The sequence below is a fragment of the Pelecanus crispus genome, chromosome Z, assembly GCF_030463565.1.
Source record: "Pelecanus crispus isolate bPelCri1 chromosome Z, bPelCri1.pri, whole genome shotgun sequence".
NCBI lineage: Eukaryota > Metazoa > Chordata > Aves > Pelecaniformes > Pelecanidae > Pelecanus > Pelecanus crispus.
This window is the reverse complement of record NC_134676.1, coordinates 86,313,661-86,378,522: the sequence shown is the minus strand read 5'-3', so window position 1 is coordinate 86,378,522 and position 64,862 is coordinate 86,313,661. Positions and strand designations below refer to the sequence as shown.

Below are 64,862 nucleotides of genomic sequence, written 5' to 3'. Positions count from 1 at the left end.
TGCCGGTGCTTCCCTGCCTCGGCCCCTCCGGCCGCCCGGGCCCCCGCTGCCAAATTCCTGCTTGTTTACTGGCAGCGGGAGCTGGAGGCTGCGGGCCCAGCCCCGCCGGCGTGGGAGGGCAGGCGGCAGCCCCGGCACCCCTGCCAGAGCCCCGCCGCCGGCGGCTGGGAGAGCCGGCGTGGCCGGGCGGTGCCGGGGGTGCAGCGGGCAGGGCCGGGGTGCTGCCGGCATTGCCGGGGTGCTGCCAGGTATTGCCGGGGTGCAGCGGGCAGGGCCGGGGTGCAGGCAGGCATTGCCAGGGTGCTGCTGGCATTGCCACGGTGCTGCCAGGTATTGCCGGGGTGCTGCCAGGTATTGCCGGGGGCAGGCAGGCATTGCCGGGGTGCTGCCAGGTATTGCCGGGGTGCAGCGGGCAGGGCCGGGGTGCAGGCAGGCATTGCCAGGGTGCTGCCGGCATTGCCATGGTGCTGCCGGCATTGCCAGGGTGCTGCCGGCATTGCCAGGGTGCAGGCACTGCCAGGGTGCTGCGGCATTGCCAGGGTGCTGCCGGCATTGCCAGGGTGCTGCCGGCATTGCCAGGGTGCTGCCAGGCATTGCCGGGGGTGCTGCCGGCATTGCCGGGGTGCAGGCAGGCATTGCCAGGGTGCTGCTGGCATTGCCCAGGGTGCTGCCAGGTATTGCCGGGGTGCTGCCAGGTATTGCCGGGGTGCAGGCAGGCATTGCCGGGGTGCTGCCGGCATTGCCAGGGTGCTGCCGGCATTGCCAGGGTGCTGTCGGCACTGCCACGGTGCTGCCGGCATTGCCAGGGTGCTGCCAGGTATTGCCAGGGTGCAGGCAGGCATTGCCAGGGTGCTGCCGGCATTGCCACGGTGCTGCCAGGGTATTGCCATGGCACTGCCAGGGTATTGCCACGGTGCAGGCAAGCACTGCACGGTGGTGCTGGCACTGCCACAGTGCAGCCAGGCATTGCCATGGTGCTGCAGGGTGCTGCCAGGGTGCAGGCATTGCCACGGTGCTGCCGGCATTGCCACAGCGCAGGCAAGCACTGCCACGGTGCAGCTGGGCACTGCCATGGTGGAGGTGGGCATTGCCAGGGTGCTGCCGGCACTGCCACGGTGCAGCCAGGGTATTGCCATGGTGCAGGCAAGCAGTGCCACGGTGGTGCCGGCATTGCCACAGTGCAGCCAGGCATTGCCGTGGTGCTGCAGGGTATTGCCACGGTGGTGCCAGCACTGCCATGGTGCAGCCAGGCCCCGCCAAGGTGCAGCCGGCACTGCCACGGTGCAGCCAGACATTGCCACGGTGCTGCCGGCATTGCCACGGTGCTGCAGGTATTACCACGCTGCAGGCACTGCCATGGTGCAGCCAGACATTGCCACGGTGCTGCTGGGCACTGCCACGGTGCTGCCGGCATTGCCATGGTGCTGCAGGTATTGCCACGGTGCAGGCACTGCCACGGTGCAGCCAGACATTGCCACGGTGCTGCTGGGCACTGCCACAGTGCTGCCAGCGTTGCCACGGTGCAGGCATTTGCACGGTGGTGCCGGCACTGCTACGGTGCTGCCAGCATTGCCAGGGTGCAGGGCAGGCACTGCCAGGGTGCTGCTGGCGCTGCTAGGGTGCAGCCAGGCATTGCTATGGTGCTGCCAGGGTATTGCCATGGTGCAGGCAAGCAATGCCACGGTGGCGCCAGCATTGCCACGGTGCTGCCGGCATTGCCATGGTGCTGCAGGGTATTGCCACGGTGCAGGCACTGCCACGGTGCTGCCGGCATTGCCATGGTGCTGCAGGGTATTGCCACGGTGCAGGCACTGCCACGGTGCTGCCGGCATTGCCATGGTGCTGCAGGGTATTGCCACGGTGCAGGCACTGCCACGGTGCAGGCATTGCCACGGTGCTGCCGGCATTGCCAGGGTGCTGCAGGGTATTGCACGGTGCAGGCAGGCATTGCCACGGTGGTGCCGGCATTGCCAGGGTGCTGCCAGGTATTGCCAGGGTGCAGGCAAGCCATGCCACGGTGCTGCTGGCGCTGCCGGGGTGCTGCGGCACTGCCCCGGTGCAGCCGGCACTGCCGCCCCGGTAGGGTCCCGTCCCGGTGGGGTGGGCGCAGGGCCTGGCCGCGGGCCCGGCTGCCCGGTGGGGGCGGCTGCACGTGGCTCCGGAGGAATCCCGCGCCGGCGGTGGGCAGGAATTCGGGGGCCTCCGGCGGGAGATCCCGGCCGCCCGCCCGTGCCGCCGGCGTCGCGGCACAACTTCCCCGCGGGAAAGCGGGGGGGGGGCCGTGCCGACACCCCGGCAGCCGCCCCCCTCCCCAAAATCCTGACGCCGGCCTCGGAAAGCGGGGACCCCCCGGCCGTCCCCGTGCCGCCCCTCGCCTTGGCACACGGCGCGGCGACGCCTGCCGGCCTGGAATCCCAAAAATCCCCCGGCGCGCGCCGGCCTACGCCGGGGGGGGGCCCTTCCCATCCCCCCGCTGGGCGCTGGGGGGTCCCTTCTGCGCCCCCGCCGCCCCCCCCCCCAAATTTTCACAGCGGCAAATTTCACCGGCACCGCGGCCTTTCCGGCTGCGCCGGCGAAGCCACATCTGGAGGAAGCGCGGTTGTTGGCCGTGGCCGCGTCCCGCCGCGCCTCAGCCCCTTGGGAGCCCCCCACCCCAAAATAACGCCCGGGGGGGGGGGGGGGGCGCCCCCGAAGCGCGGGGATGGGGGGGTCCCGTGGGCGGCGGCGGCGGCACCGGCGCGGTGCCAGCGGGAACGGGGGGCAGGGAGGCGGCCGGCGGCGATGAGCCATGGCTCCGGTATGCGCCGGCCTGGCTCGGGCCGCCGAGGCCGAATCCGGCACGGGGGCCGCGGGGGGCTCGGGGGGGTGGGGGTGGGGGGGCTGGGATTTGGGGGGGGGGGGGCTGCACCCCGGCTCCCACCCCCAAACCCCCGCCCCGTGCCCCCCTGCCCCCGCCGGCGGGGCGGGCGTCGCCAAGTTGGGCACGGCCGCCTCGGCCTCCTCTTCCTCGGCCGCCTCGGCCTCCTCTTCCTCGCCGGGACTCGCCGCGCGGGCCCTGCCGCGCCGTGGGGCGGGGAGACCCACGGCTGCCGTGGGGCTGGGTGCGGGGGCGTCCCAGGGGATCCCGGGGGATCTCGGGGGGCTCGAGGGCGGGGAGAGCCCCGGACTGGGGGAGAAGAGCCCCGTGGACTGGTGTGTACTGGGCCAAACTGGGCAGCAGCTCTGCGGAAGAGCTGGGGGGCGTCAAGTTGAACGGGATCCAGCGAGGGAGATCAAGATGGTGGAGGGATGATCCCGGGGGATCCCGGGGGATCCCGGGGCGTTCAAGGACAGGGGAAGCCCTGCACTGGGGGAGAAGAGCCCCAATGCACCAGTTTGTACTGGGCCAAACTGGGCAGCAGCTCTGCGGAGGAGCTGGGGGTCCTGGTGGGCACCGAGTGGAACGGGATCCAGCGAGGAACCTCAACCAGGTGGAGGAATGATCCCGGGGGATCCCGGGGGGTCGAGGGTGTGGAAAGCCCTGCACTGGGGGACAAGAGCCCCATGGACTGGAGTATACTGGGCCAAACTGGGCAGCAGCTCTGCGGAGGAGCTGGGGGGGCACCGAGGTGAACGGGATCCAGCGAGGGAGGTCAAGAGGCTGCAGGAATGATCCCGGGGGATCCCGGGGGATCCCGGGGGGTTCAAGGGCAGGGAGAGCCCTGCACTGGGGGAGAAGAGCCCCACTGCACCAGTTCGTACTGGGCCAAACTGGGCAGCGGCTCTGCCGAGGAGCTGGGGGGTCCTGGTGGGCACCGAGTGGAACGGGATCCAGTGAGGGATGTCAGGAGGCTGCAGGAATGATCCCAGGGGATCTCGGGGGGCTCAAGGGCAGGGAGAGCCCTGCACTGGGGGGAGAAGAGCCCCATGGACTGGTGTATACTGGGCCAAACTGGGCAGCAGCTCTGCAGAGGGGCTGGGGGTCCTGCTGGGCACTGAGGTGAATGGGATCCAGTGAGGGACCTCAGCCGGGTGGAGGGATGATCCCGGGGGATCCCGGGGGATCCCGGGGGGTTCAAGGGCAGGAGAGCCCTGGACTGGGGGGATAAGACCCCATGGACCAGTTCATACTGGGCCAAACTGGGCAGCAGCTCTGCCGAGGAGCTGGGGGGCACTGGGTTGAAGGGGATCCAGCGAGGAACCTCAGCCGGGTGGGGCCCTGCTCCGGGGGGGTCCCGGGGGGGTCCCAGGGGGGTCCCGGGGGGGTCCCGGGGATCCCGGGGGTCCCGGGGGGGGGAGCCGCTGCCGGCGGGTGCAGGGAGCCGGGGGCCGCAGGGGGCGGGGGGGCTGGGGGGTGGTTTGGGGGGGTGGCTTGGGGGGGGTCACCCTGGGGGGGGGTGGCTTGGGGGGGCACCTTGGGGGGGTGGGGGTTTGGGGGGCACCTTGGGGGGGTGGTTTGGGGGGCGGTGGTTTGGGGGGGCTATCTTGGGGGGGTGGGGGTTTGGGGGTCACCTTGGGGGGGTGGTTTGGGGGGGTCACCTTGGGGGGGTGGCTTGGGGGGGGTGGGGGTTTGGGGGTCACCTTGGGGGGGTGGTTGGGGGGGTCACTTTGGGGGGGTGGTTTGGGGGGGGTCACCTTGGGGGGGCACCTTGGGGGGGTGGGGGTTTGGGGGGCACCTTGGGGGGGTGGTTTGGGGGGCTCACCCTGGGGGGGGGTGGCTTGGGGGGCGGTTTTGGGGGGGCTATCTTGGGGGGGTGGGGGTTTGGGGGTCACCTTGGGGGGGTGGGGGTTTGGGGGGTGGTTTGGGGGGCGGTGGTTTGGGGGGGTCACCTTGGGGGGTGGCTTGGGGGGGTGGGGGTTTGGGGGTCACTTGGGGGGGTGGTTGGGGGGGTCACTTTGGGGGGGTGGTTTGGGGGGGGGGTCACCCTGGGGGGGGTGGGCATCTGGGGGGGTTATCTCAAGGGGGGGGGCGGTTTGGGGGGGGGCTATCTTGGGGGGGTGGGGGTTTGGGGGGCACCTTGGGGGGGTGGTTGGGGGGGGGTCACTTAGGGGGGGTAGTTGGGGGGGCGGTTTGGGGGGGTACCTTGGGGGGGTGGTCTGGGGGGGGTTGTTACCTGGGGGGGATGGTTGGGGGGGGCTATCTTGAGGGGGGGTGGTTTGGGGGGGGTCACTTTGGGGGGATAGTTTGGGGGTGCTGGGGGGGGCAGTTTGGGGGGTACCTTGGGGTGGTCTGGGAGGGGAGGGGTATGGGGGGGGTGGTTTGGGGGGGTTCTCGGGGGGGTCACCTGGGGGGGGGGGCGGTGGGTTGGGGAGTGGTCACCTGGGGGGGCGGGGTCACCTGGGGGGGGGTACCTCGAAGGGGGGGGAGGGGGCTGGGGGGGTACCTCGAAAGGTGGGGGGGGGGTACCTCGGGGGTGGGGTGGGCTGGGGGTTTATTTCGGGGAAGGGGGGGGGTTACCCCGAAGGGGGGGGGTGGGGCTGACCGGAGAGGGGGGGGGTCACCCCGGGAGGGGGGGTGGGGCTGACCGGGGGGGGGGTACCCCGGGGGGGGCTCCCCAAAGGCTTCGGGGGGGGTCCCCGGGGCGAAGTTATTGGGGGGGGGGGGGGCATCCCGGGGTGTGGCAGCGGGACGGGACCGGGACCGGGAATGGGATCGGGAACGGGAACGGGGAGCGGGGGCTGGGACGGGACCGGGACCGGGACCGGGACCGGGAATGGGGCTGGGAGCGGGGATCGGGGACCGGGAGCGGGGAGCGGGGCTGGAACCGGGACCGGGACCGGGATCGGGACCGGGACCGGGATCGGGGCTGGGATCGGGGAGCGGGGCTGGAACCGGGACCGGGACCGGGATCGGGGCTGGAACCGGGGCTGGGATCGGGGATCGGGGACCGGGAGCGGGGAGCGGGGCTGGAACCGGGACCGGGACCGGGACCGGGACCGGGGAACGGGGGCTGGGAGCGGGGACCGGGACGGGACCGGGGCCGGGATCGGGGCTGGGATCGGGGAGCGGGGCTGGAACCGGGACCGGGACCGGGATCGGGGATCAGGGCCGGGACCGGGACCGGGATCGGGGCTGGAACCGGGGCTGGGAGCGGGGATCGGGGCTCGGGGCTGGGCCGGGCCGGGCCGGGCCGGTTCCGGGGCTCGGGGCGGCGGCCGCTGGTCCCTCCCCGGCCGGGGAAGGGGGAGGCTCCGCCGCTCCGCGTTTACAAGAGCCCGGCCCCCGCTCGGGGCGCGGCCACTCGCAGCGCTCCCGCCGCCCCGCACGGATCGACCGGCACCGGGGGACCCCCCCCCCCCGCCCCCCGACCCCCCCGCCACCAGGAACCCGGGAGGCACCGGGCCCGGCATGGCCCGCGCGGGACCTGAGCGCCGCAGGTACCGGCCCCGGGCCCGGGAACGGCGGCGGAACCGGGGCGGGGGGGGGGGGGCTCTGCCGGGACGGGCGGCGGCTCCGGGCGGGGCTGGGGGGGGGGGGGGGCGTCCCGGGGGGCTCCGGTATTCCCGGGACAGTGCCGGGGACTTTCTGAGAGTTAAGGGGGGTGTCCCCCGGGGGGGCGGGGAGGGGGCTCCGGTAGTCCCGGGGCTATCCCGGCGGTGCAGGGGGGGTTGTCGCGGGGGTGCGCCGGAGGGGGGTCCCGGGGGGCTCCGGTAGTCCCGGGACTATCCCGGGAGTTAAGGGGGGGTGTCCCGGGGGTGCAGGGGGGTGTCCCGGGGGGGCTCCGGGTGTCCCGGGGGGCTCCGGGTAGTCCCGGGACTATCCCGGGAGTTAAGGGGGGCGTCCCGGGAGTTAAGGGGGGGTGTCCCGGGGGGCTCCGGGTGTCCCGGGGGTGCACGGAGGGGGTCCCCGGGGGTCTCCGGGGGCGCGCGGAGGGGGTCCCGGTGGGGCTCCGGTAGTCCCGGGACTGCCCCGGGAGTTAAGGAGGGGGGTCCCGGGGGGCTCCGGGGGGTGCGCGGAGGGGGTCCCGGGAAGCTCCGATAGTCCCGGGGGCTCCGGGGGGCTCCGGGGGTGCAGGGGGGGGGGATCCCGGGGGGTCCCGGCGGTTGCGGGGGGGATCCCGGCTGGCTCCGGGGGTGCAGGGGGGGATCCCGGGGGGTCCCGGGGTGCAGGGGGGGATCCCGGGGGGTCCCGGGGGTGCAGGGGGGGCTCCGGGCGCGCCCCGAGGCCCCGCTCCCGGCCGCGCTCAGGGCGTGGCCCCCCCCCCCCCCGCTGCCCCCCCCGCTCCGCCGCGCCCTGCCCGGGCCCGGGGAGTCCCCCGCTCGGGGCGGGGCAGCGGAGATTCCCCCCCTCCCCCCCCCCGCCGCCTTCCCGCCCCCCCGGGGGTTGTCCCGGTACCGGGGGGGAGTGCGGGGGGGGGTGGGGGGGGGGATCCCCCGGGATCCCGGCGAGGGCGCGGCTCCGGCCGGGCGTGGGCGGCTGCTTCGTGAACCTTCAGCGGGGGTGGGGGGGGGGCCCCGGTACCGGGGTAGGGGGGGTGGGGGGCGGCAATTTTGGGGTGTACTTGCCCCCCCCCACCAAGGGCCGGTGGGGTCGGTTGCGGGGGAAGGGGCGATTTGGGTGCTGCCCCCCCCCCCCTTGCGCCCGCTGCGGTTTGGGGTGCGGCCGGCGCCCGTGCGTCGCCTCCCCCCCCACCATGGGGACCCCCCCAAAATCCCTTCATGGGGACCCCCGCCCATTATTTCGGAGCGGGAGGGGAAGGGCGCACCGGGAGCGGGTGCACCCCGAAAGGGACTGCAGCCCATGGGTGGGGGGGGGGGGGGGCGCAAAATGGGCGCGTACCGGGGCGGGGCAGCAGGTGCCTCCGCGCACCCCCCACCCAAAGCTTTTTGGGGTGCAGGGGGTGGGGGGGCGCACGTGGGGGCCAAGCCGCGCCGGCCGCCGCCTCCGCGAGAGAATGGGAATTGGGAATTGGGGAGGGGGGCCCCAGCGCCGGCTGCGGGCAGCGTCCCCGGCGAGGCCCGGCAGCCGGTGAAACCGGTCGGGGAGCGGCGGCGGCGGCGGCGGCGGGAGAGCTTCGCGCGACGCCCGCGGGACCCTCGCTCGGCGAGCCGGTTGAACCGGTGCAGGCCGCGGGGGCCAAGGCCGCCGGCGAGGCTGCGCCCCGCTCCCTATCCCAGTTTCCCCCAGTTTCCCCCAGTTTCTCCCGCCCGCCGCCCTTGCTCGCCCCTATATATATTTTTTTTTAATTTTTTTTTTTTTTTTTTCCAATAATTCCGTGGGCCTTGGCCGCGCCGGAGCTCGGCACCGAGGGTTTTCCTGGGAGGATCCCTGGCCCGTGCGTCAGCAGCCCTCCCAGCCTGGCCGGCGGCCCTGGCTTGTTCCTCCTTCGGGGACGAGCGGGCAGCGTGGTCTGCCCCACACCGCCGCCGCCCCACACCGCCGCCCCACGCCACCGCCCCACGCCGCCGCCCCACGCCACCGCCCCACGCCGCCGCCCCACGCCGCCGCCCGTACCCGGGGAGCGCAGGCAGGGGCGCAGGCAGCAGCCCCCCCCCAACCCAACCCAACCCAACCCAACCCAACCCAACCCACCAAGTCGTGCTGGAGGCAAAAAATATTTTTGAATTATTTTTTTTTTTTTAGGGTGACAAAGCTCCCCACCACGAGCTCGTTAGCGGACGTGGGGGGCGCGCCCGGTGGTGGCTGCCCCCCCCCAAACCAACAACCCCCACCCCAAATCCTCGTCCCCTCTGCTCGTTAATTAGCGGCGAGGGGCAAAGCTCCTGGCAGGGAGAGATTTTGGGGGGGTGCTGGAGGCAAAAAATATTTTTTAATTATTTTTGGTTTAGGGTGACAAAGCTCCCCGCCACGAGCTCGTTAGCGGACGTGGGGGGTGCGCCCGGTGGTGGCTGCCCCCCCCAAAACCAACAACCCCCACCCCAAATCCTCGTCCCCTCTGCTCGTTAATTAGCGGCGAGGGGCAAAGCTCCTGGCAGGGAGAGATTGGGGGGGGGCTGGGAAGGCGGCACCCCCCCTCCCCACCCCCCCCCAAAAAAAAATTTGGGGGTTCGTGGCAGCTTGGGGCTTGCTGTTTGCTGGGGGGGGGGGGTGTGAAGGAATTTTGGGAGACCCCTCCCCCGCTTTGGGGGGTGACGCTGAGCCCTGCAGCCACCGGGGGGGGGGGGGGGGGGGGGGGGCGACACCATGGGGGTCCTTGCTGACTTTGGAGGAGGATGATGAGGGGCTGGGGGGGGGGGTCGCATGGGTTTTTTGGCTGCCCCCGCCAGCCGGCGGCCGCGTTTTTTCGGGGTTTTTTTTTTTCGCTCGCTTTTGCGCCCGGTTGCACAAACACGGCGGCCGTGCGCGACGTGGTTCTGCGCCCCAGGGCGGGGGGTCCCGGGGGGGGGGGGCTTCGGATTATTTTTTTTTTTTTTTTGGGGGGGGCGTTGCTGGTAGAGCGTGAGCGGCCGGCGGGGCCGTCCGCGGCCGGGGGGGCACCTGCGTTCGCTGCTGGGTGCCATCTCATCGCGGCGGCGGGGGGGGGGTTGGGGTGGGGGGGGGGGGGGGGCCGGGAACTAAAAATATAGGGAAGGGGCAGCACGTGGCTCACCCCGAAAATAGCAGCGGGCGGCCGCGGGGCTGGCGTTGCTGCGGAGGGCGCCGGCGAAGGCGTCCCCTGCTCCGGGATGGGGGGGGCCGGGAAGGGTTTCTCCACCCGCCGCGGTCGGAGGGCGGGAGCCCCCCGCTCCCCACGCCGGGGGGGGGGCCAAGGCGCAGGGTTTGGCCCCGCAGCCGCTCCCTGCGCTCTGAGTCACCTCCCCGCCCAGCCCGCGGGACCTCTCCCCGGCGCCCTGACTCACAAACCAGTTTGGCCTCCGCCGCCGCCGCCGCCAACGAGCCTTCCAGATGGTTCGGTGGCCGAGCGGGCCGGCTGGGGACGCCCCTTGCGTGCCCGCGGCCTGGGGGACGGGGGACGGGACCGCCAAGCTCAGCCCGCCGCAGCCCCTCCTCCGGCCGGGCCACCCGGAGCCCCTCGGGACCACGTCCCAACATCTCTTGAAGAGCCCCAAGGATGGAGATGCCACCACCCCCCCGCCTCTTGGGCAACCTCGGGGGACCCGCGCGGGCCAACCCTCCTGGCCTCTGGTTCGTGCCCGTGGCCACCAGCCCCACCGGCCCGGCGTCGTTCTTCCCCAAGGGAACTTGGGGACTTTGCTGGTCCCCTCGCAGCCCAGGCCACCTTCTCTGCAGCAAGGGCACGTTGGTGGCTCATGGTTGACCACCAGAACCCCCCCGGGCCGTTGTTCCGAGCCGCTTTCCGGCCGGGTGCCCTCCCCGGGGCAGGATGCGGCACTTGCCCTCGCTGAGCTCCGCCAGGTTCCTCTCAGCCCCTTCCTCCAGCCCGGCGAGGTCCCTCCGGACGGCGGCACCACGCACGAGCCGCTGTGCCCGGGCTGCCGTCACCAAAGCCTAAAACCCGAGCGTAAAAGTGTAAAACCCGAGTGTAAAAGTGTAAAACCCGAGCGTAAAAGTGTAAAACCCGAGCGTAAAAGTGTAAAACCCGAGGCCCGCTCAGCTGGAGCGTGGAAAACCCCAGCCTTGGCAATGGCGGCGGGTTGCCCGGAGAGGTGGTGGGGTCTCCATCCCTTGGCGACGTTCCCAAGCCGCCTGGATGTGGAATCATGGAATGCTTTTGGTGGGAAGGGCCCTTCAGAGCCCACCCAGCCCAGCCCCTGCCGTGCCAGGGACAGCTTTAACCAGCCCAGGGTGCTCAGAGCCCCGTCCAGCCTGGCCTGGGATGTTTCCGGGGATGGGGCATCTCCCACCTCGCTGGGCAACCCCTTCCAGCGCTTCACCACCCTCGTTGCAAACAAATTTCTTCCTTATACCCAGTCTAAATCTGTTCTTCTTGAGTTTAAACCCATCACTCCTCGTCCTGTCCCAACAGGCCTTGCTAAAAGCTTGCCCCCCCCTTCCTGCAGCCCCTCTCAGCGCTGCCAGGCCGCACTCAGGCCTCCCCGCAGCCCCCTCCTCTCCAGGCCGGACACCCCCAGCCCGTCCCCGCAGCAGAGGGGCTCCAGCCCTCGGATCATTTTTGTGGCCCCCTCTGGCCCCACTCCAGCAGCTCCGTGTCCTTGTGCCGAGGGTCCCGGAGCCGGGGCGAGGCGTCACCAACGCGCTCCACGGCCCGGCTTCGAGGTGGCCCTGCCCGAGGGCCGGCCCAGAGGGCTCGTCCCACCCCAAACCCCCTCCGCCGGCCTGTGAAATGCCGCCCAGGCGGTCGCGAGGTTCCTTCGGGGCTTGGCAAGATGACGCCGGGTGACGCTGGAGGGTCTGCGCAAGCCCGCGACGGGGCAGCCCCTCTGTTGACCTCTCCGTGCCGAGGGGGCCGGCGTCCTTGCGGGATTTGGGCTTGCTGAACCTTCACCCGCGGATGGGCTCCACGCAGTCGCACCGCTTCCACGCTTGACCGACGTCGTGAGGCCGGATGAGCTGCTCTGAGGTTTAGATCCTTGGCTGGTACCTCTGGAGAAGGACGAAACTGCCCCCCAAATTCCCTCCAAACCCCCTCCTGTGGCCCTGTCCCCTTTCACCGGCAGAGCTTGGGCGAGCTGCACGGGGCAGCAGCCGCGGGTGAAGGCGGCGTGACGGGAGGCCAGGTTTTTTTTGGAGACCCCTTCCCGTCGCCAAGCCAGGTGAGCCCCGGGCAGGCGTGTTTCACACCAGACCAGCTGGAAAATACCGAGCTTCTCTCTAAATTCGCCTTGGGATTAAGGAAATGAGACGTTAACGATGTGGGTTTGCCCTCGTGAGCCCCTTTGGTAGCGGCTTTGCCGTGGCGATCCATGGGGCAGCGTCGGCTGCGGCGTTGGGGCTTTGCAAGGACCTGGCTTGCCCCGTCTTTGCCCGTCGTAACCTTGGCAGCTGCGCTGGAAGCAGGCTTTCGCTTCTATTTATTTCTTTGCCGCAGCTCGCGTGGGACTGAAGCTCGCTAGAAATGGAGAAATCCCCTCAACTCGTTTTCAGGTGGCAAAAAAAGTTGACTTTGGGGTGGTGGTCCAGGGCAGAAGGAGACACGGGTGAGGCAGGGGAGCCGACGTTGCCAAGTGAGCGTTGCTTTTGTGCTTCCCGGCCATCCCACGTTTGAATTTCTCTAGTTTCCATATTTCGGCAGAAATATCTGTTATTGAGCGTGAGAGGGCCGTGTTGGTGCAAGGCCTATCAGTGACAAGCTCCGGTTGCGTCAACGGGGCGCGGCGGCCATTTGCCACCCTCGGCCGTGGTGACATTTAGGCAGCTTATCGTCCCATTGTCCGAAAACGCCCGGCTCGCCGTACGGCCTCGGGCAGAGCGGCGCCGTGGGCGGCTGGGCTGCGCTTTGGCTCCCGTCCCGTCCGGGCGTCGAAGGTGCAAGAAGGAAAGAGGGAGTGTGTGTGTGTGGGGGGAAGCCGGAGTTTCACGGGGACCTCTCTGATGTCTCCACCAGGCTGGGAAGGTGACACGAAAGCTGCTGCAAGGTCCACAAGCGAGGGCAGAGGGATTCCTGGGGCGGATCCAGCCGGGACCAGCGTCCCAGCAAGGTCAGTGGGATGGAGCCGGTTTAGCTCTTCTTCCTCAACGTCCCATGCGCAAAACCCACGCCCGCCTCCTCAGTCACGCTTCCCTTCTCACCCCCTGCCCTCCTTCCTTCCCCAGATGGAGAAGGAGGAGGAGACCCGCGAGATCCTGCTCCCCAACTGGCAAGGCAGCGGCTCCCACGGCATCACCATTGACCAGACAGATGACGGGGTCTTCGTCAAGCGAGTGCAGCAAAACTCCCCGGCTGCCAAGATGGGCGTCGTGAAGGAAGGTGGGGCCCTGGCGGAGGTTGTTGGGGGGGAGGTCTTTTGGGGGGAGGTGGGAAATGGGTTCTTTGTGTCTGCTGTTTCCATCTTGGTTGTGCCTCAGTTGTTTCCTCCTCCTCCTCCTCCTCCTCCTCCTTCTTCTTCTTCTTCTTCTTCTCCTCCTCCTCTTCCTCCTCCTTCTTCTTCTTCTTCTTCTCCTCCTCCTTCTTCTTCTTCTCCTCCTCCTCCTTCTTCTTTTCTTCTCTTCTTCTTCTTCTTCTTCTCCTCCTCCTTCTTCTTCTTCTCCTCCTCCTCCTCCTTCTTCTTCTTCTTCTTCTCCTCCTCCTCCTCCTCCTTCTTCTTCTTTTCTTCTCTTCTTCTTCTTCTTCTCCTCCTCCTTCTTCTTCTTCTTCTCCTCCTCCTCCTCCTCCTTCTTCTTCTTCTTCTCCTCCTCCTCCTTCTTCTTTTCTTCTCTTCTTCTTCTTCTCCTCCTCCTTCTTCTTCTTCTTCTTCTCCTCCTCCTCCTCCTTCTTCTTCTCCTCCTCCTCCTCCTCCTTCTTCTTCTTCTTCTTCTCCTCCTCCTCCTCCTCCTTCTTCTTCTTCTTCTTCTTCTTCATCTCCTCCTCCTCCTCCTCCTCCTCCTCCTTCTTCTTCTCCTCCTCCTCCTCCTTCTTCTTCTTCTTCTTCTTGGGCAATAATCCTACGGTTCAAGCGTTGTTGCTCCCCATCTTGCTTGCGGTGGGGATGGTGGGGGTGGTCTCCTCGCTGCCTCTCCTTTCCAAAATATCTCACCTCTCGCCCCTCCGCTCGCCCCCCCCCCCCCCCCCCCCAGGGGATCAGATCGTGAGCGCCACGGTCTATTTTGACAACCTGCAATCCGGGGAAGTCGCGCAGCTGCTCAACAGCATGGGCCACCACACGGTGGGCTTGCGCTTGCAACGGAAAGGGGACAAGTCTCCGCTGCCGGGACAGTCATGGTCACACGACGTGTTTGCGGCCAGCAGCCCAGAAGTCGTTCTGGTGAGTGATGGGGAAGAAGGGATGAGGAGGGGGGAAGGAAGCATCCCGGTGCTAAGGAAGGTCTCTTCGTTTCCAGAGTGGAGATGATGAGGAGTACAGGAGGATTTACACAACGAAAATCAAACCCCGGCTGAAGTCGGAGGAGGTGGTAGAAACGGAGTGCGGTGGAACGCAGAGCAGGACCATTACGGTCACCAGGAAAGTGACGGCGTACACGGTTGACGTCAGTAGGCATGACGGAGCGAAAGACGTCGACGTCATCGGCCCAGACTTCAAAATCCGGATCCCGACCAAGGAGGTCACCCACGTGACGAAGACCGACATTGAAGCAGGACCTGGGAAAACAGTGATCAAAATGGCAGCGGGGGATGTGCCTGGGAGAAGCACCCAAGCCACAGACTGGAGCATGGACATCAGAGGGGCACCTCTGGGACCAACGGCTGAGTCTTCTGCCCAGAAGCTGGACGTCCACCTCGGCGAGGCTCGGTTCGGAAAGCCCGGGATAACCGTGTTGGGAACGCAAACGATGGGCGTTCACCTGAGCACTCAGCTGGACCCTCAGCTGCCGGAGAGCCAAGTTCCTGGTGGGGAAACTGGAAAATCTGTTACGGTGGAGGTGCCGGGATGTAACGTTCCTGGCACGGCGTTCCTGGGCCCCCAGGGCAGCTCGCCCAGAATTGAAGCAAATGGACAGATGGGGAACCTGGACGCAGGTTTGCACGTCAAGGGTCCCAGGCTGGATGGCAAAGGACACGTTTCTGGCATGGGTGTCCACGGGGAGCTCTTGCGGGGGACGCTGTCACACGCTGATGCTTCTGCCCCGTGTCTTCAGGGAGATGTCAAAGCCCCCGGCGCTGACGTTTCTTTACCGGCGATGGAAAGCCCAGCTGTCGACGTGGGAAAAATCAAGATTCCCGTTTTGAAAATGCCCAGATTTGGGTTCCCAATGGCAGGACCTGGCGTCGAAGCTCAAGCGCTGCAGGTGGGCACCGACGTTCCCGTGCCGAAGCTGCAGGCTCCGTGCGTGGACGTTGCCTCCGCATCTGTCCAGGTCACGGGACCTGAGGTTTCAGTTCCTTCAGTTAAAGTCCCAACGCCCCAGGTGGACACGGGGTTGAAGGGTGCTGTGAAGGTCCCCTCCCCAGAACTGGAGGTCCCCGGTGTGGGTATCAAAGGTCCCAGCATAGAGCTCCCAGCTTCTTATGCAGACGTTCACGGGGGCAAGGGAAAACTCAAAATGCCACAAATGACCTTTCCAAAATTTACTGCCTTGGACTCGCAAGGGGAAGGTCCCGTTGTGGAAATGGTGCTCCCAAAGGGCGAGGTGGGACCGGCAGTGTCCAAGGTAGACGTTGGCATTCCCGATGTGGCCATCAAAGGAGAATGGAAAGGGCCCAAGTTCAAGAAGGTTGAAACGCCCCAAATCTCTCTGTCAGATGTAAACCTGAACCTGAAAGGCCCTCAGGTGAAGGGAGATATGGGTGTCACGGTCCCCAGAGTGGAAGGGGATGTCAAAGGACTTGGCCCGAAGGGTCTCAAGATGGACGTAAAGGCTCCTGATGTTGAATTTGAAAGTCCAGAGGGTTATTTGAAAGGGCCCGGTATATCTGCACCAGATATGGACATTAATGTGAAGGGACCCAAGCTTAAGGGAGACGTGGATGTTTCCATCCCAAAGATGGGCGGCAACTTGAAAGGCCCTCAGCTTGACGTCAAAGGTCCCAAACTGGGAATGGACATGCCTGAGGTCGACGTCAAAGGCCCCAAAGTTACGATGCCAGAGGTACATGTCAAGGCCCCCAAAATATCCATGCCTGACATCGACTTGAATCTGAGAGGTCCCAGAGTGAAAGGAGACCTGGATGTTTCTGCCCCAAAACTGGAAGGGGAGCTGAAAGCACCCGGACTTGACATCAAAGCCCCCAAAGTTGACATTGAAGCACCAGACGTGGACATCCATGGGCCAGAAGGCAAACTGAAGATGCCTAAGCTGAAAATGCCCAAGTTTGGGGTGCCCGGCCTGAAGGGAGAGGGCCCCGACGTTGACGTGACGCTTCCAAAGGGTGAGGTGGACATTTCTGGTCCCAGGGTTGATATTGATGTGCCAAGTGTGGACATTGAAGGGCCGGAAGGAAAACTGAAGGGCCCCAAGGTCCGTGTGCCAGATGTTGATCTGAACCTGAAAGGCCCCAAAGTGAAGGGCGACGTGGGTGTTTCCATTCCCACCGTAGGCGCTGATTTGAAGGGTCCTGGACTTGACATCAAAGCCCCCAAAGTTGACATTGAAGCACCAGACGTGGACATCCATGGGCCAGAAGGCAAACTGAAGATGCCTAAGCTGAAAATGCCCAAGTTTGGGGTGCCCGGCCTGAAGGGAGAGGGCCCCGACGTTGACGTGACGCTTCCAAAGGGTGAGGTGGACATTTCTGGTCCCAAGGTTGATATTGATGTGCCAAGTGTGGACGTCAAAGGGCCGGAAGGAAAATTGCAAGGCCCCAGTGTGAAGATGCCCGAGGTGAGCTTCAAGACCCCCAAAATATCCATGCCTGACATCGACTTGAATCTGAGAGGTCCCAGAGTGAAAGGAGACCTGGATGTTTCTGCCCCAAAACTGGAAGGGGAGCTGAAAGCACCCGGACTTGACATCAAAGCCCCCAAAGTTGACATTGAAGCACCAGACGTGGACATCCATGGGCCAGAAGGCAAACTGAAGATGCCTAAGCTGAAAATGCCCAAGTTTGGGGTGCCCGGCCTGAAGGGAGAGGGCCCCGACGTTGACGTGACGCTTCCAAAGGGTGAGGTGGACATTTCTGGTCCCAGGGTTGATATTGATGTGCCAAGTGTGGACATTGAAGGGCCAGAAGGAAAAGGAAAAGGTCTCAAATTTAAAATGCCTGAACTAAACATTCAGACACCAAAACTGTCCATGCCAGATGTAGATGTCAGTTTGAAGGCCCCCAAACTGAAAGGAGATGTAGATATTTCTGGCCTGAAGACCTCTGGAGATCTGAAGGGCCCCCAAATAGATGTGGAAGGTCCCAAAGTGGATGTTGATATGCCTGAGGTAGACTTGGAATGTCCAGAAGGAAAAATGAAAGGCCCCAAATTTAAGATGCCTAAGCTTAATATCAAGGCACCTAAAATATCCATGCCAGACGTGGATTTGAACTTAAAGGGACATAAAATGAAAGGAGAGGTGGATGTTTCCCTTCCAAAGATAGAAGGTGACTTGAAAGAATCTGGTGTTGCCATCAAGGGACCGAAAGTAGATGTTGAGGTCCCAGATGTCAACCTGGAGTGTCCAGAAGCCAAACTGAAAACGCCAAAAATTAAATTGCCTCATTTTAATGTGTCTGGCCCAAAGTTTGAGGGAGCTGATATAGACGTCAACCTGCCAAAAGGAGAGATGGATATTTCTGGGCCAGAGGCAGATATTGAAGTGCCAGAGCTAGATGTTGGAGGACCAGAGGGAAAATGGAAAGGCCCCAAGTTCAGGATGCCAAAGCTGAATATCAAAACACCGAAACTATCCATGCCAGATGTAGATTTGAACCTAAAGGGACCTAAAGTGAAAGGAGAAATGGATATTGAGGCTCCTAAGATAGAAGGAGATTTGAAAGGGCCAGAAATAGACATTAAGGGGCCACATCTAGACATTGAGGCGCCCAGTATTGATTTGGAATGCCCTGAAGGAAAACTGAAAGGCCCCAAGTTCAAGATGCCAGAGATGCACATCAAGGCTCCCAAGATCTCCATGCCCGACGTTGACTTCAACCTGAAAGGGCCCAGCATGAAAGGAGATCTTGACGTGTCAGCTCCCAAGCTCGAGGGTGACCTGAAGGGCCCTGAACTTGACATCAAGGGCCCCAAAGTCGACATTGAAGCACCCGATGTGGACATCCACGGCCCAGAAGGAAAATTCAAAATGCCCAAGTTCAAAATGCCCAAGTTCGGGATGCCTGGCTTCAAAGCAGAAGGCCCAGAGGTGGATGTGAACCTGCCGAAAGGAGACCTGGACGTTTCTGGCCCGAAGATGGACATCGAAGGTCCAGAGGTGGACATTGAAGGTCCAGAGGGGAAGGTGAAGGGCCCCAAGTTCAAGATGCCCGAGATGCATTTCAAGACACCCAAGATCTCCATGCCTGACATTGACTTGAACCTCAAAGGCCCCAAAGTGAAGGGGGATGTGGACGTGTCTGTTCCCAAGTTGGAAGGTGACCTGAAAGGCCCTGAGTTGGACATCAAGGGGCCTAAAGTCGACATTGATGTGCCAGACGTGGACATCCATGGCCCAGAAGGAAAATTCAAAATGCCCAAGTTCAAAATGCCCAAGTTCGGGATGCCTGGTGTCAAAGTGGAAGGCCCAGAGGTGGACGTGAACCTGCCGAAAGGAGACCTGGATGTTTCTGGCCCAAAGGTGGACATTGAAGGTCCGGAGCTGGACATTGAAGGTCCAGAGGGGAAGCTGAAGGGCCCCAAGTTCAAGATGCCCGAGATGCACATCAAGGCTCCCAAGATCTCCATGCCCGACGTTGACTTCAATCTGAAGGGCCCCAAGCTGAAGGGTGATGTGGACGTGTCTGTTCCCAAGCTTGAGGGTGACCTGAAGGGTCCTGAGTTGGACATCAAGGGCCCCAAAGTCGACATTGATGTGCCAGACATGGATATTCACGGCCCAGAGGGTAAATTCAAAATGCCCAAGTTCAAAATGCCCAAGTTTGGGATGCCTGGTGTCAAAGTGGAAGGCCCAGAGGTGGACGTGAACCTGCCGAAAGGAGATATTGATGTTTCCGTCCCAAAGGTGGACATTGAAGGTCCGGAGGTGGACATTGAAGGCCCAGAGGGGAAGCTGAAGGGCCCCAAGTTCAAGATGCCTGAGATGCATTTCAAGACACCCAAGATCTCCATGCCTGACATTGACCTAAATCTGAAAGGCCCCAAAGTGAAGGGGGATGTGGACGTGTCTCTTCCCAAGTTGGAGGGTGACTTGAAAGGCCCAGACATTGATATCAAGGGCCCCAAAGTCGACGTTGACCTTCCGGACGTTGAGCTGGAAGGCCCAGAGGGGAAGCTGAAGGGCCCCAAGTTCAAGATGCCCGAGATGCACATCAAGGCTCCCAAGATCTCCATGCCCGACGTTGACTTCAATCTGAAGGGCCCCAAGCTCAAGGGCGATGTGGACGTGTCTGTTCCCAAGCTTGAGGGTGACCTGAAGGGTCCTGAGTTGGACATCAAGGGCCCCAAAGTCGACATTGAGGCACCCGATGTGGACATCCATGGCCCAGAAGGAAAATTCAAAATGCCCAAGTTCAAAATGCCCAAGTTCGGGATGCCTGGCTTCAAAGCGGAAGGCCCAGAGGTGGACGTGAACCTGCCGAAAGGAGACCTGGATGTTTCTGGCCCAAAGGTGGACATTGAAGGTCCGGAGCTGGACATTGAAGGTCCAGAGGGGAAGCTGAAGGGCCCCAAGTTCAAGATGCCCGAGATGCATTTCAAGACACCCAAGATCTCCATGCCTGACATTGACTTGAACCTGAAAGGCCCCAAAGTGAAGGGAGATGTGGACGTGTCTCTTCCCAAGTTGGAGGGTGACTTGAAGAGTCCTGAGTTGGACATCAAGGGCCCCAAAGTCGACGTTGACCTTCCGGACGTTGAGCTGGAAGGCCCAGAAGGGAAGCTGAAGGGCCCCAAGTTCAAGATGCCCGAGATGCACATCAAGGCTCCCAAGATCTCCATGCCCGACGTTGACTTCAATCTGAAGGGCCCCAAGCTCAAGGGCGATGTGGACGTGTCTGTTCCCAAGCTTGAGGGTGACCTGAAGGGTCCTGAGTTGGACATCAAGGGGCCTAAAGTCGACATTGATGTGCCAGACATGGACATCCATGGCCCAGAAGGAAAATTCAAAATGCCCAAGTTCAAAATGCCCAAGTTCGGGATGCCTGGTGTCAAAGTGGAAGGCCCAGAGGTGGACGTGAACCTGCCGAAAGGAGACCTGGAGGTTTCTGGCCCAAAGGTGGACATCGAAGGTCCGGAGGTGGACATTGAAGGTCCAGAGGGGAAGGTGAAGGGCCCCAAGTTCAAGATGCCCGAGATGCATTTCAAGACACCCAAGATCTCCATGCCTGACATTGACTTGAACCTCAAAGGCCCCAAAGTGAAGGGGGATGTTGATGTTTCCCTTCCTAAGCTTGAGGGTGACCTGAAGGGTCCCGAGGTGGATATCAAGGGCCCCAAAGTCGACATTGAGGCACCCGATGTGGACATTCATGGCCCAGAGGGCAAATTCAAAATGCCCAAGTTCAAAATGCCCAAGTTCGGGATGCCTGGTGTCAAAGCGGAAGGCCCAGAGGTGGACGTGAACCTGCCGAAAGGAGATATTGATGTTTCCATCCCAAAGGTTGATATTGAGGCGCCACGTGTGGACATTGAGGGTCCTGAAGGAAAACTGAAAGGTCCCAAGTTCAAGATGCCAGAGATGCACATCAAAGCCCCCAAGATCTCCATGCCTGACATCGACTTGAACCTGAAAGGCCCCAAAGTGAAGGGGGACGTGGACATTTCTGTTCCAAAATTAGAGGGTGACTTGAAAGGACCTGATGTGAGTATTAAAGGGCCAAAGTTGGATGTTGATGTTCCTGATCTTGATGTTGAAGGTCCTGAGGGAAAATGGAAAGGACCCAAGATAAAAATGCCCGATATGCATTTTAAGGCACCTAAGTTTTCTATGCCTGATGTAGACCTCAACTTGAAAGGTCCCAAAATGAAGGGAGAAATGGATGTTTCTGTACCAAAAATAGAGGGTGATGTGAAAGGGCCGGATCTGGAACTCAAAGGGCCCAAAGTAGACATAGAAGCTCCTGACATAGACATTGAGGGCCCAGAAGGAAAGTTAAAGGGTCCCAAATTTAAGATGCCCGACATGCATTTCAAAGCCCCCAAGATCTCCATGCCGGACTTTGATCTGAACCTGAAAGGCCCCAAGGTGAAGGGGGACGTGGATGTTTCTGTTCCAAAACTTGAGGGTGATTTGAAAGGCCCAGACGTTGATATCAAAGGCCCTAAACTGGATGTAGACCTTCCTGATGTTGACCTAGAGTGTCCAGAAGCAAAAGTTAAAGGCCCCAAGTTCAAGATGCCTGAAATGCACTTCAAGACACCAAAAATCTCCATGCCCGACATCGACTTGAACCTGAAAGGTCCTAAGCTGAAGGGCGAGGTGGATGTTTCTGCCCCCAAACTAGAGGGTGACTTGAAAGGCCCCGAGATGGATATCAAAGGTCCTAAAATGGATATAGAAGCTCCTGATGTGGATATCGAGGTCCCAGAAGGGAAGCTAAGAGGCCCCAAATTTAAGATGCCTGAGATGCATTTTAAGGCTCCCAAGATCTCCATGCCGGACTTTGATCTGAACTTGAAAGGCCCGAAAGTGAAGGGGGATGTGGATGTTTCCAGTCCCAAGTTAGAAGGTGACCTGAAAGGGCCTGAGGTTACAGTAAAAGGTCCGAAAGTGGACATCGACGCTCCAGATGTTGAGTTACAATGTCCAGAAGGAAAGTTAAAGGGTCCCAAATTTAAGATGCCCGACATGCATTTCAAAGCCCCCAAGATCTCCATGCCGGACTTTGATCTGAACTTGAAAGGCCCCAAGGTGAAGGGGGACGTGGATGTCTCTGTTCCAAAACTTGAGGGTGATTTGAAAGGCCCAGACGTTGATATCAAAGGCCCTAAACTGGATGTAGACCTTCCTGATGTTGAGCTGGAAGGCCCAGAAGGGAAGCTGAAGGGCCCCAAGTTCAAGATGCCTGAGATGCACATCAAGGCTCCCAAGATCTCCATGCCAGACTTTGATCTGAACTTGAAAGGCCCCAAAGTGAAGGGGGACGTGGATGTTTCTGTTCCAAAACTTGAGGGTGACCTGAAAGGCCCGGACATTGACATCAAAGGCCCCAAAGTCGACGTTGACCTTCCGGACATTGAGCTGGAAGGCCCAGAGGGGAAGCTGAAGGGCCCCAAGTTCAAGATGCCCGAGATGCACTTCAAGGCTCCCAAGATCTCCATGCCCGACGTTGACTTCAATCTGAAGGGCCCCAAGCTCAAGGGCGATGTGGACGTGTCTGTTCCCAAGTTGGAAGGTGACCTGAAGTGTCCCGAAGTGGACATCAAGGGCCCCAAAGTCGACATTGAGGCACCCGATGTGGACATTCACGGACCAGAAGGAAAATTCAAAATGCCCAAGTTCAAAATGCCCAAGTTCGGGATGCCTGGCTTCAAAGCAGAAGGCCCAGAGGTGGACGTGAACCTGCCGAAAGGAGACCTGGATGTTTCTGGCCCAAAGGTGGACATTGAAGGTCCGGAGCTGGACATTGAAGGCCCAGAGGGGAAGCTGAAGGGCCCCAAGTTCAAGATGCCCGAGATGCATTTCAAGACACCCAAGATCTCCATGCCTGACATTGACCTAAATCTGAAAGGCCCCAAAGTGAAGGGGGATGTGGACGTGTCTCTTCCCAAGTTGGAGGGTGACTTGAAGAGTCCTGAGTTGGACATCAAGGGCCCCAAAGTCGATGTTGACCTTCCGGACGTTGAGCTGGAAGGCCCAGAGGGGAAGCTGAAGGGCCCCAAGTTCAAAATGCCCGAGATGCACATCAAGGCTCCCAAGATCTCCATGCCCGATGTTGACTTCAATCTGAAGGGCCCCAAGCTCAAGGGCGATGTGGACGTGTCTGTTCCCAAGCTTGAGGGTGACCTGAAGGGTCCTGAGTTGGACATCAAGGGCCCCAAAGTCGACATTGAGGCACCCGATGTGGACATTCACGGACCAGAAGGAAAATTCAAAATGCCCAAGTTCAAAATGCCGAAGTTCGGGATGCCTGGTGTCAAAGTGGAAGGCCCAGAGGTGGACGTGAACCTGCCGAAAGGAGATATTGATGTTTCCGTCCCAAAGGTGGACATTGAAGGTCCGGAGGTGGACATTGAAGGCCCAGAGGGGAAGCTGAAGGGCCCCAAGTTCAAGATGCCAGAGATGCATTTCAAAACACCCAAGATCTCCATGCCTGACATTGACCTAAATCTGAAAGGCCCCAAAGTGAAGGGGGATGTGGACGTGTCTCTTCCCAAGTTGGAGGGTGACCTGAAAGGCCCAGACATTGACATCAAGGGCCCCAAAGTCGACGTTGACCTTCCGGACGTTGAGCTGGAAGGCCCAGAGGGGAAGCTGAAGGGCCCCAAGTTCAAGATGCCCGAGATGCACATCAAGGCTCCCAAGATCTCCATGCCCGACGTTGACTTCAATCTGAAGGGCCCCAAGCTCAAGGGTGATGTGGATGTGTCTGTTCCCAAGCTTGAGGGTGACCTGAAGGGTCCTGAGTTGGACATCAAGGGCCCCAAAGTCGACATTGATGTGCCAGACATGGATATTCACGGCCCAGAGGGTAAATTCAAAATGCCCAAGTTCAAAATGCCCAAGTTCGGGATGCCTGGTGTCAAAGTGGAAGGCCCAGAGGTGGACGTGAACCTGCCGAAAGGAGACCTGGATGTTTCTGGCCCAAAGGTGGACATTGAAGGTCCGGAGCTGGACATTGAAGGCCCAGAGGGGAAGCTGAAGGGCCCCAAGTTCAAGATGCCTGAGATGCATTTCAAGACACCCAAGATCTCCATGCCTGACATTGACCTAAACCTGAAAGGCCCCAAAGTGAAGGGGGATGTGGACGTGTCTCTTCCCAAGTTGGAGGGTGACTTGAAAGGCCCGGACATTGACATCAAAGGCCCTAAATTGGATGTAGACCTTCCGGACGTTGAGCTGGAAGGCCCAGAGGGGAAGCTGAAGGGCCCCAAGTTCAAGATGCCCGAGATGCACATCAAGGCTCCCAAGATCTCCATGCCTGATGTTGACTTCAATCTGAAGGGCCCCAAGCTGAAGGGGGATGTGGATGTGTCTGTCCCTAAGCTTGAGGGTGACCTGAAGGGTCCTGAGTTGGACATCAAGGGGCCTAAAGTCGACATTGATGTGCCAGACATGGACATCCATGGCCCAGAAGGAAAATTCAAAATGCCCAAGTTCAAAATGCCCAAGTTCGGGATGCCTGGTGTCAAAGTGGAAGGCCCAGAGGTGGACGTGAACCTGCCGAAAGGAGACCTGGATGTTTCTGGCCCAAAGGTGGACATTGAAGGTCCGGAGCTGGACATTGAAGGTCCAGAGGGGAAGCTGAAGGGCCCCAAGTTCAAGATGCCCGAGATGCACATCAAGGCTCCCAAGATCTCCATGCCTGACGTTGACTTCAATCTGAAGGGCCCCAAGCTCAAGGGCGATGTGGATGTGTCTGTTCCCAAGCTTGAAGGTGACCTGAAGGGTCCTGAATTGGACATCAAGGGCCCCAAAGTCGACATTGACGCACCAGACGTGGACATTCATGGTCCAGAAGGTAAAATAAAAATGCCCAAGTTCAAAATGCCCAAGTTCGGGATGCCTGGTGTCAAAGTGGAAGGCCCAGAGGTGGACGTGAACCTGCCGAAAGGAGACCTGGATGTTTCTGGCCCAAAGGTGGACATTGAAGGTCCGGAGCTGGACATTGAAGGTCCAGAGGGGAAGCTGAAGGGCCCCAAGTTCAAGATGCCCGAGATGCACATCAAGGCTCCCAAGATCTCCATGCCTGACGTTGACTTCAATCTGAAGGGCCCCAAGCTCAAGGGCGATGTGGACGTGTCTGTTCCCAAGCTTGAGGGTGACCTGAAGGGTCCTGAGTTGGACATCAAGGGCCCCAAAGTCGACATTGAGGCACCCGATGTGGACATTCATGGTCCGGAAGGTAAAATAAAAATGCCCAAGTTCAAAATGCCCAAGTTTGGGTTGTCCGGGTTGAAAGGAGAGGGTCCAGAAGTTGATGTAAATCTACCTGAAGCCGATGTTGCTATTTCAGGTCCTAAGGTTGATGTTACTGTTCCTGACCTGGACATTGAAGGACCAGAAGGAAAACTTAAGGGCCCCAAATTTAAGAAGCCTGACATGCATTTCAATGTTCCAAAAATCTCCATGCCAGATATTGACTTGAATTTGAAAGGCCCCAAACTGAAAGCTGACATTGACCCTTCTGTTCCCAAAATAGAGGGTGAGCTGAAAAGTCCGAAGCTAGACATCAAAGGGCCAGAACTTGAGGTCGAGGGACCAAAGCTTGATCTAGAAGGAAAGACTAAGAAATCCAGGTTTAAGCTTCCAAAATTTGGCTTTTCTGGTCCTAAAGTGCAAAGCCCTGATGTGGATGTGAAACTTAAAAAACCTGACATTGAAATATCTGGTCCGAAAGTTGATGTTCATGCTCCAGACGTGGATGTACAGGCAAAATCCAAAGGGTCAAAATTTAAAATGCCTTTCCTGAGTATTTCATCACCTAAAGTCTCAATGCCAGATGTGGAGCTAAATCTGAAAGGGCATAAGCTAAAAGGAGAGTTAGATGTTTCCAGCCCGAAGCTGGAAGGGGAACTGAAAGGTCCCGAGGTGGACATCAAGGGCCCCAAAGTCAACATTGAGGCACCTGACGTGGACGTTCATGGGCCAGAGGGTAAACTCAAAATGCCCAAGTTCAAAATGCCTAAATTTGGCGTGTCAGGGTTTAAGGCTGAGGGGCCAGAGGTGGACGTTAGCATTCCAAAAGGAGAGCTGGATGTTTCGGGTCCCAAGCTGGATATCGAAGGTGCCGGTTTGGAAATTGAAGGGCCAGAGGGGAAGCTCAAGGGCCCCCAATTTAAGATGCCAGAAATGAACATCAAAGCACCCAAAATCTCTATGCCCGACATTGACCTGAACCTGAAAGGCCCCAAAGCAAAGGCAGATGTGGACGTCTCTCTTCCCCAGGTGGATCTGAAGGGCTCAGATTTGCACATGAAAGGACCAAAAGTGGATGTAGAGGTTCCTGACCTTGACATTGAAGGCCCCAAAGGAAAACTGAAAGGCCCCACATTTAAAATGCCTGAAATTAATATCAAGGCTCCCAATATTTCCATGCCAGACTTTGATTTGAATTTGAAAGGTCCCAAGTCAAAAGGAGGTGTGGATGTCGATCTTTCAGGGCCAAAATTGGAAGGGGACTTGAGTGTGCCAGACATTAATATCAAAGGACCAAAGGTTGACATTGATGCTCCTGAGCTGGATGTTGACGGGCAAGAAGGAAAACTGAAAGGTCCCAGGTTTAAAATGCCAGAGATGCACATCAAGGCTCCCAAAATTTCAATGCCTGATGCCAGCTTAAACCTCAAAGGTCCCAAGCTGAAAGGAGACATAGATGTTTCTGCTCCAAAGCTAGAAGGGGATTTGAAGGCTCCTGACATCAATATTGGAGGCCCCAAGGTCGACATTGATGTGCCAGACGTGGACATTCACGGCCCCGAAGGAAAATTCAAAATGCCCAAGTTCAAAATGCCCAAGTTCGGGATGCCTGGCTTCAAAGCAGAAGGCCCAGAGGTGGACGTGAACCTGCCGAAAGGAGACCTGGATGTTTCTGGCCCAAAGGTGGACATTGAAGGTCCGGAGCTGGACATTGAAGGCCCAGAGGGGAAGCTGAAGGGCCCCAAGTTCAAGATGCCCGAGATGCACATCAAGGCTCCCAAGATCTCCATGCCTGACATTGACTTGAACCTCAAAGGCCCCAAAGTGAAGGGCGATGTGGACGTGTCTCTTCCCAAGCTGGAAGGTGACCTGAAGGGTCCTGAATTGGATATAAAAGGACCCAAAGTCGACATTGATGTTCCTGATGTGGAGATTGAAGGACCAGAAGGAAAATTGAAAGGCCCCAAACTGAAGATGCCAGAGATGCATTTTAAGGCTCCTAAAATTTCTATGCCGGACTTTGATTTGAACCTGAAAGGCCCGAAAGTGAAGGGGGATGTGGATGTGTCCGTGCCGTGTGTGGAAGGTGAACTGAAAGGGCCAAAACTTGATGTTAAAGGTCCCGAGTTGGATGTTAGTGCCCCAGATGTTAACATCGAGGGGCCAGAAGGAAAGTTAAAGGGTCCCAAATTTAAGATGCCCGACATGCATTTCAAAGCCCCCAAGATCTCCATGCCGGACTTTGATCTGAACTTGAAAGGCCCCAAGGTGAAGGGGGACGTGGATGTTTCTGTTCCAAAACTTGAGGGTGATTTGAAAGGCCCAGATGTTGACATCAAAGGCCCTAAACTGGATGTAGACCTTCCTGATGTTGAGCTGGAAGGCCCAGAGGGGAAGCTGAAGGGCCCCAAGTTCAAGATGCCTGAGATGCACATCAAGGCTCCCAAGATCTCCATGCCAGACTTTGATCTGAACTTGAAAGGCCCCAAAGTGAAGGGGGATGTGGATGTTTCTGTTCCAAAACTTGAGGGTGACCTGAAAGGCCCAGACATTGACATCAAAGGCCCTAAATTGGATGTAGACCTTCCGGATGTTGAGCTGGAAGGTCCAGAGGGGAAGCTGAAGGGCCCCAAGTTCAAGATGCCCGAAATGCACATCAAGGCTCCCAAGATCTCCATGCCCGATGTTGACTTCAATCTGAAGGGCCCCAAGCTCAAGGGCGATGTGGACGTGTCTGTTCCCAAGTTGGAAGGTGACCTGAAGTGTCCCGAAGTGGACATCAAGGGCCCCAAAGTCGACATTGATGTGCCAGACATGGATATTCACGGCCCAGAGGGTAAATTCAAAATGCCCAAGTTCAAAATGCCCAAGTTCGGGATGCCTGGTGTCAAAGTGGAAGGCCCAGAGGTGGACGTGAACCTGCCGAAAGGAGACCTGGATGTTTCTGGCCCAAAGGTGGACATTGAAGGTCCAGAGCTGGACATTGAAGGCCCAGAGGGGAAGCTGAAGGGCCCCAAGTTCAAGATGCCCGAGATGCATTTCAAGACACCCAAGATCTCCATGCCTGACATTGACCTAAATCTGAAAGGCCCCAAAGTGAAGGGGGATGTGGATGTGTCTCTTCCCAAGTTGGAGGGTGACCTGAAAGGCCCAGACATTGACATCAAGGGCCCCAAAGTCGACGTTGACCTTCCGGACATTGAGCTGGAGGGCCCAGAGGGGAAGCTGAAGGGCCCCAAGTTCAAGATGCCCGAGATGCACATCAAGGCTCCCAAGATCTCCATGCCTGACGTTGACTTCAATCTGAAGGGCCCCAAGCTCAAGGGCGATGTGGACGTGTCTGTTCCCAAGTTGGAAGCTGACCTGAAGTGTCCCGAAGTGGACATCAAGGGCCCCAAAGTCGACATTGAGGCACCCGATGTGGACATCCATGGCCCAGAAGGAAAATTCAAAATGCCCAAGTTCAAAATGCCCAAGTTCGGGATGCCTGGCTTCAAAGCAGAAGGCCCAGAGGTGGACGTGAACCTGCCGAAAGGAGACCTGGATGTTTCTGGCCCAAAGGTGGACATTGAAGGTCCGGAGCTGGACATTGAAGGTCCAGAGGGGAAGCTGAAGGGCCCCAAGTTCAAGATGCCCGAGATGCACATCAAGGCTCCCAAGATCTCCATGCCTGACATCAACTTGAACTTGAAAGGCCCCAAAGTGAAGGGCGATGTGGAGGTTTCTGCACCTGAGCTGGAAGGGCCTAAGGTTGAGATTGAGGCCCCTGACGTGGACATCAAGGGCCCTGAAGGGAAGCTGAAGGGCCCCAAGTTCAAGATGCCCGAGATGCACATCAAGGCTCCCAAGATCTCCACACCAGATTTCGATCTGAACCTGAAAGGTCCCAAAGTCAAAGGTGACATTGACATGTCCGTGTCAGGAGCAGAATGTGAACTGAAAGGTCCAGAGGTCAATATCGGTGCTCCTAAATTAGATATAGGTGCCCCTGATGTTGATATTGACAGCCCGGAGGGTAAATTCAAGCTGCCTAAATTCAAAATGCCCAAATTTTCCATGCCTGGCTTTAAAGGGGAGGGAGTGGATGTGGATGTGAACCTCCCAAAGGGAGACATTGACGTGTCGGGCCCCAGCATAGATGTAGAGGCTCCTGATCTGGATGGAAAAGTCAAAGGTCCCAAATTTACGATGCCTGAAATGCACATTAAGGCACCCAAGATCTCCATGCCCGATGTGGACTTCAACATCAAGGGGCCTCAGCTCAAAGGAGATGTAGATGTTTCTGGACCCAGGCTTGAGGGTGATTTGAAAGCCCCCCAAATTGATGTGAAAGCCCCCAAAATAGACATTGAGGCTCCCGATGTGACCATCGAAGGGCCGGAAGGGAAAGTCAAAGGCCCAAAATTCAAGATGCCAGAGATGCACATCAAGGCGCCCAAGTTATCCATGCCCGACGTTGACTTCAATCTAAAGGGCCCCAAGCTGAAGGGAGACGTGGATGTCTCGGCACCAAAGCTGGAAGGGGATTTGCAGTGTCCAGATGTTGACATCAAAGGCCCCAAGCTGGACATTCAGGCGCCTGATGTGAACGTCGAGGGGCCGGATGGAAAACTGAAAGGGCCCAGGTTCAAGATGCCAGAAATGCACATCAAGACCCCCCAGATCTCCATGCCAGACATCGACTTGAACCTAAAGGGCCTGAGGCTGAAAGGCGATGCCGACCTTCAGGGCCCGAAGCTCGAGGGAGGTCTGAAGGGTCCGGAAGTTGATATCAAGGGCCCCAAAGTAGATCTTGAGGGCCCGGAGGTTGATGTTGATGGTCTGGAGGGAAAAATAAAGATGCCTAAAATGAAGCTGCCCAAGTTCGGTGTTAAAGGAGAAGGTCCCGACGTGGACGTGAACCTGCCAAAGACAGAGGTCGATCTTTCAAGCCCCAAGGTAGATATCAGCGTCCCGGATGTGAGCATTGAAGGTCCAGAGGGCAAACTGAAAGGTCCTAAACTGAAGATGCCAGAAATGCACATGAACGTTCCTAAAATCTCAATGCCTGAGATAGACTTGAGTTTGAAAGGCCACAAAACAAAGGGAGGCTTTGACATTTCAACCCCAAAGATAGAAGGTAACCTGAAAGGTCCTGAAGTTGATATCAAAGGCCCAGAACTTGGCATCAAAGGCCCAGAACTTGGCATCAAAGGCCCTGAAGTTGACGTCGAATGTCCTGACCTGAACATTGAAGGCCCGGAGGCCAGTGTCAAACTTCCCAAGTTTAAGAAGTCAAAGTTTGGGTTTGGGATGAAAAGCCCGAAGGCAGAAATCAAGGTCCCGGGGGCAGAAGTGGATTTACCTGAGGCGGAGCTGAACGTGGAGTCGCCTGACATCAACATTGCTGGAAAGGGTAAGAAGAGCAAGTTCAAGATGCCAAAACTTCATATGAGTGGACCTAAAGTTAAAGGAAAGAAAGGTGGGTTCGATGTGAATGTGGCTGGTGGAGAGCTCGATGCGAATTTGAAATCTCCGGAGCTGGATATGAACGTAGCTGGTCCGGACGTGACGATAAAAGGTGACGCTACGGTGAAGTCCCCCAAAGGGAAGAAACCCATGTTTGGGAAAATCTCCTTCCCAGATGTTGAATTTGATCTTAAATCACACAGATTCAGAGGGGATGCTTCTGCAGCAGTCCCAAAAATAGAGGGGGAACTTAAAGCGCCTGACGTAGAAGTCTCTGTGCCAACTGCCAAAGGTGATGTAAAAGGCCCGAGTCTCAACGTGGACGTTGAAGCTTCTGACGTGAGCCTGAAGAAACCAAAGTTCAAACTTCCCAGTGGGCAGGTGGGCGTAGGGGACTTGAAAATTGAGGGCGACCTGAAAGGACCCGCCATTGACGTTGCCGTTCCCTCGATCCCAGTGCCAGATGTCGACTTAAATGTGAAAGGACCAAAAGTAAAAGGTGAAATCAGCGTTCCTGGAGCAGAACTGGAAGGTCCCGAAGGAAAGCTGAAATTGCCCAAGGTGGGGAAAATGGGTCTCGGTCTGGAAATGCCGGATGCAAACGTGGATATCTCGGTCCCAGCTGTGGAAGGAAGCGTGAGCCTCCCTTCGGCTGATGTGGACCTCCGAGGTGTTGATGTAAAGCTCAAAGGGCCCCGTATCTCTGGACCCGATTTTGATGGAAACCTGAAAGGACCAAAAATAAAGGGAGATCTGGATGTTTCGAGTTCTGTGGAAGGGCCAAGTGTCAGCCTGGATGCACCAGGCATTGACATTGGAGGCTTGGGAGGAAAGCTGAAGCTGCCAAAGCTTAAATCCCCCGCTATGGAGGCACCCGATCTGAGCGTGAAAGGCGGTGTTGACTGCTCCGTCCCACAAATGGAGGTGGGTGCGAAAGCCCCGGGTGCAAATCTCAATCTCGGCATCCCAGGCATCAATATCAAAGGGCCCTCGGTGGATGTTTCTGCGCCCGATTTGGATGTAAACCTGAAAGGACCAAAGCTGAAAGGAGATCTGGATGTTTCTGCTGACGTTAAATCCCCCAAAGCATCAGTGGATGCGCCCGATGCCGGCTTTGAAATTCTGGGTGGCACGATCAAGCTCCCGTCCCTCAAGCTCCCCCAGTTTGGTATTTCCAGTCCTGGTGCGGATGGAGCCGATGTAGGCGTCAATCTTGAAGGTCCCCAAGTGAAAGGAGGCCTGAAGGGCTCAGGGGCTGGCGTTGGGTTGGAAGGACCCGACGTGGAATTGAAAGGGCCTAAATTTCAAATGCAGGCACCCGGCGTTTCCTTGCCAGGTGTTGACCTGAAGCTGAAAGGACCAAACCTACGGGGCGACGTAGATGTTGCCGGGGAAATCAAAGGTCCAAAAGTCAGCGTGGAAGCACCTCGCATCGACATTAAGGAGCCTGGCGTAGGTGTCCACCTTGACGCTCCTGCCTTGGATGCGTCTGCACTGAAAGTTTCCGGGTCGGGTTTTAACATCAACGTGAAAGGGCCGAAGATCAAGGGTGGTGCCACCGTCTCTGGAGAGGCGGCAGCGCCTGCTGTGAGCGCCGGCGGGGGAGCTTTTCATGTTACCGGCCCAAAGGTAGGAATCGGAGGTCCCAGCATCACTGCCAGCGTCCTGCAAGGTAGCCCAGAAAGCAGCCTGGGAAAAGTATCGTTCCCCAAGCTGCGAATGCCTAAATTCGTGTTTTCAGACCCCGAGGTGAAGGGCAGAGAGATGGGGGTCGACGTCGAGTTCCCTGGCGCAGACGCTAACCTCCAGGCTGGCTCCGCAGAGCTCGAGTCGGAGGATGCGGATGTCAGACTGAAGAAATCCAAAATCAAAATGCCCAAGTTCACTTTTTCCAAGCAGAAGGGGAAGAGCAGCGGTGCCCTGGGCTCCCCGGAGGTGTCTGGGTCTGTTTCGGGATCGAAAGGTGACCTGAAGAGCTTGGGGTCCACCGAAGGTGAGCTCGACGTGGGAGAGGGTCCGTCGGCGAAGGGGAAGTTCTCCCTCTTTAAAAGCAAGAAGACGCGTCACCGGTCGTCGTCCTTCAGCGACGAGCGCTCGTCCCACTCGACACCCACGGGAACCCTGGAGCTGGACATCAGCTCGGGCGCCGACAAGGGGAAACAGGGCAAAATGAAATTCGGGACGTTTGGGGGGATCGGCTCAAAAACTAAAGGTTCTTACGAGGTGACGGGAAGCGACGAGGAGATGGGGAAGGCGCAGGGCAGCGGGGTATCGCTAGCATCCAAAAAATCACGCTTGTCCTCCTCCTCCAGCAACGACAGCGGGACGAAGGGCGGCTTCCGCGTGCCCGGGGTGGAGCTGACAGTGGCCAAGAAGAAAGAGTAGCGCGGCTGTACATAGGTGCCTGTGTATATAGGTAGCCCTCGCCGGGTTTGTACATACATTTTGTAGCTTGGGCTACTTTCGCCCTCGGCAAGCGCGTGAGCCGGGGCGGGCGGGAAGCGCACGGCGGGCGCTGAGGGATGCGGCGGGTCCACGGGCGCTCCGGCCACGTGGAAGCATCTCCACGCTCGAGATGGCGGCTTGTGCATGAAATGCTGAGAGCTTAAGTTTACTAGCAAGCTATTTTTGATAATTTTTTTTTTTTTTTCCCAGTTTACGGAATATTTTCAGTGTTTGGCTCGTGGAAACGAGGCGGGGCGGGGCGGGGGGGTTCGCCATCTTAACAGTCTTTTTTTTTTTTTGGCTTTTATTTGCGGAGCTGAAACTTCTGTCAGATGAATGCATCTATTAAAAAAAAAAAAAAAACAAGAAGAAGAAGAAGAAAAAACTACCAAAAAAAACCAACCCCAACCAACCAACAAGAAGAAAAAACTACCAAAAAAAAACAACCCCAACCAACCAACAAGAAAAACCTACCAAAAAACAACCCCGACCTGTAAAATACCGCTGTAACCGAGACGCGTCCATTGAACTCCCGCTACGGGGTTGGAAAAAAAATAATCCGCATGCTTCCCGTGGTTTGGTTGCGTAAGGGCACGATATCGAATAACCTCCGGCGGCGCGGCGGGAGGGAAAGGACGGTTAACGAGCCAGCAGCCGGCTCGTTTGCGCAGGAAATGTCTCAAAAAGGTTTTGTGCGTCGCCACTAAGCGACCGAGCTTCATTTTATTGTTTTTTTTTTTTATTTTTATCGATGCGTTCGTTGTTGCCTCTACACATCTGTTACATTATTTGTATTATAAGGGGGGGGGGGGTGGGGGGTGGGAATTTGTCTCAGTTACAGCCTGAAAACGCGCGACGGCCGCTTTTCCGGCGTTCGGAATAATTTTTGTTAACAGCGTATCTCAAGTTTAAAAAAAAAGCAAGAAAGCAGCAAAGCAAAAAAAAATGATTTGAAAAAAAAAAAAAAAAAAAAAAAAAAAAAAAGCAAAAACCCCTTTCAGCACTTTAATGGCGAATTAATTGAGAATGTAAGAAGAATGATCTTGTAAAATGCAAATAAAAAGTTTATTAACCATGAGCCAGCGTGACCGCTACCGCCGCGTTACCCAGCTTCACCGTTTTAGGGGGATTTGGGGTTATTTAACCTCAAATTTGCGGTTATTTACCCTTGAACACGCTCGCGATGGCCCCGGGAGCCTCTGCCCGGCCCCCCTCAGATTTGGGGTTGGGGGGGCTCTTGGGGGGCCAAAGGCGGGGGGCCCGCGCCCGCCGGCTGCACCTCCTGTAGCTGCTGCTCCCAGCCCCGTTTTCATATTTTTATCCCCCCCCCAAAAAAATTATATTGAAGCGATGCAACTCACGGGGGGTGCTGGGCTGGTCACGGGGGGGGGCCGCCGGCCACCGCCACGCCGAAGCCTGCAAGAGAGGGACCCCCAAAATCATCAAAGGGGGCCGCGGGGCGGAAGCGCTGGGGGGGGGGTCAAATGGGAATTAAAGGGCGACGGGGGGGGGGGTTAATGGGGAAGCACATAAAAAAATACCCCCCCACGTCCACCCCCGTAAGGCCCTTCTTGCCCCCCCCAAACCCCTCAGGGGGGGTTCCCCCCCCCCACCAAGGCCCTGCTTGCCCCCCCCCCAGCCCCTCAGGGGGTTCTCCCCCCCCCAAGGCCCTGCTTGCCCCCCCCCAGCCCCTCAGGGGGGGTTCTGCCCCCCCCAGCCCCTCGGAGGGGTTCTGCTCCCCCCCAGACCCCCCCCCAGGCCCTTCTTGCCCCCCCCAGCCCCTCGGGGGTCTCTGCTCCCCCCAGCCCTCAAGGGGGCTTTGTTCCCCCCACCCAGCCCCTTCTTGCCCCCCCCCCCCCGGGGGGCTTTGTTCCCCCCCCCGCCGCCGCTCCCTGCCCGCCGGGGGCCGCAGGGCGCATGCGCGCAGCGGGAGGGGCGCACCTACCTCCCAGCGCAAGGGGCGCTGTTTCCGAGACCCCTCCCTCCGCGGGGCATGCCGGGAGCTGTAGTTCTCCGCCGTATGCACGGCCATGTTGTCCCCCGGTGCATGCTGGGAGCTGTAGTTCTCCGCTGCGGGCCCGCGTCGGCCGTGTTGGCCCCGATGCATGCTGGGATCTGTAGTTCTCCGCTGCGGGCCCCGTCGGCCATGTTGGCCCCCGGTGCATGCTGGGAGCTGTAGCTCTGCGCCAAGGGGCCTTGTCAGCCATGTTGGGAGCTGTAGCTGGGGCTCCCGGTTGTCCATGCGGCTCTCGGTGGTCGGGCGGCCACCGGTGGCCACTTGCCCGCCACGGAGCGTCACTCCCTGGTTTATCTCGGTGGGGGCCGAGGGTGTTTCCCTACCCAGGATCCTCCAAATCACCTCCGCGACCCTGGACCCTCCATCCCCCCGAGACAGCCCCGCTTTTGGCCTGCCCCGACTCGGCCCAAGGCCGTCCTTGCGCCTCACCGCCCTCTCCGAGCGTCACAGGGTCCTTCTGGCCCCCTCCAAACCCCTCCTGAGGCCATGAGCACTCTTCAACCGAGGCTGGACAGCAAAGTCTTTGCCTCTTAGACCACAGATCCAGGCACGCTTGGATAATATGGCCACCACCATGGAGAGACGCTCAACGCCATCATTGGGAAAGCATGTCCGCCAAGCCACGAAGGTACGTTCAACGCCATCATTGTGTTAAGAAAGCGTACCTGCCAAGCTGTGAAGACACACCCAACACCGGCGTTGCATTAGGACACCACGTCCACAAAGATGTGTTCAACACCATCATTGTGCTAGGAAACCACACCTGCCAAGCCACGAGGACGTGCTCAACACCATCACTGCGTTAGAAAACCACGTCCACCACCATGAAGACCCGCTCAATACCATCAGTGCTCTGGGAAACCACACCTGCCAAGCCACGAGGACGTGCTCAACACCATCACTGCGTTAGAAAACCACGTCCACCACCATGAAGACCCGCTCAATACCATCAGTGCTCTGGGAAACCACACCTGCCAAGCCACGAGGACGTGCTCAACACCATCACTGCGTTAGAAAACCACGTCCACCACCATGAAGACCCGCTCAATACCATCAGTGCTCTGGGAAACCACACCTGCCAAGCCACGAGGACGTGCTCAACACCATCACTGCGTTAGAAAACCACGTCCACCACCATGAAGACCCGCTCAATACCATCAGTGCTCTGGGAAACCACACCTGCCAAGCCACGGGGACGTGCTCAACACCATCACTGCGTTAGAAAACCACGTCCACCACCATGAAGACCCGCTCAATACCATCAGTGCTCTGGGAAACCACACCTGCCAAGCCACGAGGACGTGCTCAAACACCATCACTGCGTTAGAAAACCACGTCCACCACCATGAAGACCCGCTCAATACCATCAGTGCTCTGGGAAACCACACCTGCCAAGCCACGGGGATGTGCTCAACACCATCACTGCGTTAGAAAACCACGTCCACCACCATGAAGACCCGCTCAATACCATCAGTGCTCTGGGAAACCACACCTGCCAAGCCACGGGGACGTGCTCAACACCATCACTGCGTTAGAAAACCACGTCCACCACCATGAAGACCCGCTCAATACCATCAGTGCTCTGGGAAACCACACCTGCCAAGCCACGGGGACGTGCTCAACACCATCACTGCGTTAGAAAACCACGTCCACCACCATGAAGACCCGCTCAATACCATCAGTGCTCTGGGAAACCACACCTGCCAAAACCACACCTGCCAAGCCACGGGGACGTGCTCAACACCATCACTGCGTTAGAAAACCACGTCCACCACCATGAAGACCCGCTCAATACCATCAGTGCTCTGGGAAACCACACCTGCCAAGCCACGAGGACGTGCTCAACACCATCACTGCGTTAGAAAACCACGTCCACCACCATGAAGACCCGCTCAATACCATCAGTGCTCTGGGAAACCACACCTGCCAAGCCACGAGGACGTGCTCAACACCATCACTGCGTTAGAAAACCACGTCCACCACCATGAAGACCCGCTCAATACCATCAGTGCTCTGGGAAACCACACCTGCCAAGCCACGGGGACGTGCTCAATACCATCGTTGCGTTGATGAACCACATCCACCGCCGTGAAGATGCGCTCAACACCAGCATGCATTGGGGAACCACGTCCACCACCATGAAGACGTGCTCAACACCATCGTTGCGTTGATGAACCACATCCACCACCATGAAGATGCACTCAACACCCTTGTTGTGTTGCGCAACCACGTCTGTCAAGCCATGAAGACACGGTCAACACCATCGTTGTGTCAGGCAACCACGTCCGCTGAGCCATGAAAAAGTGCTGAATGCCATTGTTGTTGCGTTGGGAAATCACATCCACCGCTATGAACATGCGCTCAACACCGGCATCGTGTCAGGAAACCACGTCCTCCACCATGAAGATGTGCTCAATACCATCGTTGCCTCAATGAACCACAACCACCAAGCCGTGAAGATGCGCTCAACACCAGCATGCATTGGGAAACCACATCCTCCACCATGAAGACGTGCTCAATACTGTCACTGTGTTGATGAACCACATCCACCAAGCCGTGAAGATGCGCCCAACACCAGCATGCATTGGGAAACCACGTCCTCCACCATGAAGACGTGCTCAATACCATCGTTGCCTTAATGAACCACATCCACCAAGCCGTGAAGATGCGCTCAACACCATCACTGCATTAGGAAACCACATCCTCCACCATGAAGACGTGCTCAATACCATCGTTGCGTTGACGAACCACAACCACCAAGCCGTGAAGATGCGCTCAACACCATCACTGCATTAGGAAACCACGTCCACCACCATGAAGACGTGCTCAACACCATCACTGCGTTGATGAACCACATCCACCAAGCCGTGAAGATGCGCTCAACACCATCACTGCATTAGGAAACCAGGTCCACCGAGCTGTTGTGCATCCACCTCATCCATGATCACTACGGTTCTTCTCAGCTGCCTTCTCACCACCGTGCGTGAGCCACCAGCCTGTGAGCTGTGTGGCCGGGTGACATCTTCTCAGCTCATAGCAGCTTCAAGAAAGAGGTTGATTTCCCCCCCCCCCCCCCCAAAAAAAAACCACTTCCCACACACCCAGGAGCAGTGGCAAGCTCTTCCGGTGGACGCGGTGGCTTAGCCGTGGCCGCCGCCACGCCGTGACCTCCCGTGTGCACTCGCTGCAGCCCTGAGCCCCCAACCCGCCCAGGAGGGGCCTGGCCCTGCTTGGACCTTCCACGCCACAGCCCTGCCCGGGCGGTGGCCCGGCTGCAGCAGGGGTGGGCCGCGGCCACCTTGGAGGGCCCCTCCCACGGCCACCAGGCTGGCACTGGGCAACTCTGCCTCCGGTCTTGGTGTAGTGTGTACGTACACACACAGCGCTGTGGAGTTCTTTACGTATAGGCTAAAAAAATATTAAAATTTGCGTGTATTAATATAATATAGTGCAATATAATTGTAATAAATATTACGCTACCTATATAGCGTAAGAATTATTTCTAATTATATTACACTGTATTATAGACAAATATGGTTTTACATTTATACCTATTTAATTTTTTATATGTATTCCAGATACTTTTAATATATATTTTAAATCTTATATGCTTATATATTATTTATATAGTATGCCATATAAAATATAAATAAAATAAGCATATATTATAACATTCTATATACATTATATATATAAATTAAAAAGGTGTTGTATGTTTTCATATATATACATATATAAATATAAAAATAAATATTGCTACGTTACTTATACTACTTATAGTAATAAAATAGCACGTCTCTGTATAAATCCTTAAAATATATATTTATACACATACGTACATCCCTTTATATACACCTATATACATACAGGGGTGTTAGATACGCACACAGACTTCTATTTATATCCCTCACGGACTGTACTGGTTGTTACTGGTCTGTACTGGAGGAGGTGGCTGCTCCTGACACCCCTCACCAATCGCCATGGCAACCGGAGGGATTCCCCCCGCCCGCCCCCCCTCCAATGACATCACCTGCACAGAGGCATCGTGGGCAGGCGGCCATCTTTATTGGGGTCAGGTCACCGGTGGGCACCAGGGACCCAAGTGTCCAGGAGGAGAAGACCCAGGTGTCCAGGAGGAGAAGACCCAGGTGTCCAGGTGGAGAAGACCCAGGTGTCCAGGAGGAGAAGACCCAGGTGTCCAGGTGGAGAAGACCCAGGTGTCCAGGTGGAGAAGACCCAGGTGTCCAGGTGGAGAAGACCCAGGTGTCCAGGAGGAGAAGACCCAGGTGTCCAGGAGGAGAAGACCCAGGTGTCCAGGTGGAGAAGACCCAGGTGTCCAGGAGGAGAAGACCCAGGTGTCCAGGTGGAGAAGACCCAGGTGTCCAGGAGGAGAAGACCCAGGTGTCCAGGTGGAGAAGACCCAGGTGTCCAGGAGGAGAAGACCCAGGTGTCCAGGAGGAGAAGACCCAGGTGTCAAGGCTGGAAGGAACCCAAGTGTCCAGGTGGAGAAGACCCAGGTGTCCAGGTGGAGAAGACCCAGGTGTCCAGGAGGAGAAGACCCAGGTGTCCAGGTGGAGAAGACCCAGGTGTCCAGGAGGAGAAGACCCAGGTGTCCAGGAGGAGAAGACCCAGGTGTCAAGGCTGGAAGGAACCCAAGTGTCCAGGTGGAGAAGACCCAGGTGTCCAGGTGGAGAAGACCCAGGTGTCCAGGAGGAGAAGACCCAGGTGTCCAGGTGGAGAAGACCCAGGTGTCCAGGAGGAGAAGACCCAGGTGTCCAGGAGGAGAAGACCCAGGTGTCCAGGTGGAGAAGACCCAGGTGTCCAGGAGGAGAAGACCCAGGTGTCCAGGTGGAGAAGACCCAGGTGTCCAGGAGGAGAAGACCCAGGTGTCAAGGCTGGAAGGAACCCAAGTGTCCAGGTGGAGAAGACCCAGGTGTCCAGGTGGAGAAGACCCAGGTGTCCAGGAGGAGAAGACCCAGGTGTCCAGGTGGAGAAGACCCAGGTGTCCAGGTGGAGGAGACCCAGGTGTCCAGGTGAAGACCCAGGTGTCCAAGTGAAGACCCAGGTGTCCAGGTGGAGGAGACCCAGGTGTCCAGGTGGAGGAGACCCAGGTGTCCAGGTGGAGAAGACCCAGGTGTCCAGGAGGAGAAGACCCAGGTGTCCAGGTGGAGGAGACCCAGGTGTCCAGGTGAAGACCCAGGTGTCCAAGTGAAGACCCAGGTGTCCAGGTGGAGAAGACCCAGGTGTCCAGGTGAAGACCCAGGTGTCCGGGTGGAGAAGACCAAGGTGTCCGGTGCAGAGGGGACCCAGGCGTCTGGTGTGGAGAGGACCCAGGCATCCGGAGCAAGAGGACCCAGGCGTCCAGGTGGAGAAGACCCAAGTGTCCAGGCAGAGGGGACCCAGGTGTCCGGTGCAAAAGGGCCCAAGCGTCCAGGTGGAGAAGACCCAGGTGTCCAGTGCAGAGGGCACCCAGGAGTCCGGGCAGAGGGGACCCAAGCATCCAGGTGGAGAAGACCCAGGTGTCCGGTGTGGAGGGGACCCAGGCATCCGGAGCAAGAGAACCCAAGCGTCCGGGTGGAGGAGACCCAAGTGTCCAGGCAGAGGGGACCCAGGTGTCCGGTGCAAAAGGACCCAAGCATCCAGGTGGAGGAGACCCAGGTGTCCAGGTGGAGAAGACCAAGGTGTCCGGTGCAGAGGGGACCCAGGCGTCTGGTGTGGAGAGGACCCAGGCATCCGGAGCAAGAGGACCCAAGCATCCAGGTGGAGAAGACCCAAGTGTCCGGTGCAGAGGGCACCCAGGCGTCCAGGTTGGAAGGGACCCAGGTGTCCGGTGCAGAGGGGACCCAAGCGGCCAGGCTGGAAGGGACCCAGGCATGTCGTGCAAGTGGACCCAAGCGTCCGGGTGGAGAAGACCCAGGTGTCCAGGTGGAGAAGACCCAGGTGTCCGGTGCAGAGGGCACCCAGGCGTCCGGGCAGAGGGCACCCAGGCGTGCGGTCAGCAGTGGCGGGGCGAGTTGGGGTAGCGCTGGCGCAGCTCGGCGCGGAAGTGCCGGAAGAGCTGCCGGTTGCGGTGCAGCTCGGCCTCCCGCCCCGCGTGGAAGCCGCCGGCCTCCTTGAAGCCGCGGTGGACGACGAAGGCTCCGTCCAGCACCACGAAGCGGAAGCCGGCCGTGTGCAGCTCACACGCCTGGGGGAGGCACCGCCCGTCACCCATGGCACCCACACACACCCCTATAGCACCCCAGACCCCCAGAGCACCCACTGATGCCTTACAATACCCACAGACCCCCACAGTAGCCACTGATGCCTTATAGCACCCATAGATCCCATAGATCCACACAGCACCCACAGATTCTCTACAGCACCCACTGATGCCTTATAGCACCCATGGACCCCCACAGTCCCCCCAGAGCACCCATAGACCCCCCCATAGCACCCACTGATGCCTTAAAGCACCCATGGACCCCCATAGTGCCCACAGTCCCCCCATAGCACCCACAGACCCCCCCATAGCACCCACAGACCCCCCCATAGCACCCACTGATGCCTTACAGCACCCATAGACCCCCCCCATAGCACCCACTGATGCCTTACAGCACCCATAGACCCCCACAGTGCCCACAGACCCCACACAGCACCCATAGACCGCACAGAGCACCCAAAAAGACACGCAGCACCCATGGATTATCTACAGCACCCCTAGACCCCCTACAATACCCACAGCCCCCCACAGCACCCATAGAACCCTACAGCACCCACAGCCCCCCTAAGGGCACCCATAGCCCATGCCCACCCCATAGACCCCACAGCCCTCATGCCCACCCTGTGGTCAACCTATAGCACCCAGGGCCACCCTATGGCCACCATGGCCGCCCCACAGCACCCCCAACCCCCATGGCCACCCTATGGTCACCATGGCTGCCCTATGGTCACTGTGGCCACCCTATAGCACCCAGGGCCACCCTATGGTCACCATGGCCGCCCCACAGCACCCCCAACCCCCATGGCCACCCTATGGTCACCATGGCCGCCCTATGGTCACTGTGGCCACCCTATAGCACCCAGGGCCACCCTATGGTCACCATGGCCGCCCCACAGCACTCCCAACCCCCATGGCCACCCTATGGTCACTGTGGCCACCCTATAGCACCCAGGGCCACCCTATGGTCACCATGGCCGCCCCACAGCACCCCCAACCCCCATGGCCACCCTATGGTCACTGTGGCCACCCTATAGCACCCAGGGCCACCCTATGGTCACCATGGCCACCCCACAGCACCCCCAACCCCCATGGCCACCCTATGGTCACCATGGCCACCCCACAGCACCCCCAACCCCCATGGCCATGCTATGGTCACCATGGCCACCCCGCAGCACCCCCAACCCCCATGCCCACCCTATGGTCACCATGGCCACCCCGCAGCACCCCCAACCCCCATGCCCACCCTGTGGTCACCACGACCCCCCCAAGCCCCCCCAGCCACCCCCCAGCCCCCTGCCCCACGGCACCTGGCTGATGCGGTTGAAGCCGTACTGGAGGAAGCGCTCATCGAAGGGTGGCACGCCATGGGCCGGCCCCACGTAGAAGGGCTCCCACGGGTCACGCCAGGGGACCTCGTAGGCCACGCGCAGGTGCGGGGTGGGTGGCAGCGCCCACCAGCGCCCGTAGCCTGTGGGAGCTTGGCAGCGGGGGCACAGGGCCCCATAGAAGGGCCGGGCGTCCCCCGTGCCCCACAGCTGCAGAAGCTCCGCCTTCGTCCCCGGCACCCGTGTGCCCGTGCGGACCTCGAAGGCTGGCAGCACGAACACCACGTGGTCCCACGACGGCGTGGTGGCACCTAGGGAGTTGGGGTCCTCCAGGGTGTTGGGGACACCTGGGTCATGGAAGGGCTTGGGGTCCTCCAGAGCGTTGGGGACACCCGGGTCACGGAAGCCCTTGGGGACCTCCAGAGCGTTGGGGACACCTGGGTCACGGAAGCCCTTGGGGACCTCCAGAGTGTTGGGGACACCTGCATCATGGAAACTCTTGGGGACCTCAAGGGCATTGGGGACACCTGCATCATGGAAACTCTTGGGGACCTCAAGGGCATTGGGGACACCTGGGTCATGGAAGCCCTTGGGGACCTCCAGAGCGTTGGGGACACCGGGGTCATGGAAGCCCTTGGGGACCTCCAGAGCGTTGGGGACATCGGGGTCATGGAAGCCCTTGGGGACCTCCAGGGCGTTGAGCACCCCGGGGTCACTGGGGACCCCAGGGACATGGGGGGGGTCCAGGGCACTGGGGACCCTGAGGCCACCAGGGCCGTCAGGGGCCCTCCATGCTGGGGGGTTCCCCAAGCCCCCCCGAGCCCCCAAAGCTTTGGGGTCCCCCAAGACCCCCGGAGCCCCCAAGACATTGGGGTCCCCCAAGACCCCTGCAGCCCCCAAAGCTTTGGGGTCCCCCAAGACCCCCGGAGCCCCCAAGACATTGGGGTCCCTTAAGACCCCTGGAGCCCCCAAAGCTTTGGGGTCCCCCAAGACCCCCGGAGCCCCCAAGACATTGGGGTCCCTTAAGACCCCTGGAGCCCCCAAAGCTTTGGGGTCCCCCAAGACCCCCGGAGCCCCCAAGACATTGGGGTCCCTTAAGAGCCCTGCAGCCCCCTGAGCCGGGGGCCGCCCCAAGAATCCTGCAGCCCCCACTGCTGGGGGGTCCCCCAACCCCCCGCCAGCCCCCCATATTGGGGGGCCCAGCCCGGCCCCCCCCTCCCGCAGGAGCCTCAGGAACTCCTCCCGCAGCCCCCGGCTGGGCACCACGTCGGCGTCCAAGAGCAGCACGAAGCGCCCCCCAATTTTGGGGGGGCCCGGACCCCCATTCCGGGGGGGGGCCCCCTTTTCCTCCGCTGCCCCCACCCAGGCCACGTTACGCAACAGATTCCCGGGGTACGGCACCCCTAAAGCGTAACTGGGGGGGTCGGCGGCCGCCAGGCGCCGCAGGGCCCCCCGACATCCCCCCGGCGTCGGGGGGCCAGGGTTGGGGGGCGCGGCAGGGGGGGCCGCAGCCGCCCCCACCACCACGTGTAACCGCAAGCGACCCCGCAACCCCCGGCAGGGTCCCCCCAAAGCTGCCAAGAGCTCCCCCAGCCCCGCCTGGGGTACCCCAAAAACAGCCACCGAGAGCGGCCCCCCCCAAAGCCCCCCCACGGCTCCCCCCAGGGTCCCCGCCACCCGTCCCGGGGTGCCGTGGGTGGCCAGGACTAATTCGGGGGGGTCCCAGTGAGGGGGGGTCCCCAGGAGGTCCCGATACACCCGGAAGGTCCCCGAGGTGTCCAGCACCCCCCGGGGGGGGGGCAGGGGTGGGGGGGGGCGGCGGTGGGGGAGGGGGGAGCGGGGCGGGGGCAGGGCTCGCAGGTAGAGGGTCTGCAGCAGCGCCAGCCCCCCCAGTAGCCAGACGCAGCCCCCCAGTAGCCGCCCTCGGCCCATCGCCTGCTGACCCCCCCCCCCCCGCCCTGCTCTGGACTGGGGGATACTGGGAGGGGGCTGGGAGAGGGCTTGGGGGGGGTCTGGGGGCACTGGGAGGGTTCCGGGGGGACTGGGAGGGTGCTGGGAGGGGCTGGGGCTACTGGGAGGGTGCTGGGAGGTCTGGGGGGCTACTGGGAGGGTGCTGGGGTGTCTGGGGGGACTGGGAGGGTGCTGGGGGGTCTGGGGGGCTACTGGGAAGGTGCTGGGGGGTCTGGGGGGCTACTGGGAGGGTGCTGGGAGGGGCTGGGGCTACTGGGAGGGTGCTGGGGGGTCTGGGGGGCTACTGGGAGGGTGCTGGGGGGTCTGGGGAGTGTGCTGGGAAGGTGCTGGGGGGTTTGGGGGGCTACTGGGAGGGTGCTGGGAGGGGCTGGGGCTACTGGGAGGGTGCTGGGGGGTCTGGGGGGACTGGGAGGGTGCTGCGAGGAGCTGGAGCTACTGGGAGGGTGCTGGGGGGTCTGGGGAGGGTGCTGGGAGCTACTGGGGGTCACCGGGAGGGTACATAGGTGTGTACTGGGAGGGCGCTGGGGGATACTGGGGGTTACTGGGGGGCTGCTGGAGAGCACTGGGGCCTGTATGGGGTCACTGGGACCAGTTCTGTGGGGTCACTGGGGCCAGTGGTGAGCCAGGACCAGGACAGCATGCTGGAAGCACTATGGGAGGACTGGGACCAGTAAGGGGTGACTGGGACCAGTATCGGTGCTGGGACCAGTAAGGGGGTCACTGGGACCAGTATAGGGGGTTACTGGGCCCAGTATCGGTGCTGGGACCAGTACGGGAGTGCTAGGACCAGTAAAGGGGCTTACTGGGACCAGTATAGGGGGTTACTGGGACCAGTAAAGGGGGTTACTGGGACCAGTATCGGTGCTGGGACCAGTAAAGGGGGTTACTGGGACCAGTAAAGGGGGTTACTGGGACCAGTAAAGGGGGTTACTGGGACCAGTATCGGTGTTGGGACCAGTACGGGGGTGCTGGGAGCTTTACGGGTGCCGGACCACTACCGGGAGGGGTGAGCGGGACCAGTCCGGGTGGGTTACTGGGACCAGTATGGGTGCGGGGAGCCGGGCAGGGGAGACCGGGCCCAGCCCGCGGGGGTCACTGGGCCCAGTCTGGGGTGGGGAGGAGGGACTGGGCCCAGCTTGGGGGTGGGGGGGGCACTGGGCCCAGTCTGGGGGGGGGCACTGGGCCCAGTTTGGGGCCGGGACCCGCCGGAGCCGGGAGCTCACCGCGCCGCGTCGCCGGGAGGAAGCGCGCATGCGCGGGGCGGGACCCGGATGGCCGGGGGCGGGGCCTGGGTCTGCGGGGGCGGGACCCGGATGGAAGGGGGTGGGACCCGGATGGCCGGGGGCGGGGCCTGGGTCTGCGGGGGCGGGACCCGGATGGAATGGGGTGGGACCCGGATGGCCGGGGGCGGGGCCCGGGCCTGCGGGGGCGGGGCCCAGACGAGCGGGGGGCGTGGCCCGGGCGGTAGAGGGGCGGGGCCTGCCGGGTGCCCGGGTCCCGCCCTGCCCGCCTTGGCTGCGCGGCGCTCGGACGCCCGGGTCCCCCGCAACTCCTGGGTGCCCCCCAAATCCTGGGTGCCCCCCCGAACCCCTGGGTGCCCCCCGAACCCTTGGGTCCCCCCCGAATCCCTGGGTCCCCCCCGAATCCCTGGGTGCCCCCTCGAACTCCTGGGTGCCCCCCGAGCTCCTGGGTCCCCCCCCAAATCCCTGGGTGCCCCCCCCGAATCCCTGGGTGCCCCCCCAAATCCCTGGGTGCCCCCCCCGAATCCCTGGGTGCCCCCCCAAATCCCTGGGTGCCCCCCCGAACCCCTGGGTGCCCCCCGAACCCTTGGGTCCCCCCCCGAATTCCTGGGTCCCCCCCGAATCCCTGGGTGCCCCCCCAAATCCCTGGGTGCCCCCCGAGCTCCTGGGTGCCCCCCAAATGCCTGGGTTCCCCCCTGAACCCCTGGGTCCCCCCTGAATCCCTGGGTCCTCCCCGAATGCCTGGGTGCCCCCCGAATCCCTGGGTGCCCCCCCCGAACGCCTGGGTGCCCCCCGAATCCCTGGGTGCCCCCCAAACGCCTGGGTGCCCCCCGAATCCCTGGGTGCCCCCCAAATCCCTGGGTCACCCCCAACTCCTGGATCCTCCCCGAATCCCTGGGTGCCCCCCCCGAATCCCTGGGTCCCCCCCCGAATCACTGGGTGCCCCACGAACCCCTGGTCCCCCCCCAAATCCCTGGGTCCCCCCCGAATGCCTGGTCCCCCCCCAAATACCTGGGTCCCCCCCGAGTCCCTGGGTGCCCCCCGAACTCCTGGGTGCCCCCCGAATCCCTGGGAGCCCCCCAAACACCTGGGTGCCCCCCCCGAATGCCTGGGTGCCCCCCGAATCCCTGGGTGCCCCCCAAATCCCTGGGTCACCCCCCAACTCCTGGATCCTCCCCGAATCCCTGGGTGCCCCCCCCGAATCCCTGGGTCCCCCCCGAACCCCTGGGTGCCCCCCAACTCCTGGGTCCCCCCCGAACGCCTGGGTTGCCCCCGAACGCCTGGGTCCCCCCCAAAATCCCTGGGTCCCCCCAAACACCTGGGTGCCCCCCCGAATCACTGGGTCCCCCCGAACACCTGGGTCCCCCCTGAATCCCTGGGTTCCCCCAAAAACCTGGGTGCCCCCCGAACCCCTGGGTCCCCCCCTGAATCCCTGGGTGCCCCCCGAACGCCTGGGTCCCCCCCAAATACCTCGGTCCCCCCTGAATCCCTGGGTCCCCCCAAACACCTGGGTGTCCCCCCGAATCACTGGGTCCCCCCTGAATCCCTGGGTCCCCCCAAAAACCTGGGTGCCCCCCGAACCCCTGGGTCCCCCCCCTGAATCCCTGGGTGCCCCCCGAACGCCTGGGTCCCCCCCAAATACCTCGGTCCCCCCTGAATCCCTGGGTCCCCCCGAACACCTGGGTGCCCCCCGAACCCCTGGATGCCCCCCCCCAAACTCCTGGGTGCCCCCTGAATGCCTGGGTTCCCCCCTGAACCCCTGGGTCCCCCCCGAGTCCCTGGGTGCCCCCCAAACTCCTGGGTCCCCCCCGACGCCTGGGTCCCTGGAAATAAGGTGCCACGGGCACAGGGTCGATGGGGGACACTTTATTGCCGGGGGGTTTGGGGCCATGGGGCCTCCAGGGGACGTTGGGGACATCGGGGACATGGGGGCTGTCGGGCCACCACGTGTCAGTCCCTTGGGTGGGGACACTGGGGACCACAGGGGCCAGTCCCTCACGGCGGGGACATCAGGCCGTGGTGGGTCTCTGTCCCTTGAGTCAAGGCAATGACAACGTCCCACCTCCGTCAGGGACATCGGAGATGTCGGGGACGTTGGGGACATCAGGCCGTGGTGGGTCTCTGTCCCTTGAGTCAAGGGCATGGCAATGTCCCCCATCCTTCGGGGACATTGGAGATGTTGGGGACGTTGGGCTGTGGTGCGTCTCCGTCCCTTGAGCTGGGGCGATGATGATGTCCCACATCCTTTGGGGACATCGGAGATGCTGGGGACATCAGGCCGTGGTGCGTCTCCATCCCTTGAGCCGGGGTGATGACAGTGTCCCACCTCCTTCAGGGACATTGGAGACATTGGGGGTGTTGGGGACATCAGGCTGTGGTGGGTCTCCATCCCTCGATCCAGGGCGATGAAGATGTCCCACATCCTTCGGGGACATCAGGGACGATGGGGACCTTGGGCCACAACAGGTCTCAGTCCTTTGGGTTGGGGATGTCGGGGAGAGCAGACCACGATGTGTCTCAGTCTGTTGATCCAGGGTGATGACAAGGTCCCACGTCCCTTGGGGACATTGGGGACATCAAGCCACAACGTGTCTCGGTCCCTCCAGCCGAGGCGATGATGAGGTGCCCGCATCCCTCGGGGACGTTGGGGACATCGGGCTGTGACATGTCTCAGTCCTTTCAGGTGGTGTCCACATCCTTCAGGGACACTTTGGGGACATCGAGCCGCGCTGGGTCTTGGTCCCTTGGGTCACAGTGGTGACGAGGTGCCCGTGTCCCTCAGGGACATTGGGGACATCGACTTGTGACGAGTCTCAGTCCCTTGGGCTCGGTGACATCGCGCTGCAACGTATCTCGATGTCTTGGGTGGGGAACGTTGGCGACGTTGGGGATGTAGGGGACATCGAGGATGCTGGGGACACTGGGGATGTCAGGGGCACTGGGGATGTTGGGGACATTGGGGACACTGAGCCAGGACGTGTCTCAGTCCCTCAAGTCGGGGACACTGGGGACACCAGGGACATCAGGCCATGACATCTTACAGTCCCTTGGGGGACTTGGGGGACTTTGGGACATTGAGGACATCGAGCCATGACCTGTCCCAGCCCAATGGCTTTGGGCAACGGGTGCCCAGGTCCCCCACATTGGGGACATTGAGCCATGGCACGTCTCCATCCCTTGGGTTGGGGACACTGGGGACGTCAGGCCATGGCACGTCTCCATCCCTTGGGTTGGGGACATTGGGGACATTGGGGATGTCAGGCCATGCATGTCTCCATCCTTTGGGTTGGGGACATTGGGGACATCGAGGACATCGAGCCATGGCACATCTCCATCCCTTGGGTTGGGGACATTGACCCATGGCATGTCTCCATCCCTTGGGTTGGGGACATTGGGGACATTGACCCATGGCACATCTCCATCCCTTGGGTTGGGGACATTGACCCATGGCACGTCTCCATCCCTTGGGTTGGGGACACTGGGGACATCGAGCCACATTGTGCCTCAGCCCCGTGAGTCGGGAACGTTGGGGACATGGAGCCACGATGTCTCCATCACGCGGGTCAGGGACGTTGGGGACATCAAGCCACATCGTGCCTCGGTCCCTTGGGTTGGGCACATCGGGGACATTGGGGATGACACCCATGGGGGGGGGCACACACTTCTGGGGGGGACTCTGCCAAAAACGCAGACCCCGGGGGGGAGTGGGGGGACAAGGACAGGGTGGGTGACAGGGACAAGTGGGTGACAGGGGATGGGGACACTGGGGGCGGGAGGTGCCACAGGCTCCTACAGGTGGGTCCAAGCCACCCACTGACACAAAATTTGGGGACGGGTCCCGGAGTGGGGGTGGGGACGGGGACAGGGGGTCGGGACCCAGGCGTCCGGGCTGGGGGAGGGGGGGGCCACCAGCCCCCCCCCAATTACCTTAGAGACTCGTTACGAGTTAAATTAGCACGAAAGGCCCCGGGGGGGGGCGGCGGGGGGAGGGGACACGGCCGGGGCCGGGGGGACGGTGGCACCGGGCCGGGGTGACAATGACAATATGCCATACTGGGGGCAAGTCGCGTCACAGACTTAGTTCAGAACGACGGGGCGCGCTGGCTTCCGGCTGCAGGGGGGGGGACAACGACAGGCGTGAGGGACCCGGGCTGTGACCCCCCCACTCCCCGTACCCCCCCCGCCAAGGGACCCAGGCGTCCGGGACCACCCACCCTCCCCCCGCTGAGGGTCCCAGGTGCCCGGGATCGGGCACCCCCCAAAAGGACCCAGATGTCCGGGCTGTTGACCCCCCCGTACCCCCCCAAGGGACCTGGGCGTCCGGGCTGTGACCCCCCCACTCCCTGTACCCCCCAAGGGACCCAGGCGTCTGGGACCACCCACCCTCCCCCCCCCAGATGGTCCCAGGCATCCAGGCACCCCCAAAATGGGACCCAGGCGTCCCTCCCCACCCCCATCACCAGGGTCACCCCCCACCCCTCACCCCCACCCCGACGGGTGCCCCCCCGAAGGGACCCGGGGGGCCGGGCCCCCTACCTTGGCGGAAGGCGTCCTGGAGGCGGCTCTGGGGGAGTTGATACAACTCAGCGAAGGGGTCGCGGGGCGACCGGGACGGGGGGGGCAGGCGGGGGCTGGGGGTACCCCCCGAACGCCTGGCTCCCCCGCGGTTGACGACGGCGGCGGCGGCCAATCCCTGGAGCAGGCGCCGCAAGGCGGGGCCGGGCGGGGCCGGCGGGGGCGGTGGCGGTGACGTCTCAGGGGTGAGGATGGAGCCGGGGGTCCCACCCGGCATCCCCCCAGGACTCTCGGGACTCGGTGGTAACTTTTCGGGCGCCGCCTCGGGGGGCTCCGGGGGGCCGAAGGCAAAGGGCGGGGCTTGCCGGGGGGTGTAGGGGGGCGTCCAGGTCTCCGTGGCTCCCCCCGGCGTCTCGGGGACCCCCAGGCCTGGCGCGAGGCGGGCGCCTGCGGCCAAGCCGACGCCGGCGTTGGCTCCGCCGGAGGCTCCGAGGGCAGCGCCGATGGCGGGGCCCAGGGAGGAGCCAACACCGGCGGTGAGGTTGGCTCCAAGGCCAAGCTCGGCGCCAAGGGTGGTGCCGACGTTGGCTCCGATGGCAGCTCCAACACCGAGGCCAACACCAGATCCGAGAGCGGGGTCAATGTTGGCTCCAAGGCCAAGGCCTATGGTGGATCCAAGAGCAGAGCCGGCGCTGGCTCCAATGGCGGCTCCAGCGCCAAGTCCAACACCAGATCCAATGCCAGATCCCATATTGGCTCCAACACCAAGTCCAATGCCAGTGTCAACGCTGGTTCCAAGAGCAGAGTCAACGCTGGCTCCAATGTTGGCTCCAAGGCTGAGTCCAACAGTGGTACCAACATCAGGTCCAAGCCCGGAGCCAATGTTGGTTCCGAGCGCAGCTCCAACGGCAAATCCAAGGGCAGATCCAAGACCGGAGCCACCGCTGGCTCCAACGCTGGCTCCAACTGCAAGCCCAACGCCAGCGCCAACATCAGATCCAGGAGCGGAGCCGATGTTGGAGCCAACATTGGCTCCGAGGCCAAGTCCAATGCTGGATCCAAGAGCAGAGCCAATGCCGGCACCAACGTTGGCTCCGACAGCAGCTCCAATGCCAAGTCCAACTCCAGATCCAATGTCAGATGCAAGAGCAGCGCCAGCGTTGGCTCCAACACCAAGTCCAATGCCAACGTCAACATCGGATCCAAGAGCAGCACCAACATTGGCTCCAACACCAGCTCCAACGGCAACTCCAACACCGGATCCAAGAGAAGAGCCAACATTGGCTCCAACACCAGCTCCAACGGCAACTCCAACACCGGATCCAAGAGAAGAGCCAACACTGGCTCCAACACCGGCTCCAACGGCAAGTCCAACGCCGGATCCAAGAGAAGAGCCAACGTTGGCTCCAACACCGGCTCCAACGGCAAGTCCAACGCCGGATCCAAGACCGGAGCCAACGTTGGCTCCAACGGCGGCTCCAACGGCAAGTCCAACGCCAGGTCCAACACCAGATGAAAGAGCAGAGCCAACATTGGCTCCAAGAGTAGCTCCAAGGCCAAGTCCAACAGTGGATCCAAGACTGGAGCCAACATTGGCTCCAATGTTGGCTCCAAGGCCAAGGCCAACACCGGCACTGACTCCAGCACCTATATTGGCTCCAACGCTGGCACCGACGGCGAGTCCAACGCCAGCGCTGACATCGGATGGAAGAGCGGGGCCAACAGCCCCAATGCCGAGCCCAACGCTGGCTCTGACGCCGCCACCGAGGCCAGGCCCGATGTTGGCCCCGACGCTGAGTGCAACGCCGGCTCCGAGGCTGGGGCCAACGTCTGCTCCACCATTGACTTGGATACCAGCTCCAACATCATCTCCGGCGCCAGCTCCGAGAGCAGCTCCAATATCAGCCCCAAGGTTGGGGCCGACATCGGCGCTGGTGCCGGCAGCCACACCAAGGCCAACGTCGACTCTGATGCCAGCTCCCACGCCAATGCCAACTCCAGCGCCGACATCAGAGCCAAGACCGTGTCCGACACCGTCTCCAAGACCACGTCCAACGTTCGCTCCGATGCCGGCTCCAAGGCCAGGGTCAACATTGGCCCCAATGTTGCCTCCAAGACCATGTCCGATGGAAGCTCCAAGACCAGGTCCCATGTTGACGTCAAGACCAGGTCCCATGTTGCCTCCAAGACCAGGTCCAACGCCAGCTCCAAGACCAGGGTCAACGTTGGCCCCAAGGCCAGCTCCAAGACCATGTCCAACATCAGCTCCAAGGCCACATCCAACGTTGACCCCAAGGCCAAGGCCAAGACCAATGTTGACGCCAACGTTAGCTCCAACTTCGTCTCCAAGCCCAGATCCAACACCAAGGTCAATGCCGGATCCAGCACCAGGGCCAACACCGAGGCCAACGCCGGGGCCAGCGCCGACACCAAGGTCCCCACCAGCTCCAATGCCGGCACCAGGAAAGTCAAGGCCAGGGCTGAAGGGCTCGGGGGGGCCCGGCGGGGCCTCAGCTGCCAGTTGCTGCCGCAGGCACCAGGCCTCGGCCTCACTGTGGGGGAGACAGGGGGTTATGGGGGGGCTGGGGCGAGCCCGGATGCCTGGGTCCCCCCCAGGGGGGTGGAGGGTGCCGGGACCCGTGGGTGCCATGTGGGGTGGGGAGCTCCCGCATGCCTGGGTCCCATGTGGGGTGGAAGGTGCCCAGACGTTGGGCTTCCCTTGGGGGTGATGGGACACCTGGGTCCCCTGGGGCTGGTGGGACCTCCCGGACGCCTGGGTCCCCCAGGGTGGGCGGTGGCCACCGGGACGCCTGGGTCCACTCACCTGATGACGAAATTGTGGGCGAGCAGGGCGGGGCCCTCGGGGCGCAGCCGGGCGTAGACCCACGTCCAGCCCAGGCCGTCCTTGCGCTGCAGCCGTGTCACCAGCTCCCCCCGCGCCTCCGCCCCTGCTCCTGCTGTGGGGACAAGGCGGGGGTCAGCGGGGACGGGGGGGGCGGGACAGGGGAGGGGGTAGTTGGGGGGATGGGGACATGGGGACGTCAAGGGGATGGGACTGATTGGGGGGGTTGGGGACATGGGGACATCAACGAGGTCGATTGGGGTGGAAGGGGACATGGGGATGTCAATGGGGACGGGGGGGGTCAACAGGGATGTAGAGGACACCCAGGGGGGAGACAAGGTGACCCCAGGGGATGTGTGGGACACCGAGGACATTGGGGGGGGGACACAGAATGACAGCAGGGGGCCCAGGGAACACCCAGGGCGATGGGGGATGCCTTTGGGGACACGGGGACTCAGAGGACAGCCAGGGGACAGGGAGACCCCGGGGGGACGGGGGGGCTGAGGGACCCCAGGGACAGCCAGGGGGGACAGGGGGACCCCAGGGGACCCTGGGGACAGCCGAGGGGACACTCACCCAGGCGGAGGTGCTGGCGGGCGACGTGACCAAGGTCCTCGGGGTGCAGGAGCCGGTACCAGGAGCGGCCCAGGAGCTCGCCCCGCCCGTAGCCCAGGTGGACCAGGACGCTGCGGGACAGCACGCCTCAGTCCCTTGCCCACCCATGCCCGGGTCCCACCCCCGGTCAACTGGGTCCCCCCTGGACGCCCAGGTCCCAACCCTGGTCAACTGGGTCCCCCCTGGTCCCACCCCTGGTCAACTGGGTCCCCCCTGGACGCCCAGGTCCCAACCCCGGTCAACTGGGTCCCCCCTGGTCCCACCCCCGGTCAACTGGGTCCCCCCTGGACGCCCAGGTCCCAACCCCGGTCAACTGGGTCCCCCCTGGTCCCACCCCCAGTCAACTGGGTCCCCCCTGGTCCCACCCCTGGTCAACTGGATCCCCCCTGCATGCCCAGGTCCCACCCCCGGTCAACTGGGTCCCCCTTGGATGTCCAGTTCCCAACCCGGGTCAACTGGGTCCCCCCCGGCCGCCGGGGTCCTCACCTTTCGGAGACGTCGAGCAGGGCGAGGTCGCGGGCGTGGCGGCTCTGGAAGGCGGGCAGCAGCAGGCAGTCGGGGCAGGGCCAGGGCGGGGGGTCCAGGGGGGCGCAGAAGGCGACAAAAAGCCCCGGGGAGGCGCCGGGGGGGCCGGGAGGGGCCTGGAACCGGCCCCGCAGCAGCACCAGCTTCCGCCCGGCGCTGGGACGGCGCGAGGCCCGCGAGGTGGTGAAGCGGCAGCGGAAGAGGCGCTCTGGGGGCACGGGGGGGGCTGTTGGTCCCTCCGGCCTCCGTCTGTCCCTCCTTCCATCTCTCCGTCCTTCCTGCCACCCACTCCTCCGTCCGTCCTTCCAGCCTTCTTCCCTTCCATCCCTCTGTCCTTCCCTCCCTCCACCTCTCCATCCTTCCTTCCATCCACCCCTCCATGCCTCTGTCCTTCCATCCTTCCGTTCCTCCGTCCGTCCTTCCAACCCTCTGTCCTTCCATCCCTCTGTCCATCCATCCTTCCGTTCCTCCGTCCGTCCTTCCAACCCTCTGTCCTTCCATCCCTCTGTCCTTCCATCCTTCCGTTCCTCCGTCTGTCCTTCCAACCCCCTGTCCTTCCAACCCCCTGTCCTTCCAACCCTCTGTCCTTCCAACCCTCTGTCCTTCTACTCACCCCTCCATCCCTCCGTCCTTCCATCCATCCTTTCAATCCTCTGTCCTTCCATCCATCCTTTCATCCTTCGAACATCCCGCCATCCCTCTGTCCTTCCATCCATCCATCCCTCCATCCATCCTTCCATCCATCCCTCTGTCCTTCCATCCTTCCATCTCTCCATCTTTCCATCTGTCCTTCCATCCTTCCATCTCTCCATCTTTCCATCTGTCCTTCCATCCTTCCATCCTTCCATCTCCCCATCTTTCTGTCTGTCCTTCCATCCCTCTGTCCTTCCATCCATCCTTTCATCCTTCGAACATCCCGCCATCCCTCTGTCCTTCCATCCATCCATCCTTCCATTCCTCCATCTGTCCTTCCAACCCTCTGTCCCTCCATCCGTCTGTCCTCCTACTCACCCCTCCGTCCCTCTGTCCTTCCATCCATCCATCCCTCCTGTTGTCCTTCCATCCATCCCTCTGTCCCTCCATCCATCCATCCTTCCATCCATCCCTCTGTCCTTCCATCCTTCCATCTCTCCATCTTTCCGTCTGTCCTTCCATCCCTCTGTCCTTCCATCCATCCTTTCATCCTTCAAACATCCCGCCATCCCTCTGTCCTTCCTTCCATCCATCCCTCCGTCCATCCCTCTGTCCTTCCTTCCATCCATCCCTCCGTCCATCCCTCTGTCCTTCCATCCATCCATCCCTCTGTCCCTTCATCCTTCCATCCCTCCATCCTTCCCGCTGTCTTTCCATCCCTCTTTCCTGCTGCCCTTCCATCCATCTGTCCATCCATCCATCCCTCTGTCCTTCCAACCCTCTGGCCCTCCACCCTTCCATCCCTCTGTCCTTCCCATTGTCTTTCCATCCATCCATCCCTCTGTCCCTCCATCCTTCCATCCCTCTGTCCTTCCATCCCTCCCTCCCTCATCCCCCCACCCCTCCACGCCCCCCCAGCCCCTCCCCCAGGCCCCGCCCCCCCCGGAGGCCCCACCCACCTGCCTGGGGGGGCCCGGGCAGGGTGAGCTGATGTCGCACCAGGGGGTGGTCGGCCGGATCCAGCAGATCGTAGATGCTGTCGCCCTGCGCCACCAGGTCCACCTGCATGGGGGGAGGGAGAGGGTCAGCACCCAGCACCCTCCCCTGGCACCCAGCACCCATCGTCCTGCAGCACCAGGACCCCCTGCATGGGGGGAGGCAGGGGATCAGCACCCAGCACCCTCCCCTGGCACCCAGCACCCATCGTCCTGCAGCACCAGGACCCCCTGCATGGGGGGAGATGGGAGGGTCAGCACCCTGCACCCTCTGCTGGCACCCAGCACCCTCCCCTGGCACCCAGCACCCATCATCCTGCAGCACCAGGACCCCCTGCATGGGGGGAGGCAGGGGATCAGCACCCAGCACCCTCCCCTGGCACCCAGCACCCATCGTCCTGCAGCACCAGGACCCCCTGCATGGGGGGAGGCAGGGGATCAGCACCCAGCACCCTCCCCTGGCACCCAGCACCCATCGTCCTGCAGCACCAGGACCCCCTGCATGGGGGGACGCGGGGGATCAGCACCCAGCACCCTCCCCTGGCACCCAGCACCCTGCAGCACTAGAGCCACCTACACCCCGGGGGGACAGCACCCAACCCCGTCCCTGCGTGCGGGTGCCCACCATGGAGTGCCCCAGGTGCTGCGCGACGTTGTCGGTGACGCCGACCAGCTTCCCCTCACGGGTGACGGCCAGCAGGAACCCGGGCAGCGACGCCACCAGGTCGGCGAGCTCCGGACCCCCCAGCAGCTCCATGGGTGCTCCCCCGCGCCGGGCCTGCATGGAGACACACGTCAGCACCCATCCGGCGCCCACCCGGCACCCATCAGGCGCCCGCCACCTGGCCCGCACGCTCCTGCCACAGCCCCGCGGCACCCACGTGGCCCTGGCACCCATGGAGCTGCTGGTGGCACCCACAGCCTCACCCACGTGGACCTGTGGTGGCCCTGGTGGGACCCACAGCATCACCCGTGTGGGCCCACAGGAGTCCCCGTCCCTGTCCCCGTCCCTGGTCCCCATCCCTGGTCCCTGGTCCCTGGTCCCTGGTCCCTGTCCCCATCCCTGGTCCCTGTCCCTGTCCCTGGTCCCTGTCCCCGTCCCCATCCCTGGTCCCTGGTCCCTGTCCCCGTCCCTGGTCCCTGTCCCCATCCCTGGTCCCTGTCCCCGTCCCTGGTCCCTGCCCCTGGTCCCTGGTCCCTGGTCCCTGGTCCCTGTCCCCATCCCTGGTCCCTGTCCCCGTCCCTGGTCCCTGTCCCCGTCCCTGGTCCCCATCCCTGGTCCCTGGTCCCTGGTCCCTGGTCCCTGTCCCCATCCCTGGTCCCTGTCCCTGTCCCTGGTCCCTGTCCCCGTCCCCATCCCTGGTCCCTGGTCCCTGTCCCCATCCCTGGTCCCTGTCCCCGTCCCTGGTCCCTGTCCCCGTCCCCATCCCTGGTCCCTGGTCCCTGTCCCCGTCCCTGGTCCCTGGTCCCTGTCCCCATCCCTGGTCCCTGTCCCCGTCCCTGGTCCCTGCCCCTGGTCCCTGGTCCCTGTCCCCGTCCCTGGTCCCCATCCCTGGTCCCCATCCCCTTCCCTTGTCTCCAGCCCCTGCTCCGGTCCCTGGTCCTGGTCCTTGTCCCGGTTCCTGGCCCAGTTCCAGCCCCGGTCCCTGTCCCAGGATCTTGGTTGCTGTCCCGGTCCCCCTGTGCCAGCCCAGATCCCTGGTCCCTGTCCCCAGTCTCGGTCCCAGCCCTGAGCCCAGGTTCCGATCCTGATCCCTGTTCTGATCCCGAGTCCCAGTCCTGATCCCTGTCCCCAGTCCCTGTCCCGGTCCCAGTCCCCCTGTCCCAGCCCCGATCCCTGATCCCTGTCCCCGCTCCCTGTCCCCGTTCCCTGTCCCGGTCCCCCTCTCCCAGCCCCAATCCCCAATCCCTGTCCCCGGTCTCGGTCCCTGTCCTCGTCCCACTCTCCCAGCCCTGATCCCTGATCCCTGTCCCCGGTCCCGCTCCCTGTCCTCGTCCCCCTCTCCCAGCCCCGATCCCTGATCCCGTTCCCTGCTCCCTGTCCCGGTCCCCCTCTCCCAGCCCCGATCCCCAATCCCTGTCCCCGGTCTTGGTCCCTGTCCCGGTCCCCTGGTCCCGGCCCCAATCCCGGATCCCGATCCTGGCCCCGGTCTCGCTCCCTCTCCCGCTCCCGGTTCCCGGTTCCCGGCCCGGCCCCGCCGCTCCCGGCCGCTGTCCGCGGTGCTGAGCCCGATCCCGTCCCTCTCCGCGGTGCTGAGCCCGGCGCTGCCCGCTCCGCTCCCGGTGCCCATCCCGGTGCCCATCCCGGTCCCGGTGCCCATCCCGGTGCCCATCCCCAGCCGGGGGCTGCCCCTCTCCCGGTGCCCACCCCCGTTCCTCTGCCGGCTCCCTGCTCCAGCCCGGTCTCTGTTCCCCATTCCCCTCCTCTCCCTGTCTCCATGCCGGTGCCGCTGCCTGCTCCCAACCCGCTGCCATCCCGGTGCCGCCGCTCAGCCCGGTCCCCGCTCCCGACAGCCGTTCCTGCCCCTTTCCTAACGCCGGTGGCCGGTGCCATCCCGGTCCCATCCCGGTGCCATCCCCTGGTCCCATCCTGATACTGATTCCCGGTCCCTTTCCAGTGCTGATTCCCAGTCCTATGCCCGGTCCCATCCCGGTGCCCGATCCCATCCTGGTGCCAATGCCCGGTCCTACCCCAGCGCTTGCACCCCATCCCTAGCCCCAGCCCCAGCCCCACGCTGATTCCCAGCCCCATCCCCACAGCCAGCCCCATCCCCGTGCCGGTCCCCATCCCCGTGGCAGTTCCCATCCCAATCCCTATCCCCGTGCCGGTTCCCATCCCCAGCCCCATCCTCACGCCGGTCCCCGGCCCCACACTGGTCCCCATCCCCATCCCCACGTCAGTTCCCATCCCCATCCCGATCCGCATCCCTGTGCTGGTCCCCAGCCCTGCACTGGTTCCCATCCCCATGCTGGTCCCCATCCCGGTGGCAGTCCCCATCCCCATCCCCATCCCCACACTGGTCCCCAGCCCCACACTGGTTCCCATCCCCATCCCCATCCCCATCCCTGTGCTGGTTCCCATCCCCACGCTGGTCCCCATCCCCATCCCCATCCCCATGCTGGTTCCCAGCCCCATCCCTGTGCCGGTCCCCATCCCCATCCCCATTCCCACACCGGTTCCCATCCCCGTGCCGGTCCCCATCCCCTTGCTGGTCCTCAGCCCTGTGCCGGTTCCCATCCCCACGCCGGTTCCCATCCCCATGCTGGTTCCCATCCCCACGCTGGTCCCCATCCCCATCCCCATCCCCATGCTGGTTCCCATCCCCATCCCTGTGCCGGTCCTCAGCCCTGTGCCGGTTCCCATCCCCGTGCCGGTTCCCATCCCCGTGCTGGTTCCCATCCCCATGCTGGTCCCCATCCCCATCCCCATCCCCATCCCCGTGCCGGTCCCCATCCCTGTGCCGGTCCCCATCCCCACGCTGGTCCTCATCCCCACGCTGGTCCCCATCCCCATCCCCATCCCTGTCCCCGTCCCCATCCCCGTCCCCGTCCCCGTGCCGGTCCCCATCCCCGTGCCAGTCCCCATCCCCGTGCCGGTCCCCATCCCCATCCCCATCCCCGTGCCGGTCCCCATCCCCATCCCCGTGCCGGTCCCCATCCCCATCCCCGTCCCCATCCCCGTGCTGGTCCCCATCCCCACGCTGGTTCCCATCCCCATCCCCATCTCCATCCCCATCCCCGTGCCAGTCCCCATCCCCGTGCCGGTCCCCATCCCCATCCCCATCCCCGTGCCGGTCCCCATCCCCATCCCCGTGCCGGTCCCCATCCCCATCCCCGTGCCGGTCCCCATCCCCATCCCCGTCCCCATCCCCGTGCTGGTCCCCATCCCCACGCTGGTTCCCATCCCCATCCCCATCTCCATCCCCATCCCCGTGCCGGTCCCCATCCCCGTGCCGGTCCCCATCCCCGTGCCGGTCCCCATCCCTGTGCCGGTCCCCATCCCTGTGCCGGTCCCCATCCCCACGCTGGTCCCCATCCCCGTGCCGGTCCCCATCCCCGTGCCGGTCCCCATCCCCGTGCCGGTCCCCATCCCCATCCCCGTGCCGGTCCCCGTCCCCGTGCCCGTCCCCATCCCCATCCCCGTCCCCATCCCCGTGCCGGTCCCCATCCCCATCCCCATCCCCATCCCCATCCCCATGCTGGTTCCCATCCCCATCCCCGTGCCGGTCCCCATCCCCATCCCCATCCCCGTCCCCATCCCCGTGCCGGTCCCGGTCCCGGTCCCGGTCCCCACGGCGGCGGCGCACGCACCGGGGCGGAGGCAGGCGCCCTTGCGGGTGTAGATGCAGGCGAGGGCCATGACGTGCAGGTAGGAGAGGCGCGGCCGCTCGCCCTCGGGCAGCGGGAGGAGGTCGCGCAGGGCTCGGATCTCGGCGTTGATCTGGTCCCGCCGCGCCTTGGAGGCGCCCTTGGTGGAGCGGAGCATCCTCGCGCCTCGCCGCCGCCCGCCCGCGCCTTATATGGCCCGCGGCGGCCGACGTCACGGCCGCGTCACTCCCCCCCCCCGCCCCGCCCCATCGCAGCGCTGGTGGTTGGGGGGGGGGGGGGAGCGGCCGCGTCAGCGCTGACGCGCGGCGCAAAGGCGCGGGGAGGGGGGAGGGGGGGGGCGGGGCGCGGCGGCTTCGCACCGAAATAGGAGATGGCGCGCGGTGGGGGGCGGGGCGGGGGGCGGGGCGGGGGGCACGCCCCCCTCCGCGGGAAAAGCCGGGGGGAGCGGCGGAGGGGGCCACGGAGGGGGGGGGGGGGCGGGAAGGGTCCTTTGGGGGTGGGGGGCTCGGGGGGGGGCTCAAGGGGTGGATGGACGGACAGACAGGTCAACGGAGGGGGGTCAACGGTGGGTCAAGGGAGGGATGGACAGACGGATGGGTCAATGCAGGGGGGTCAACAGTGGGTCAAGGGGTGGACGGACAGACAGACAGGTCAACAGAGGGATTGGGGGGCCAACAGTGGGTCAAGGGAGGGATGGACGGACGGACGGGTCAACGGTGGGTCAACAGAGGGGTGGACAGACAGACGGGTCAATGGAGGGAGTGGGAGGCCAACAGTGGGTCAAGGGGTGGATGGACGGACGGACGGGTCAACGGAGGGGGGCCAACGGTGGGTCAAGGGAGGGGTGGACAGACAGACAGGTCAACGGAGGGAGTAGAGGAGCCAACGGTGGGTCAAGGGAGGGATGGACAGACGGATGGGTCAATGCAGGGGTGGAGGAGCCAACGGTGGGTCAAGGGAGGGATGGACGGACAGGTCAACAGAGGGAGTGGGGGGCCAACGGTGGGTCAACAGACGGATGGATGGACAGACGGGTCAACGGAGGGAGTGGGGGGCCAACAGTGGGTCAAGGGGGGGATGGACGGACGGACAGGTCAACGGAGGGGAGCCAACAGTGGGTCAAGGGAGGGATGGACAGATGGACAGGTCAACGGAGGGGTGGAGGAGCCAACGGTGGGTCAAGGGAGGGATGGACAGACAGACGGGTCAATGGAGGGAGTGGGGGGCCAACGGTGGGTCAAGGGGGGGATGGACGGATGGACGGGTCAATGGAGGGGTGGAGGAGCCAACGGTGGGTCAAGGGAGGGATGGACGGACGGGTCAACAGAGGGAGTAGGGGGCCAACAGTGGGTCAAGGGGTGGATGGACGGACGGACAGGTCAACGGAGGGGAGCCAACAGTGGGTCAAGGGAGGGATGGACAGATGGACAGGTCAACGGAGGGGTGAAGGAGCCAACGGTGGGTCAACGGAGGGATTGGGGGGCCAATGGTGGGTCAAGGGAGGGATGGACGGATGGACGGGTCAATGGAGGGGTGGAGGAGCCAACGGTGGGTCAAGGGGTGGATGGACGGATGGACGGGTCAATGGAGGGGGGTCAACGGTGGGTCAAGGAGGGATGGACGGATGGACGGGTCAATGGAGGGGTGGAGGAGCCAACGGTGGGTCAAGGGAGGGATGGACGGATGGACGGGTCAATGGAGGGGTAGAGGAACCAATGGTGGGTCAAGGGAGGGATGGACGGACGGACGGGTCAATGGAGGGATTGGGGGGCCAATGGGGAGCTGGAAGAGCTCAAGGGGTGGGGGGAGGAATGGGCGGGTCAGGGGGGCGGAGGGGGCCAATGGGGGGGCAGAAGGGGCAATGAGGGGTGGTGGGGGCCAATGGGGGGGGTGGAGGGGGTCATTGGGGGATGGAGGGGTCAATGGGGGGTGGAGGGGCCAATGGGGGGTGGAGGGGCCAATGGGGGGGCGAAAGAGGCCAATGAGGGGTGGTGGGGGTCATTGGGGGGCGGAGGAGCCAATGGGGGGGTGGTGGGGGTCATTGGGGGGGCGGAGGAGCCAATGGGGGGGGTGGTGGGGGTCATTGGGGGGTGGAGGGGCCAATGGGGGGTGGCGGGGGTCAGTGGGTGGGTGGGGGGGGCCAATGGGGGGGTGGGAGCCAATGGGGGGGCGGAGGGGCCAATGGGGTTGGCGGGGGTCATTGGGGGGGCGGAGGGGCCAATGGGGGGGCAGAAGGGGGCCGGAGGAGCCAATGGGGGGCAGGGGGCGAGGGGGGGCGGGGGGGTCGACGGCCGGCCAGACTGACGGACACCGAAAGGGCCGGGGGCGGGGCTTGGGGGGCCCCCGGGGTGCGGGGGGCCCAGGGGGGCCGGGGACCCCCCCTCCCCTCCCCCCAGGCCTCTGGGATCCCCCCTCCCCCCCCGGCGGCCGCCCCCGGCGCTGGCCCCGCCCCCCGCCGCGGTTCCCCTCCCCCCCCCCGGCTCCGCCGCTGCCAAATTTGGGCGCTGAAGGCGCGGCGCTAAAAATAGGCACCGGTGGCTAAAAATAGCAACGGGGCGGGGCGGGCTCGGGCGGGGGGGGCGGGGGCCGAGCCTGGCTTCCCTGGGGGGGGGGGGGGGAGACCGGGGACCCCCCCGAGCGCCGGGGCCCCCCCGGACCCCTGCCCCCCCCCCCCCCGGGTTTCCCCGGTAACGGCGGAGCCGCAACCGGTTCGGGGGGGGGGGGGGAGGAAGATGAGGATGAGGAGGGAAAGGGGAATGCAGGAGGAGGAAGATGAGGATGAGGAGGGAAAGGGGAATGCAGGAGGAGGAAGATGAGGATGAGGAGGGAAAGGGGAATGCAGGAGGAAGATGAGGATGAGGATGGAAACGGGAATGCAGGAGGAAGATGAGGATGAGGAGGGAAAGGGGAATGCAGGAGGAGGAAGATGAGGAGGGAAAGGGCGGAATGCAGGAGGAGGAAGATGAGGATGAGGAGGGAAAGGGGGGAATGCAGGAGGAGGAAGATGAGGATGAGGAGGGAAAGGGGAATGCAGGAGGAGGAAGATGAGGAGGGAAAGGGGAATGCAGGAGGAGGAAGATGAGGATGAGGAGGGAAAGGGGGGAATGCAGGAGGAGGAAGATGAGGATGAGGAGGGAAAGGGGAATGCAGGAGGAGGAAGATGAGGATGAGGAGGGAAAGGGGAATGCAGGAGGAGGAAGATGAGGAAGATGAGGGAAAGGGGGGAATGCAGGAGGAGGAAGATGAGGATGAGGAGGGAAAGGGGAATGCAGGAGGAGGAAGATGAGGATGAGGAGGGAGGAGGATGGGGAATAAGGGGGGATGAGGTGGGAGGAAGGAGGGTGAAGATGAGGAGGAGGATGGGGGTGAGGATGAGGAGGGAGGAAGGCGGGGAAGATGGAGGAGGATGAGGAGGGAGGAAGCAGGATGAAGGATGAGGAGGGATGAAGGAGGAAGAGGATGGGGATGAAGATGGAGGAGGGTTGGGGGAGGATGAGGAGGGATAAAGTAGGATGAAGATGAGGGAGGGGGAGGATGAAGAGGGAGCCAGATGGGGATGAAGGAGGATGAGAAGGGGATGAAGGACAAGGAAGGAGGAAGAGGAGGATGGGGAAGGATGAGGAGGGCAGAAGGAGGGTGAAGATGAAGATGGAGGAAGATGGGGAGGAAGGGGTGGGAGGATGAGGCGGGAGGAAGGAGGATGAGGATGGAGGAGGATGAGGATGGAGGAGGATGAGGAAGGAGGCTGAAGATGGAGGAGGATGAGGATGGAGGAGGATGGGGCCGGCGCTGAGCGGGGGGATGAAGAAGGATGAGGGGGGGGAGGAAGGGGGTGGGGGGGAGGATGAGGAGGATGAAGGGGGAGGAGGCGGCTGAGGCCGAAGGCCCAACCACCCCTCACTGCTGGGGGGGGGGGGGAGGTGCCACCACCCATCATGGCGACACCGGGGGCCCCACAGCCCCTCCCCCCCCAAAAAGGGGACCCAAGGGTCCAGGAGAGCCCCTCCCCCACCACCCAAAAAAGGGGTCCGGGAGAGCCCCTCCCCCACCCAGCCGCCCACAAAGAGGGGGACCCAGGGGTCTGGGGCAGCCCCTCCCCCCATCCGCCCCCCCCCCCCAAAGGGACCCAGGAGAGCCCCTCCCCCACCCACAGCCCCAAAAAGGGGGTCCAGGGGAGCCCCTCCCCCCATCCGCCCCCCCCCCCAAGGGGCCCCAGGGGAGCCCCTCCCCCACCCACAGCCCCAAAAAGGGGGTCCAGGGGAGCCCCTCCCCCCATCTGCCCCCCCCAAGGGGCCCCAGGGGAGCCCCTCCCCCACCCACAGCCCCAAAAAGGGGGTCCAGGGGAGCCCCTCCCCCCATCTGCCCCCCCCAAGGGGCCCCAGGGGAGCCCCTCCCCCACCCACAGCCCCAAAAAGGGGGTCCAGGGGAGCCCCTCCCCCCATCTGCCCCCCCCAAGGGGCCCCAGGGGAGCCCCCTCCCCCACCCACAGCCCCAAAAAAGGGGGTCCAGGGGAGCCCCTCCCCCCATCTGCCCCCCCCCAAGGGGCCCCAGGGGAGCCCCTCCCCCACCCACAGCCCCAAAAAGGGGGTCCAGGGGAGCCCCTCCCCCTATCTGCCCCCCCCCAAGGGGCCCCAGGGGAGCCCCCTCCCCCACCCACAGCCCCAAAAAGGGGGTCCAGGGGAGCCCCTCCCCCCATCTGCCCCCCCCAAGGGGCCGCAGGGGAGCCCCTCCCCCACCCAAAAGGGACCCAAGGTCCAGGACAGCCCCTCCCCCACTCCCCAAAAGGGGTCCCAGGACAGCCCCCCCCCCCCCCCCCAAGGAAGGCGCAGGCAGAGCGGGAAGCGTTTATTGGGGGCGCCCGGGGGCAGGGGTCAGAGGTCAGAGGTCACTTCTTCCTCGCCCCCCCCTCCTCCTCCGCCGCCGCCGCCGCCGCCATGGCCGCCTCCTGCTCCCGCCGCTGGCGCTGGAAGGCGGCGCAGTCCTCGGCCGTCAGCCTGCGGGGGGGCACCCATGGGTGCTGGGCCCCCCCCCCACCCCCCGCGGGGGGGCAGGTATCGGGGGGGGGCACCCATGGGTGCTGGGTCCCATGAAAAGGGGCCCCCATCCCCCCCCCCGCCCCCCCACGGGGGTCCCAGGTATTGGGGGGGGGCACCCATGGGTGCTGGGTCCCCTCCTCACC

The 64,862-nt window shown here is 62.4% G+C and overlaps 2 protein-coding genes across 2 annotated transcripts in view; one reads left to right on the top strand and one right to left on the bottom strand.

Moving 5' to 3' along the window:
• Positions 1-12,490: 12,490 nt before the first annotated feature.
• On the top strand, positions 12,491-32,413 carry AHNAK (AHNAK nucleoprotein). The gene is made up of 12 exons (XM_075727126.1): positions 12,491-12,501; positions 12,617-12,770; positions 13,577-13,764; positions 13,841-15,180; positions 15,340-16,640; positions 16,863-22,240; positions 22,463-22,846; positions 23,069-23,452; positions 23,675-24,557; positions 24,720-29,386; positions 29,561-31,021; positions 31,070-32,413. Exons 2-12 carry the CDS (start codon positions 12,617-12,619, stop codon positions 32,411-32,413), a joined length of 17,484 nt encoding a protein of 5,827 aa, XP_075583241.1. The 5' UTR covers positions 12,491-12,501.
• Positions 32,414-64,568: 32,155 nt separating this feature from the next.
• The window catches only part of MRPL11 (mitochondrial ribosomal protein L11), a 4,335-nt gene continuing 4,041 nt past the window's right edge, over positions 64,569-64,862 (bottom strand). The window contains 1 exon segment of the mRNA XM_075727143.1: positions 64,569-64,677. Coding sequence (XP_075583258.1) covers positions 64,569-64,677 — 109 coding nt within the window.

Coding starts and splice junctions, on each gene's coding strand:
- AHNAK (XM_075727126.1), top strand. CDS start 12,617: ATGGAGAAGGAGGAGGAGACCCGCGAGATCCTGCTCCCCAACTGGCAA. Junction 22,241..22,462: donor TAAATCTGAAAGGCCCCAAA/GTGAAGGGGGAT, acceptor AAGGGCCCCAAG/CTCAAGGGCGATGTGGACGT. Junction 31,022..31,069: donor TCAATATCAAAGGGCCCTCG/GTGGATGTTTCT, acceptor AAAGGACCAAAG/CTGAAAGGAGATCTGGATGT.